Here is a 56,764-nt window from a genome sequence, read left to right as displayed (position 1 = left end):
TCAGGGACACTGTGGACACTGGACATGCTGGGAACACCAATATCCCCAGGGAGACCAGTGGCACTGGGGATGCGATAGACCCTAGGGATGTTGTGGAGTTCCAGACCACAGCAGTCCCCAGGCCCCCCATACCTCACCATCGTCCCTGCCGCAGCCCCAACACAGCACCGCAGTTCCAGCCCTCCAGCTACCAGGCCACAGTGGAGGAGAACCAGCCAGCAGGCACTCCAGTGACACAGGTGACAGCACAGGACCCTGATGAGGGGGAGGCAGGCCGGCTGCAGTACTCTATGGCTGCGCTCTTCGACAGCCGCTCCGATGACCTCTTCAGTGTAGACCCTGTCACTGGTGCCATCAGCACCGCTGCACCGCTGGACCGCGAGAGCAAGAGCACTCACGTGTTCCGTGTGACAGCAGTGGACCATGGGATACCCCAGCGCAGTGCCATGGCCACACTGACAGTGACAGTGAGCGACACCAACGACCATGACCCTGCCTTCGAACAACCAGAATACCGGGAGAGTGTGCGAGAGAATCTGGAGGTGGGCTATGAGGTACTGACAGTGCGGGCCACCGATGGCGACGCTGGTCCCAATGCCAACGTCCTCTACCGCCTCCTCAATGCCGGTGATGCCAATGGGGTCTTTGAGATCGATTCCCGTTCAGGCGTCATCCGCACCCGTGGCCCTGTGGACCGGGAAGTAGTGGATGCCTTTGAGCTGTTGGTGGAGGCCACAGACCAGGGCCAGGATCCAGGTCCCCGGAGTGCCACAGCCACTGTCCGCATCGCTGTGGAGGATGACAATGACAATGCGCCGCAGTTCAGTGAGCGACGTTATGTGGCACAGGTCCCTGAGGATGTGGTGCCCAATGTGGCGATTTTGCAGGTGATGGCCACCGACCGTGACAAAGGCAGCAATGCAGTGGTGCACTACAGCATTGTCAGCGGCAACACCCGTGGGCACTTCTACATCGATGCGCAGACAGGCACGCTGGATGTCGTTACCCCTCTGGACTACGAGGTCACCAAGGAGTTCACCCTGAGGATCCGGGCGCAGGACGGTGGCCGCCCACCTCTCTCCAACATCAGTGGTTTGGTTACCATCCAGGTGTTGGATGTCAATGACAATGCACCCATCTTTGTCAGCACGCCCTTCCAGGCCACCGTGCTGGAGAATGTCCCCATTGGCTACTCGGTCATCCATATACAAGCCATTGATGCCGATTCAGGTGACAACAGCCGGTTAGTTTACACCCTGCTGGAGACTGGCACCAGCTTCCCCTTTACCATCAACAACAGCACCGGGTGGATTGTGGTGGCCTCTGAGCTGGACCGGGAGGTAGTCGACTTCTACAGTTTCGGGGTGGAGGCGCAAGACCATGGCACCCCCCCAATGGCCTCCACAGCCAGTGTCAGTGTCACCATCCTGGATGTCAATGACAACAGCCCTGAGTTCACCCAGCGGGAGTATGGCGCCCGCCTGAACGAGGATGCTGCAGTGGGCACCAGTGTCCTGACTGTCTCTGCTGTTGACCGTGATGCTTACAGCGTCATCACATACCAGATCTCCAGTGGCAACACCCGCAACCGGTTCTCCATCACTAGCCAGAGCGGTGGTGGGCTCATCTCCCTTGCCCTGCCCCTGGACTACAAGCTGGAGCGGCAGTACCTGCTCACCATTGCTGCCTCTGATGGCACCCGCCAGGACACTGCCCAGGTGGTTGTCAACGTCACTGATGCCAACACCCACCGCCCCGTCTTCCAGAGCTCCCACTACACCATCAACATCAATGAGGATCGGCCAGTGGGCACAACAGTGGTGGTCATCAGTGCCACAGATGAGGACACAGGGGAGAACGCCCGCATCACCTACCTGATGGAGGACAGCATACCCCAGTTCAGTATTGCTGCTGATACTGGTGCTGTCACCACCCAGATGGAGCTGGACTATGAGGACCAGGTGTCCTACACCTTGGCCATCACAGCACGGGACAATGGTATTCCGCAGAAATCTGACACAACTTACCTGGAGATCCTGGTGAGTGATGTCAATGACAATGCACCCCAGTTCCTCCGTCATTCCTACCAGGGATCCATCTACGAGGATGTCCCCACTTTCACCAGCGTCCTCCAGGTCTCTGCAACTGACCGTGACTCTGGGCTCAATGGCAGGGTCTTCTACACCTTCCAAGGGGGTGATGATGGTGATGGTGACTTCATCATTGAGTCCACCTCAGGCATTGTCCGCACCTTGCGCCGTCTGGACCGGGAGAATGTGCCACTGTATTCCCTGCAGGCATTTGCCGTGGATAAGGGGGTCCCAGCCCGGCGGACGCCAGTAGAGATCCAGGTGACAGTGTTGGATGTCAATGACAACCCGCCCGTGTTCGAGCAGGACGAGTTTGACATCTTTGTGGAGGAGAACAGCCCCATTGGGCTGGTGGTAGCCCGGATCACCGCCACCGACCCCGACGAGGGCACCAATGCCCAGATCATGTACCAGATCGTGGAGGGCAACATCCCCGAGGTCTTCCAACTGGATATCTTCTCTGGAGAGCTCACCGCCCTGGCTGACCTGGACTATGAAACCAAGGCTGAATACATCATGGTGGTCCAGGCAACCTCGGCACCACTAGTGAGTCGGGCCACCATCCATGTACGCCTGCGTGACACCAACGACAACAGCCCCCAGCTCAAGAACTTCGAGATCCTCTTCAACAACTACATCACCAACCGCTCTGGCAGCTTCCCTGGGGGCATCATTGGCCGCATCCCTGCCTATGACCCTGACGTCTCTGACCACCTCACTTATGCTTTTGAGCAGGGCAATGAGCTCAACCTTGTGCTGCTGGACCCACACAGTGGGGACCTGCGCCTCAGCCCGGCCCTGGACAACAACCGCCCACTTGAGGCCGTCATGAGGGTGTCTGTCTCTGGTAAGACCCCCACCTATAGAGGCACCTTGCAGGGGGAGTGAAGTTTGTGGGTATATCAACCTCTATTTCTGCATGGAGGCGAGGTGTTATGGGGTCTCACTACCCTGTTTTGGCTGTCCCCACCTTCCAGATCAGAAGGGATGATGTGTTGTGGGGTCCCATGACTCCACTGAGGTGTTTTGGAGTTCTGCCATCCCATCCTGGTTGCCTCCACCTTCCAAATATATGGGAAGGGGGAATAATGGGATGCTGTGCCCCCCTCACACCCCAGACATCCAAGCTGGAGGCTTTCCCCACCCCCTTGGGCTGTCGTGCTGTCCAGAGGTGGTCCTGGCACTTCTCTGTCTGTCACTGAGCAGGGTAGGGCAGGACCCAGTGCACATACTGGGGGAGCAGAGGCTGGTGTAAGCCAGCAGGGTCCTGGTACCCTTGGGGGCTTATTATGAATGAGGGTGTGATGGGTGAATCTAGGAAGGCTCAGGGTGCAGTGCAATATTGGGGGAGTCCTGGCACTGCCATATTTGTGTTTCCAGGAGACTCCACTTGAATGAATTCAGTGCAGGAGACACAAGGCCTGGTGTGTGTATTTGGGTGGGCAACCTGGCCTCCACTGAGATGTCCCCAAACCCAGTGTGGGGGGGGATCATCACAAGATAAGGGGGATTGTGCCATCAATTGTCATCAACATTTGGGTGGTGGGGTGTCCAGGAGGTGTTTCTGGGGGATGGGAGTCATCCCAAGGTGGATGATCACCTCCTTGGTCACCCCCAGGTCAGGGGAAAACTGGGTCACAGGCCATGCCTGATGTCCATTGTCCCCATCACCCCACAGCTTCCCCTGGCAGGGGTCCCTGCTCTGGCCACACAAAGCAGGGGGCCCAGGGCACAAAGGGTGGGGGCAGGGAGTCCCCCGTGTCCCCCCACAAGCGCAGGGGCAGGCAGGAGGGAAACAAAAGGTCCAGCCATAGCTGGGCCCTCGCAGCCGCAGCCATGGTAACCTTCCCCCCCCGCCAGCCACTGGCTACCAGTCACAGGCCACGGGCCACTGGGCAGCCCTGGCCCCTGTCACCCCCTGCAGCACTTCCTTCTGCCGGCTTGGCCCCCCACCTGTCCCCATGTTCCCTTCATCCATCTGTCTGCCTGCTCCCCATCTGTCCTGCATCCCACTGCCCTCAGCCAGGGGGAGGACAAGGAAGAAGAGAAAGGTGGGTGCCCCAGTGCTTAGCAGAGATTTTGCTGCCCCAGCCCCACAACTAACACCAACTCCACAATCAGCACCAGCCCCTTGACCAGCACCATCCCCATACCAGCCCCAGCCTCAGAAACAGCTCTAACCCCAGAAACCAGCACCAACCCCACAACCAGTGCTGACTCCATAACCAGCTTCAGCCTCATAGACATAACCAGCCCCATAACCAGTCCCAACCCCATAACCTACCACCAACCCCATTTAGATGCCCCACCCCACAGTGTCCAGGCAGGATGGGCACCCCATGACCCACACTGTCCCCATTCCATGGTCGCCAAGTGGAATGGGCATCCACCACCAGCACCAGCCTTATAACCAGCACTGTCCCCATTCAGTAGTGGCTAGGTGGGACAGAAGCCTTGTAACCAGTTCCAGCCCCATTGCCAACACCATCCCCATCCTGCTGTCCCTACCCTAAGTAGGTGGCATGGGCACTCCAAAAACAGTACCAGCCCCATAACCAGCACCAACCCTATAACCATCACTTTCCATGCCTTGGTGGCTGAGTAGGAAAGGTCCCCCATAGCCTGCACTGTCCCCACCTGACTCTATCCATTCCATGCTGGTCAAGCAGGATGGGCACCTCATAGCCATTATTGTCCCCATTCCACAGTGGCTACATGGGCCAGGTGTTTCATGGCCAGTGCTGTGCCCATTCTATGGTGGCCGAGCAGGTCAAGCCCCCACAGCACCATCTCCGTCCAACAGCAGCTGATTTGGTTGGTTGCCCCATATCTAGCACGATTCCCAGTGTTGTCCATTGTCCACAGCACATATCTCGCACCATCCTTTCCCAGAGTTGTCCATTGCTGTCACTGACTCCCTCCTGTGTCCCCCCTTTGTCTCCAGATGGCGTTTACAGTGCAACGGCGCAGTGCACGCTGCGGGTGACGGTGATCACAGATGAGATGCTCAGCAACAGCATCACCCTGCGTTTGGCCGACATGTCCCAGGAGCGCTTCTTGTCCCCCCTACTCAGCCTCTTCCTGGAGGGAGTGGCCGCTGTCCTGGGCACCCCCCGCCACCGCGTCGTCCTCTTCAACATCCAGGCAGACACAGACGTGGGGCCGGCGCGGATCCTCAATGTCAGCCTCTCGGCGCTGCTGCCGGCGGCGGTGCCGGGCGCATCGCGGTTCTTCTCGTCGGAGGAGCTGCAGGAGCGGCTGTACCTGAACCGATCGCTCCTGGCAGCTACCACGGCCCAGCGAGTCCTGCCCTTTGATGACAACGTGTGTCTGCGCGAGCCCTGCGAGAACTATATGCGCTGCGTGTCTGTTCTGCAGTTCGACAGCTCCGCGCCCTTCCTCGCCTCCGACACCATCCTTTTTCGCCCCATCCATCCCGTCACGGGCCTGCGCTGCCGCTGCCCGCCTGGCTTCACCGGCGACTACTGCGAGACCGAGATCGACCTCTGCTACTCCAGCCCCTGCGGCAACAACGGGCGGTGCCGGAGCCGTGAGGGTGGATACACTTGCGAGTGTCACGAAGACTTCACCGGTTAGAGTCACTGGGCAGCCCTTCCTCGCGGTGTCCATCCTCATATTTCCTCATCCGGCCCCTCTTCAGCCCTCCCTCACTCCTTCCCTCCCTCTGCCGGTAGACTGGTGGCACTGGGGCCATACCCCCTGCGCCCACCCTGGGGCTCCAGCCCCCACGGGACCCCTGGCGGGGGATGCCAGCCAGGTGGCGGAGGGCATGTGAGAGGAGGGGGTGTCTTTGGGTTTCCATGGTAATGGGAGCTGGTTACCATGGTAATAGAGCTGGGAATAAAGATACTGGGGGGCAGGGAGGGAGAGGAGATCTCCACCCTCCTACTTAGGGTTCTTGGTGTCACACTGGGGAGCCCTGTGAGTGCCTGGGGGGAGAACTCGGGGGTTACTGGGGGGTGGCGAGGAGAGAGGATCCCCGCTCCCCATTTTTGGGATGCTGGTGCCATTGGGGTATCACACAGGGGAGCCCTGCAAGCTGAGCACCTGAGGGGGGCCACTTTGGGTTTAATAGGGAGGTGTGGGGGGAAGATGGGACTCCTTACCCCAGTTTTGGGGTTCTGGATGTCACACAGGGGAGCACTGTGAGCTGAGTGCCCGAGGGGGCCGCTGCACCCCAGGGGTCTGCCGGAATGGGGGCACCTGCCTGAACCTGCTGGTGGGGGGATTCCGGTGTCAGTGCCCCCCTGGGCACTATGAGAAGCCCTTCTGCACCATGAGCACCCGCAGCTTCCCCCCGCACTCCTTCCTCACCTTTCGTGGCCTCCGCCAGCGCTTCCACTTCACCCTGAGCCTCACGTGAGCCTGGGGGAATCTGGGGAGGTGGAGGGTGATGTGTGCTCCTATGGGTGTCACATGGAGTGTGGGGTAGATGGTGATGTTTGTCCTGTTGGCATGAGATGAGGTGATGGGGTGTGAGGTGATGAGTGTCTTGTGAACACTGCATTTGTGCCCTCATTGGCATAATTTGGGATGTGGGATGGTGGGTGTCACAAGGGCATCAGATGGGGTGGGGATACCTCATTGGCATCATGTGCGATGGGTGGTGATCAGTACCCCATGTGCATCATATGGGCTGTGGGGTGATTGTGTGTGGGGTGATGGGCACCCTGAGGGCACAGGGTAGGAGCAAAGGGTGTGGGTGACCCCTTGGCATGGAGGGCAGTGGGGTGGGGGACACCTTGTAAGGGCAGGGGCTGATGTGTATGAGCATCTCACAGTGGATACAAGGTCATGGAGTAGGGCATGAGGGGTGTGCCTTGGGGCACGGCAGGGTCAGGGGGTGTTGGGGAGTGCCAGGGAGGCATGTGGGATTGCAGGGTATTGGGGCCTGGCACTGCCCTTGTGTCCCCCAGGTTTGCCACGCAGGAGCGGGATGGGCTCTTGCTGTATAATGGGCGCTTCAACGAGCGGCATGACTTCGTGGCACTGGAGATTGTGGACGAGCAGCTGCAGCTCACCTTCTCAGCAGGTACGTGCTGCCCCTGCCCTGCCCTGGCCCTGTACCCTGACACCCTTGTGGGCCCTGTATCCTTCACTGGATCCCTCACTTCATCCCAGAGATCCCATCTTGGCACTGCCTGGCACTGCATCTCTCATTGCATTCCTCACTGCATTCCTCACTGCATCCCTGGCCTGCCATTCTTGGTGCTGCCCAACACTGCATCCCCAACATCCCATGCCTGACACTGCCTCCCTGGCACTACATCCTGGACATTCCCTTGCTAGCTGCAACCCCTGCATCATGTCCCCAACACTGCATCCCTGGCACTGCATCCTGGACATCCCATTCCTGGCACCACCACCCCTCCTTGCCTCTGGCTGTATTGCCCTGATGCTGTGCCCACAGGTGAGACCACCACCATGGTGTCACCCTTCGTGCCAGGAGGAGTCAGCGATGGGCAGTGGCACCGGGTGCAGCTGCACTACTACAACAAGGTGGGGGAATGGGGGTCTTGGGGGGCGCAGTGTGGGGGGAGTGTTTGGGGCAGACAGAGGAAAGGAAGATGAAGGGGAAGGGTGGGGGAATGCAGAGATGGGGTGGGTCAGGTAGGGGATTTGCGGCACCTAAAGGGCCCCTAAGGGATGTGCCCACCCATGGGGGTCCCAAGGGATGGAGATGGGAGACGGAGGAAGAGAAAGGAGTGGAGGGCAAGGGGGTGTTGGAGGGATGAGAATAGAGAGGAAATTTGGGGAACTCCAAGGGACTGTCAAGAGATGCCCCCATCCATGAGGATCCCAAGGACCCGCACCCACTTCCTCACCCATTGGTCCCCTTGGGAATCCCATGTACTTTCCTCACCTGTAGGGACCCCTGAGGAATTGGAATGGGGAGATGGAGGAAGAGGAGGTCAAAGGGATGGAGGCTTGGGGGGGATGAAGGGGACCATTGAGGGGTTTAAGGGGGGCTGAAGGGATGGAGGGGAGTGTTGGGGGATCTGAAGGATGGGGGGCTTGTGGGCTGGAGGGACATGGGAGCGCCGTAAGGGTTGAGGGGTCAGAGGGCAGTGGGAGGATGAGGAGCAGGACAGAGGCTGCAGGATGGGGATCCTGGGCCCCCCTGCCTAATATGGGGCCCCCCAGCCGGTTGTGGGGCGCTCGGGGGTCCCACAGGGCCCCTCAGAGCAGAAGGTGGCTGTGGTGACTGTGGACGACTGCGACACAGCCATGGCCCTGCGCTTCGGGCCCCGCCTCGGCAACTACTCCTGCGCTGCCCAGGGCACCCAGACTGGCAGCAAGAAGTGAGAGGGGCATGGGGATCCCATGGGCGGGGTCCCTTGGGGTACCCATAGAGGGGTCCCTTGTAGGTGAATGGTCCCTTAGGGTGTGGTACCTTTGAAGTCTTCACTGGTGAAAGGTCCCTTGGGGGTTACAGATTCCTATGGATGGGGGAGTCACTGGAGGTCCCCATGGGTTTGGGGGGTTCTCTTGGGGTCCCCATGTCACTGGGGGGAAGTGGGGATTCCCTTGGGAGTCTGTTGAGTTCCCCATGGGGGAACACCCTTTGGGTGGTCCCTCAGGTCCCCATAGGTTTTGGGGTGAGTGAGTATTCTTTGGGGTCCCCTTGTGACTCCCATGGGATAGGGGGTGGCTGGGTGTCCCTTGAGGTTCCATCAGGGTCCCCACGGGTTGTGGGGTCCCTCGGGGGTTTCTTGAGTCCCTGAGGTGATGGTGTGCTCTGCAGGTCACTGGACCTGACGGGGCCACTGCTGCTGGGGGGAGTCCCAACACTGCCCGAGAGTTTCCCAATCCGCAGCCGGCACTTTGTGGGGTGCATGCGGCACCTCCACATTGACCAGCGCCCCGTGGACATGGCAGCCTTCATTGCCAACAACGGCACCCTGCCCGGTGGGCTCCGGGATCGGGACACTGGCGAGGGGCTGGGAGGGGCTGTGCTGCTTCCAGCAGGGCCAGATGGGGTGGGGGGTTAAAGGGTAGCTGAGAAGTGTGGCTGTGTCCCCTGAATGATGGGAGGGGGTTCCAGGGCTGGAGGGATGGATGAGGGTCCAGGGGTGTGGGGGATGCTGTGCTCCCTGGGTCTGGAATGGGAGTTTAGGGAGTGCAGGTGTGGGTTGAGGGGTACCAGGACCTTGGTGCTGTGCCCCCCTGGGTGTGGGGAGGAGGTACCGGAGTAATGGTGCTGGATGGGGGTCCAAGGGACACAGGGCAGAGCTGTGGGGAGGGGGTGAGAGGATGTCAGCCCCACGGGGCTGAAGAGAGGTCCAGGGAACAGGCTGGGGCTCCCCAGGGGGTGGGATGGGAAATCAAGGGGTGCAGGTTTGAGTTCAGGGTTGCCAGGGCCACAGGGTGGGGGGTATAGAGTAGGAGTTGTTGGGGCTTGAGGGTTGGCTGAGGGCCCAGGTCTGGGCAGGACTTGGGCATCTCTGTGTCCTGTGGGTGTGGGGAGGGGGTGCCAGGCTCATGGGGCTGGATGGGAGTCCAGGGACACAGTGATAGAACATTCTGTGTCTCCTGGTTTTGGGCTGGGGGGTGAGTGGCTGCCAAGGCCATCGAGCTGGAGTGCGTGGCACAGACAAGGCTGTGTCCCCTGGGGGTGGGGTGAGGAGGTGCCAGGACTGGGGAGCTGGATGGGGCTGTATCCCCTTAGGGGTTGGGGATGTGGGGTGGGGGCTCAGGGGGTACTAGGACCATGGGGTTGGATGAGGGTTCAAGGATGTGGGGATGTCTGTGCCCCATGGGACTGGGGGTTCCAAGTCAAGTGTGAATGTGACCCCAGTGCCCCCTCACAGGTTGTCCTCCCAAGAAGACCCTGTGTGACACCAACACATGCCACAACGGTGGCACCTGCGTGCATGAATGGGGGGGGTTCAGCTGCCGCTGCCCACTGGGCTTTGGGGGAAAAACCTGCCAGGAGGGTACTGGGGGGCCTGGGGGGACATTGTGGTGGGGTTGTGTGGCATCCATAGGCTTGTTTTGGAGCAATGGGGGGCATGGGGAGGGTCTCTGGGTGGGTGTGAGGGGTGTGGAAAGGGGGTGAGGGGCATCCCTGCTTGTTTTGGGTTCATCAGGGGGTATGGGGGATCTGTGGGTGGGTGCAGGAGATCTGTGGGAGAGTGTGTTGGCATCTGGGGGATGTGCGTGGGATCCCCAGGTGGGTGCTGGGGATCTGAGATTGGGTATGTGAGAGGCCACATGGGGTTGTGGGGGGTCATGGGTGGGGTGCGTGGGGTCCATGGGTGGGTGTGGGTGGCCTGTGTGGGGGGTGCACGGCCGTGTCATGGCACGGGCATCCCTGGGGTGGGCTTGTGGGGGGTCATGGAGTTGCCTGCCCCCTGTCCCACGTGCATGCCCCGCAGAAATGGTGGGCCCGCAGCGGTTCCTGGGCAGCAGCCGCGTGGCGTGGACCGGGCTGGCGCTGCCCCTCTCCCTGCCCTGGCCAGTCCGCATCATGTTCCGCACCCGGCACCCCCACGGGGTTCTGCTGCGGGCGGGGGCCGGAGCGCGCCTGAGCCTCATCCTGCAGGTGGGCACGGGGAGGCGAATAGGGGAGTTTTCCTGAGGAAGGGGCCGGGGAGGAGAGGTGGTTGCCATGGGGGTATTATTGATTTGAGTGGGGATCATTGCCACAGGAGGAATTGGTTTTGGTGTCATTGGCATGCGGGAGGTCATAGCTTTGGAGGGAGGTTGTTGCCCTGGCAGGGTATTGACTTGAGCAGGAGTATAGGGGGGTTGGCACTGGGGCAGTGCCAGGGGTTATTGCTCTGAGGATGGGGGTGTTATTGGCATTGGGGAGTTGTTGGCACAGGGTTTATTACCCTGGGGGGGGTCATTGCCCCGGGGGGGTCATTGGAATAGGAGGTATTGCTGGGGGGGTTATATATGGCCACGGGGAGGTAGTGGCATGGGGAGTTGGAATAGGGGAATTCCCCTGTGCCGGGGGAGCATTGCCCTGGGAGGGTCTGCTGGCATTGGCAGTATTGCTGGGGGTGGGGGGGAACAGTGCAAGGGGGTGCCATTCCTTGAGGGGGTATTACCTGAGGGGTTTTCTAACTGTCCCAGGGGAAATTGTATTTCCCGGTGGGCAATGTCTGGTGCCCATCAGGTTTTTGGGGTCCTTGACATGTCTACCCCTCACAGCTGAGCGAGGGACAGGTGGAGGCTGGTGCCTGGCAAGGGGGGTCCCGTTTGGCCACCCTGCGTCTGCCCCAGGCCAAAGTCAATGACGGTGCCTGGCACCACGTGGAGCTGGAGCTGCGGGGGGCCCCTGGCCATAGCCCCTCTGCCACCCTCCTCCTTCTCACCCTTGACTATGGCCGCCACCAGGTATGGGGAGACTGAGGCACAGGGGAACATCCACTCTGATGATCCCCGTGTGCCACTGTGGCACCCCCTGTGGCACCCCAAGGCACCCACGGGGGTCCCTGTGCCCCCCAGGCGGTGGGCGATGTCCCTGGAGAGCTGCAGGGATTGCGGCTGCGCACGCTGAGCCTCGGGGGGCTGCCGGGGGACAGCGGCACCGTGGAGGAGGGGTTCCAGGGGTGTCTGCAGGTATGGAGGTGCGGGCACCGAGGCTGTGGGGAGCATGGGGTGGAGGGTGTAGGGGAAGGGGGGTGGGCTTGGGAATGTGGAAGAGGGGATAAGGACATGGTCACAATGGGAGGGCGGCACAGGGATATGAACACAGGGACACAGCATAGGGCTTGGGGGAATGGGCACAGGGATGTGGGCACAGATACTGGTGATGTGGCACAGGGCACAATGAAGCAGGGCCTTACCTTGGGGATGGGGACAAGGGTATGATGAAGAGGGGCACAGGGACATGGGTACAGTGCTTGGGGACCTGGCACCGGCTTGGGGACATGGGATTTGGGAACATGACACAGAGAAGTGGGGGCATGGCAGGATAGTGGGGGGTACAGGGATGTGCACAAGGACAGGGGGACATGGGCAGGATGGAGAAGGGCACAGGGATGTGGGTACAGGGAGATGACACAGGACAAGGAGACATCAACTGTGTGGGCAGGACATTGGGGATACACTGCATAGTGACATAGGCCTGGGCAGATGGGGACATGGCTGTGGGGACTCGGGTGTGACTGGGGAGGTCGTGGGTTGTACAGGGGGTACCGGCTGGTGTTGGGGCCACTGAAGCACCCAGAGGTGACGTGACTGGAGAGGGGGGCTGGAATGACATAGTGGGTCCTGGTGTGGGGTTCAGGGTGTCACGTGTTGTGGAGACAGACTGAACAGGGTGACACAAAAGGTCCTGGGTGGTAGCGAGGGACATTGAGAGTGGGCATGGCACTGGGTCCGGGGGGGTCATGGTGGCTGGGGCATCACTGGGGTCACTGTCAGGTGACCCCACACAAGGAAGTTGGGTCGGGGTGAAGGGGTGTCCCAGGTCACTGAGAGGTCACTGCAGGGTGTCACCAGGTGGTGCTGAGGTACGCGACAGGCGACGTGACGCAGGGGCTTCAGGGTGGCACAGTGGATCCAGTGTCATGGTGGGGGAAACTGAGGAGAGGGTGACACTGCAGGGTGGTCCAGGTTGTCCTGGGGTGTCCTGCGTTGTGGCAGGGGACACTGAGGTAGGGATGGCAGTGGGGCAGGGGATTTTAGGGTGACACAGTGGGTTCTGTGTGGTGGTGAGATCACAATGATGGTGACACTGTGTAGGGAATTCTCATGGTGTCTCTGGGGAATGGTGCGGGAAACTGAGGCATGGAGTGGAGTGTGTTGGGGGGTCCAGGGTGGCTCAGGGGTCTTAGTGAAGACATTGATGAGTGACCCTGCAGGGCCTGCGTGTTGGGGACCCTGTGGTGACTGCGGATGCCCTGAGCCTGGCACAGGCGGCGCAGGTGAATGTGGAGGGGGGCTGTGCCCTGCCCGATCCCTGCGACTCGGGGCCCTGCCCCCCCCACAGCTACTGCAGTGACGATTGGGACAGTTTCTCATGCCGCTGCCACCCCGGTGAGCAGGGATCTCCCAGACCCCTGAAACCCCTTCAACACACCCCAGACTTCCCCCAGTGGCCCTGGAACTAACACCCATGTAACAACCCCCTCTGCCACCCCAGTGAATGGGGACACCCTGAGACCTCTGAGACTCCCCCAGCAGCCTCCCAACACTCCCCGACACTCTCCTGGCACAGACTGACGCCACCAGATGCTGACACCCCTGTGACACTCCTCATTTCTACACCTTTGAATGGAGACATCCTGACATCCCCTGACACCCCGTGGGACACTGACACCACTGAGACACCCCTGTGACACCTCCTACTGCTACCGTGGTGACCAGAGACCCCCTGGGACCTCCGACAAGTCCCAACACCCCCTGAGACACTGTCACCCCTCTGACACCCCCTACTGCCACCCGCATGAGTGGAAAACCCCCAGCATCTCCTGACAGCCCTGAGACACTGCCATCCCCAGCACTGCCACTCTGTGACATATTGCCCCAACAACACCACCCTTTCTGGGCACCCCCCCTCCACCCCTGTCCCCCAGGCACTGCCACCCTCCCTTGTCGCTGCCACTCCTTATCACTGTCACCCCTGGGCACTGCCCCTCACCCCCATCCCTGTCCCCTGTCAGTGTCTCCCGTTGTTGTCTCCAATCCTATCCTGTGCCCAGGGTACTTTGGTGACAGCTGTGTCAGTGCCTGTGCCCTGGACCCCTGCGAGCCTCCGGGCACCTGTACTCGCCATCCAGGCACGGCCCCCGGCTATGCCTGTCACTGTCCCCCAGGCACCTTTGGGGCCCTCTGCCAGCACCGGTTGGTGACACTGTGGGGCACACGCGTGTTCTGGGGGGGCGTGGGGCGCCCGGGGGAGCGGGGGCACAGCGAGGGACACTGGGGGCAGCGTGTGGGGTGAGAGGAGGGTGGGCATATGGGGCAGGGTACGTGTGACACCCCCTACTGCAAAGGGCATAGTGCATGTGCGAGAGCTGTGGTGGGTGTGCAAAAGGCAGGGGGAGCATGGAAAGGGCACAATGGCTGTGTGAGAGCTGTGGTGAGTATGCAGGGGCCACTGTGGATGAAAAGTGGTACTGTGGGTATAGAAGTGGCACAGTAGGGGTGCAAGGGGCACTGTGGGGGTACAGGTGGCACTGTGAGGGTACAAGTGGCCATGTGAGTTTACAAGTGGCATTATGGGACTACTCTGGCATGGTGCTCGAGTGCCAGCTCCATTGTCCCCAGGGAGGCACAGCCATGCCCACGGGGGTGGTGGGGACACCCCACGTGCGGCCCCTGCAGCTGTGACGTCACCCATGGCTTTGACCCAGACTGCAACAAGACCACGGGCGAGTGTCGTTGCAAGGTGGGACCTGCCAGCCCTTGTCACCTCCCCTGCCAACCCCTGCCACCCTCCTGTCACCTCTGTGTTTCTCCCTGCTACCCCACTGTCACCCTGTCACCTCCCTGTCACACCCTCCCATGCGCCCAACAACCTCCCGGTCACCTCCCTGTCACCCCCTGTCAGCCCCCTGTCACCCCATGCCCATGCCTGCAGTGACCCTGTGTCTCCCCAGGACAACCACTACCGCCCACCAGGAGGGGACACGTGCCACCCCTGTGAGTGTTACCCCACTGGGTCACTGTCGCGCCGCTGCGATGCCAACACTGGACAGTGCCCCTGCAAAGCTGGTGTCATCGGCCGTCACTGTGACCGCTGTGACAATCCCTTTGCTGAGGTGACAGCCAGCGGCTGTGAAGGTAGGAGACTGTCAGCTTGTGTCACCCTGTGTCACCCTGAGTGCCCACGGTCACCCTGCTGTAACCCTCCATTACTCTCTGTGACCTTGTGTCACCTTGTGTCATCCTGTGTCACTGAGTGCCAGTGACCAGGTATTACTGTCTCTCTGCTGTCACCCTACTGACCCCATTGTCACCTTGTGTCACCCCACTGTTACTCTCTGTCACACTGGTGTCACCCTGCTGTCATCCTGTGTCACCCTACACCACCCTATGCCATCCTGATGTTCACCTGTTCTGCCGCAGCTGTCATCCTGGGTGCCAGCAAGTTCCATTGTCACCCTTTATCGCCCTGTGTCACCCTACTCTGCCCTGTTGCAACCCTGTGTCACCCTGTGTTACTCCAAGTGCCAGTGACTGGGTGCTACTGTCACCCTTCTGTCACCCTGTGCTACCCTGCATCACTGCCTCGTTGCTTTGTGTCACCTGCTGTCACCCTGGCTGCTGGCAACTGAGTTCCACCAACACCTTGGTTGTTGGTGTAATCCCGTTGACACCTTGTGTCATCCCACTGTCACCCTGTGTCACACTGCTGTCACATTGCTATCACCCTGTGCCACTATGTCATCCTACTTTTACCCTGTGTTATCCTTTTGTCATCCTGCTCTGCCACTGCTGTCACCATGCTGTTAGCCTGTGTCACGCTGTGTTAGGCTGGGTTCCAGTGACCAGGTGCCACTGCTGCCCTGCTGTCACCCTGAGTCCCCCATTTTGATGCCCTGTTGTGTCTTTGCAGTGAACTATGACAGCTGTCCCCGGGCCATCGAGGCCAGCATCTGGTGGCCCCGCACTCGGTTTGGGCTGCCAGCTGCAGCCCCGTGCCCCAAGGGCTCTGTTGGTATGTGGGGACATGGGGACAGGACGAGGGTGGCACTGGGCACACTGATAGAAAGGGGCTGGGGGTGACATGGTAGTGACATCACTGGGATAGGGCTTAGAGGGGTGGCATTGCTTGGGTGGTACAGGGAGGTGACACTGTGATTGCACTGCTGAGACATGGTGGGGAGAGAGGACACCATGGTGTCACTTCAGGGTGGTGATATGGTGGTGGCACTGCTATGGGATGTTGACACCAGTGGGAGACAAGGCTGGGGTGTGGCAGCACCAGTTGGATGGAGCTGGGGTGGGGAGGTGCCATGAGGCATCACTGGGACAGGGCAGGGGGGTGATACTGTGTGTTAACAGTGGTGTTACTGGGTTGGTACCAGGAGGCGACACTGGGGTGGCACGGCTAGGATGGGTTAGGGGTGGTGACACCTTGGTGGTACTACCAAGTTGGAGTAGGGGTGACCTAAGTGTAGACTTGCTGAGATGAGGCTGTGGTGTCACTGCAAAGAGTGTGACACTGGTGGCATCAGGACTGGTGATTGTCATGGTGGTGTCACTGGGGGGTGGCACAGGAGTGTGACACTGGTGGCACAGCTGGAACAGGGCATGGCACCACTGGGACAAGGCTGGGGGCACCACTCTGGCATCACTGCACGGTGGAGTAGGAGTGTGACACTGGCAGCACTGCTAGCGTGCTGTGAGGTGAGGCTGCCCCATTGTCCCCATGGTGCACTCAGTGTCCCCATCCCACAGGCACAGCACTGCGCCACTGTGACGAGCACAAGGGCTGGCTGCCCCCCAACCTCTTCAACTGCAGCGCACTGGCCTTTGCTGCCCTTCGCCCCTGGGTGAGCCGGGGAACACCAGCCGCAGCCATGCGACAGTGCCGCTGGGGCTCCCCTGACTCTGTGTGTGTCCCCCCAAGGCCGAGCAGCTGGTCGGCAACGAGTCCCAGTGGGATGCAGGGCAGTCCCGGCGCGTGGCGCTGGCACTGCGCGAAGCAACGCGCGAGGCCCGCGGGTACTTCGGCAGTGACGTGCACCTGGCATACCGCCTGGCAGGGGCCCTGCTGCGCCACGAGAGCCACCAGCGCGGTTTCCGCCTCGCTGCCACCCAGGACGTGCACTTCACTGAGGTGGGCCTGAGATCACAGGGAGGGGGACGTGCCCGGAGGGAGAACGGGCAAAGCGGAAAAGAGGTTGGGATGATGAGCGCTCCCATGGTGGGGGATGTGGGTGCATGAGCCCAGACACCAGGGTGATGGGCAGCCTGTTGGGGAGGGGTATTGGGGCAGGAGAGCAGAGACCCGGGTGACAGGCATTGCGGAGGGAGGTTGAGGGAGAAGGAAGAGAAGTTGGAGTTACGGGGACCCCTTTGGGGAGGGCCGTATTTGGGCAGAAGGTCAAACACTGGGGTGATGAGCATCTGCAGGGGGAGGGGGGAAGTCTTGGTGCAGGAATCTGGGTGCCAGGGTGAATGGCACCCATTTCGGAAGGATATTGATGAGGGATCCTATGCACCAGGGTGATAGGCATCCACCTAGAGAGGAATGTTGGTGTAGGAGGTTTGATACCAGGGTGGTGGGCAGTCCTGAGCAGTGCGTGTTGGTGTGGCTCAGTGTGCAGCCTCAGCTTTGTGGGGGTTCAGCACCCCCATTCCCCACTGCCAGTGCCGGGGTGCCCCCACCATAGAGTCCTGCAGGGCAGGTTAGGGACCCCCTGCCCAGACCATAAAGTGCCAGCTCCCAGTGCCACTGCCTCTGCCTTGCCCCCAGAACCTGCTGCGGGTGGGCAGTGCGCTGCTGGACATGGGGAACAAGCGTCACTGGGAGCTCATCCAGCAGACGGAGGGTGGCACAGCCCAGCTGCTGCAGCATTTTGAGGAGTATGCACGAGCCCTGGCACGGAATATGCCCCAGACTTACCTCAGCCCCTTCACCATTGTCACCCCTAACATCGGTCAGTGGGGACATGTGTGGCCAGAGGGATGGGGTGGGGGGGTATCTGCCTGGAAACATAGGCATGCTGGGAACATATGTTTGCCTGGGGACACACATGTGCCCTTGGTGTGGTGCTGGGCACATGGGCATGGATATGCCTGGGGGATGTATGTGCTGGGGACAATAGACGTGTGTGCTTGGGGACGTGTGTGTGCTCAGGGAATGTGTGTGTTTTGGGGGCATGGATGTGTGTCTGGGAACACAAACATGTATATACCTGGAGTATATGTGCACAAGGACATGTGAGCTGGGAGCATGCATGCATGTCTGATGGGTACCTGGGAACATGTGCTGAGGACACAGACATTTGTGTGGCTGGGGAACGTGTCCTGGGGAACATGGGTATGCCTAGAGGCATGTGTGTGTCCCTGGGGACATGGGCTGTGGTCTGTGTGCCCTGGGGTCAGTGGGTGCTGAGTACAGAGGGTGCTGTGTTCTGTCTGTTCCAGGGTTGGTGGGTACTGGGGTCAGTGGGTGCTGGGGTCCATGTGCCCAGGGACATGGGAGGGTTGGTGGCTGCTAGTGTCTGTGGGTGTATGGATTCATTGCTCCAGGGCCGTTGGATGCCAGGGTCAGTGGATGCTGGGCTCAGTGGGTTCTGGAGTCTGTGTTGCCACAGGATTGGTGGGTGGTGAGATCTATGGTGGGTGCCAAGGTCTGTGTTTCCCATGTTTGGTGGGTATCAGGATTGGTGGGTGCTGGTATTGGTGTGTACTGGGCCTGGTGCGCCCTGGTGTGCGCTGGGGTCGGTGGGTGTCGGGGTCTGTGTGCCTCAGGGTTGGTGGGGCCATGCTGGGCCATGGGTGACGTGGTGCCACAGTGGTGTCAGTGGTGCGGCTGGACAAGAGCAGCTTTGCGGGTGCCCGCCTGCCGCGGTATGAGGCGCTGCGGGGGGAGAAACTCCCAGATCTGGAGACGACCGTCATCCTGCCTGACAACATCTTCCAGCCCCCCAAGGACAGGCGTGAGTCTGGGGCATAGGGGGGACAGGGGGCAGGGTTGGGGACCCATTTGCATCCATGGGGCTGGAAGAGCTTGGAGGCTCCCCCCATTTGGCCATGGGGACATGGCACAGCTGGGGACCCTGGCTGGGGGCTGGCAGGGATCGGGGAACCCCAGATACCCATGGGCTGGCAGGGTTAGGAATCCCAGTGCCACCATGGGGAGTCCAGTGTGGCCACAGGGCTGGCAGGTTTGGGACCCCAGGATGGTACTGGCATGGCTGAGGACCCTGGTAAGGATGCAAAGACCAGGGACCCCAGGATGGCATCAGAGATCCTGGTGTGACCATGGCGGGGGGCAGGGTTAGGGACACAGATGTGACCATGGGACCTCATTGTGGTCATAGAGCTGACAGGGTTGGGGACCCTGGTGTGGACATGGGGACCCCTGGAGCTGGAAGTGTTGGGGGAACCTTGTTGTGGTCATGGCATTGGCAGAGCTGGGGACTCCAGGGTGGCCATAGGGACCCCAATGAGGTCTCAGAGCATCATGCTGCCCCCTGTCCATGGCCCCCCAGGCTCCTCAACCGGGCATGGGCAGGCACCACAGGGCACAGGTGGGCAGGAGGAGGAGGAGGAAGATGAAGCAGGCGAAGAGGAGAAAGTCGAAGAGGAGGAGGCAGGGATGACTGTGGTGACCCGGCACAAGCGCCACCCATCCCTGGGTGAGGGCCAGGCCATCGTCAGCGTCATCATCTACCGTACCCTGGCCGGTCTCCTGCCCCAGCACTTCGACGCCGACAAGCGCAGCCTCCGGTGCCACTGGGGATGGGGGCCTGGGGGGCTGGTGGTGGCACATGGGCTGTCAGGGCAAAACCAAGCATGTAGGGGGCAAGGGAGATGGAGCCAGGGGTGTCCAGAGGGTTCCCAAGGGAGGAATGGTAAAGAGGACACATGGAGTACCCAAGGCTGGGAAGCACAGAGAATGCCTGAGGATGGGGGGCAGAGGGTTTTCGAAGGTGGCTCAAGGGATGCCCAAGGATGGTGCACATAGGGTGCCCAAAAAAGAGGGCACAGGGGAGAAAGGAGTGCCCAAAAAAGAGGACAGGGTAGAAAGAGGTGCCCTCACAGTGTCTGTGTGGTGCCAGTACACTCTGTGGCACCAAGGTGGGTTTTGGGGCACCCTGAGTGGGCTCCCTGACACCAGTGTCCCCCAGGGTGCCCAAGCGCCCCGTCATCAACACACCAGTGGTGAGCATCAGCGTGCACACAGGGGGCACAGATGGCGTGGGGGACATGGGGACCCCCCAGGTGCTGGCCAAGCCCATCACCCTCCAGTTCCGGCTGTTGGAGACCCAGGAGCGCTCCAAGCCCATCTGCGTCTTCTGGAACCACTCTCTGTGGTGAGAGCAGGACAGGGGACACTCCAGGGGTGACAGGAACACCCTGGGGCCACTGAGACATCCCAGCAGAGAGGGACATGGGACTGGGGATGGGAACACCCTGGGGAAGATGGGTACACTCCAGAGGGACAAGGGATCTCCCCAGGGAGACAGGAGATCTGGGTGTAACAACACCCAGGGGAACAGGGAATATCCCAAGGAACACCCTGGAGGGATGGGGACATCTTGGGGGGACACAGACGTGCTGAGGTAACAGGGGACATGGCACACACCAGGGGAACAGGAAACACTGTGGGGGAGAGGGGCCATGGAAATGGGGACACCCCAGGGAGATGGGGACACCTCAGAGGGGACAGCAGATGTGTAATGGGGACACCCTAAGGAGATGCGGACACTCTGCGGGTACAGGGAGCATGGGGAAGGGGACATCCCATGGAGACAGGGGACGTAATAACAGGGATAAGGACACCTTGAGGTGACAGGGGACATGTGAATAGGGGACAGGGAGTATGGTGACAGGGCAGGATGGATGCCCCAATAACCCTGTGGGTAATGGGTGAGTAACATGGGAACAGGACGTGAGGGGGCAGCTGTAACCCTGGTGAGTGTCAGATAGGATGGGGGTGTGTTCCCAAATGGAGGGGTGTTCCCGGGTGAGTGTCCCTGGTGAGTGAGTGTCCCCAGGTGGTAGCGGTTGTCTCTGCTGGGTGGATGGATATCCCAGTGGGTGGGAGTATGTTGTCTGTGGATGTACCTGGTGGGTGTGAGTCCCTGTGGGAGGGTGACGCCAGCAGGTGTCCCCAGCACGTGTGTCCCTGGTGGATTTAAAGGGGTGGAGCTACACAGTGTGGGTGGGGTTTTGAGGGACACGGTTGAAGTGCTGTGAATGCTGGTGGGTGTCCAAGTGTGTGACGCCTTGGATGGATGTCCTGGGTCAGGTGCGTGTCCCTCGGTGGGGGTGGATGTTCCCGCTGGGCGTCCCTCGTGGGTGTCCCCAGTGGGTGAGTGGGTGTCCCTGGTGGGTGTCGCGGTGTGTGTGTATGTGTTTGTCCCCGGTGGGTGTCCTGGCGGGTTTCGTGGCTCACGTCACTTTCTGGTGCTGCGCAGGGCGGGCAGTGTAGGCGGCTGGTCCGCACGAGGCTGCGAAGTCGCCTTCCGCAACCAGAGCCACGTCAGCTGCCAGTGCCACCATCTGACCAGCTTTGCCGTCCTCATGGACATCTCCCGCCGAGAGGTGGGGACATAGGGGGACACGAAGGGGTGCATGGGGGAACAGGGTGACAGATGTGACACATGGGATGTGGAGGGACACAGTGACCCTGGGGGCAAGGAATGACTCAGGGTGAGGGCCCTGGTGGGCACAGGGGGGTGGATGGAGACACATGCAGAAATGGGCACAGCGTGTCAGGTGGTGCCACGCACAGGGCCGGGACTTTATGGACAAGGGCGGGGATTTTGATAAAAGGGGAGGGACAGGGCTAGGAGGGGCAGGGTCAGGGTGGAGGTGGGAGTGCTCATGGAGGTGGAACTGAGGGAAGTGTGGGGCTTAAGTGGGATGGCGCTAAATCCAAGGGGTACGGCTAAATCCAGTGGGTGGGGCTCCTTTGAGGCAGAACTAAGTGGGATGGGCCGGGCTATGTCAGATCTGTCAGAGGTGCCCCAGGTGCGGGTCCAGTCAGCGTGAGTGGGATTCCAGTGGGTGCAGCTGAGCAGGGTGGGCCGGTCGGTCTCCAAGGGGCAGAGCTGATGTGGGTGGGGTTACAAGAGGTGTGGTTGAGTGATGCAGGCATGTTTTCAGGGACTGTGGCTGAGTAATGTGGGCAGGGTTTCCTGGGGCGGGGTTGAAAACTGTGGGTGGGACATAAGGAGGTGCGGTCAGTGTTGTGGGCGCAGCTTCAGGGGGCAGGGTCCGGTGCAGGTGGGGTTGAAAGGGGCAGAGCTGAGAGATGTGGGTGGAGTTTTGAGGGCTGGGGCTTAGTGGTACGGGAAAGGTTTAAAAGGGTGGAGCTACAAGATGTGGGTGGGGTTTTGAGGGGCATGGTTGAAGCGCTGTGATTGGGGTTTCAAAGGGTGGGGTTACCAGGGGCGGGGCTGAATTATGTGGGCAGGGCTTCCTATTGGGCTATGCATTGTGGGCAGGACTTCCCAGGCTCAGGGGCTGATTGCTTTGTATGACGGGGATGTCTGGGGGTGCGTGCCACTGAGCACATGCCTGACATATGCCGATCCTGGTGCTGCAGAACGGGGAGGTGCTGCCGCTGGCAGCACTCACCTACGGCTCCCTGGGCGTGGGGCTGGCGGGGCTGGCGCTGGTGGTCCTGGCCCTGGGGACCCTGAGGCGGCTGCGCTCCAACCGCCACAGCATCCGCCGGCATGGCACAGCTGCACTGTTCCTTGCACAGCTTGTCTTCCTGCTTGGCATCAACCAGGCCGATGTCCCGGTGTGTGGGAAAAGGGGGCTGGGAAAGGAGGGAAGGATCACTGGGAAGGGCTGGTTGGGTCAGGGAATCTGCTGCCTTTGAATTGTTTGGGTTGGTGGAGCTGAAATGGGTGGGGCTAAGGGGTGGGCACGGCCATGGTGGGCTGGGCCTAAGGGGTGGCAGCTAAAAGACATGAGGACTATAATGGGTGGGGTCTGTCAAAGGGGTAGTGATCTCAAGGGGTGGAGTCTGTATAAAGGGGTGGGGCTTGCAAAGCAGAGGGTCTGATAAACGGGGTGAGGCTCCCTAAGGGATACATCTTATCTCAAAGGGCATGGCTGTCAAGGGGGTGGGGCCCATCAAAGAGGTGGGGCACTCAAGGGGGAGGCCCATAAAAGGAATGGGACCTTCTAGAGGAGTGTGACCTCAACAGAGGAATGAGTCTCAAAGGGGGAGCTCGGGGGGTTGTGCATATGGTTGGATGGGTGGGGCTGTGGGCTGGCACTGATGGGGCAGGTGCAGCTGGCGTGCACGGTGGTGGCCATCCTGCTGCAGTTCCTGTACCTGAGTGCGGTAGGCTGGGCGCTGCTGGAGGCGCTGCACCTCTACCGGCGCCGTAGCGAACCCCGTCATGTCGACCGTGGTCCCATGCGCTTCTACCATGTACTGGGCTGGGGACTGCCTGCCTTCATCACCGGTGAGCCCTCCTGTGAAACCCTGCTCTCATTCTCATGCCATGCCCTGGACCACCAGCTGCCCACCTCCACCTGAGTCAACAGCTTTTGGTGGCTACACACCCCCTTCTAGGCTATGGCCTGCCGCCTGAATCTCACTCCCGCAATCAGTTTGATGCATGGTGGGGTCCTATTTCCATGTGTAACCCTACACCCAGAATATAGGCCCACCCCCAAATCCATCTTTACCAGCATAGCCACACTCCTGGATATAACCCTGCCTCCAGCAGGATAGTCATGCCCAGTCCAAAACAGCCCCACTCCAAAAGTTTAGCTCCACCCTTAACCACCATAGCCCCACCCTGATACATAGGCAGAGTCATAGCTATGCCCTTGTCTATCAGACCCAGTCCCCAAGATCTTAGACAGGCCCCAGGGTCCATAATCCTACCCTCATTCATCATAGCTCTGCCTCCAAATTTCAGACACACCCCTGGGGTCATAGCCCCCTCCCAAAGAGTATAACCCTGGCAGACATTTTATTCTCACCACAAGAGTTTAGCCCCACCCTCATCCATCATTTCTCCACCCCAAGAGCATCTTTCCCAACGTCTTCAATATGCTCCCACGGCCACGGCCTTTCTCCATTAATCGTAGTCAGATACTCCCCCAGGATCTTAGCCCTGCCCTCATCAGCATAACCCCACCTCCAGAGACTAGATCTGTACTAACCTCTTAGACAAGCCCCCTGTGCCATATCCCTGCTCTCACCAGCACTGCCGCATGTCCAAGAGCTTAGGCAAACCTCATTTGCATAGCGCTGTCTCTACCCAGTGTAGCCACAGCCCCAAGAGCAGCACCAGCCCTGTGCCACCCATGAGCCATTCCCTGCCACTCCACGAGCCCCATCCTGCCATAGCTTCACACTGTTTAGCCCTGCTCCTCCCACCTTAGCCCAGTTTCCTCTTATAGCCCCATCCACTGAATTGGCCCCACTCCTGATCTCTCCTTTGCAGGACTGGCGGTGGGGCTGGACCCTGAGGGCTACGGGAACCCCGACTTCTGCTGGCTGGCCCTGCACGACAGCCTGGTGTGGAGCCTGGCTGGGCCCTGTGCTGCCGCTCTTGCTGTGCGTACAGGGCTGGGGGCTGGGGAGGGCATGGGACCCCCTATCACCCTGCTCACTCCCTGCACCCCCAGGTCGGCATCTTCTTCCTGGTGCTGGCAGCCAGGGCCACCTGTGCCACCCCTCAGGGCTTCCAGAAAAAGGGCTCAGCGTGAGTCACCCAGGCGGGGTCACCCGCAGGGGACAGGGGACACAGCTGGGATGGGGTTGCCTAAGGGGGGCATGGGAGGTTGGGGCACCCACAGAGGCTGCAGTGCACTGGGGGCTAGGGGGCACGCATAGGGAGCTGGCCTTTTGGGGAACCTGCAGAGGGCAGGGAGGCACAGGATGGACTGCGGCGTCCATGGGGGGCAGGAGGGCACTGGGCTGCCTATGGGGCAGGGGTAGGAGGGGACAGTGGCATCTGGGTCATCCATGGGCGCAGGGCAGCCGTGGGGAGGCAAGGGGCAGGGGGGTACGGGGGGCTAGAGCCAATGGGGGGCATGGGAGCACGGGAGGTTGGTGCAACTGTGGAGGGCAGGGGGGCACAGGAAGGACTAGGACACCCATGGTGGGTTGGGGGATAGAGAGGTCTGGGGCATCTGTTGAGGGCAGGGGGGCACAGGAGGTTGGGACACCTGTGGAGGGCAGGGAGGCATTAAGGGCAGAGGCCCCTGTGGGGGACTGAGGGGGTCAGGGGAGATTGGGGCATCTAGGGGGTCAGAGCACCCATAGGGAGGCAGAAGGGCACTGGGGCAAGGGGCACAGGGGGCTGGGGTTAGGCTGGGCCCACAGGGAACAGGGGAGCTCAGGAGGCTGGAGGACCCATGGATGGCAGAGTGGGTCAGGGGGAATTTGGGGCATCTGGAGGGGGAAGGGGCTATGAGAGGCTGGGGCAACCTTGGGGGCCAGAAGTGCAGAGGGTTGTGACATGCGATGTCATTGTGGTAACACTGGGTGCCATTGGGGTGCTCAGGTCTGGGGTGTGCACAGCTGCAGTCCTACTGGCCATGCCCAGCCTGGCCTGGCTTCTGGCCCTGCTCTCAGTCAACAGTGACACGTTGCTCTGTCACTACCTGTTCGCCGCCTCCAACTGCCTCCAGGTCAGTGGGAACCACCTGAGACTCCACTCATGGAACCTCCAGAGCCACCACCCCTGGGACCCCCAAAGACTCCAGAACCCCAAAGCCTCTGCCCCTGGGATCCCCAGTGACCATGACCCCTGGGACTCCCAGAGATCCCAGAGCCCCCTGAACCTCATACCCTTGGCACCTCCAGAGTCCCACAGCTATTTGTAGGGCACCCAGTGGGCACAGAGAGGTCCTTTGCCATATCCAAGGCACTAATGGGAGGTATCCAGTGTATATGGGAGCACCTCAACCACTCCATGGTGCCCATGGAGGGCACCCAGTGCATATGGGGGTCCCTCATTCCGTTTGAGATATCAGTGGCGGGCACACTCATTCTCTTTGAGGTACAAATGGGATGCACCCAGTCTGGATGGTGATCCCTTGACTGGTCCAGGGTGCTGCTGGTATCCTTCCAGGCTGTACCCACCCTTCCTTGTCCCCCCGCCCCCTTTCTGCCCAGGGCCCCCTCATCTTCCTGTCCTGTGTGGTGCTGAGCAAGGAGGTGCGAAGGAGCCTCTGCCTGAGCTGTGCCCGCTGGCACCACCCACCGCTGGCCACCAAGGCCACCCTCACTCCCGTGAGTGCTGGGCCACATGGGGGGGTGCCAGGAAGAGAAGGGCAGCCTGTGCCATGGCCATGACATCCTTGTGCCCTTGGCAGGCTGGTGGCAGGGACAGCACATACGTGGCAGGGCGACTGTACCCGCCCCTAGGTGGTGGGTCCTCGGGATCCCTGCACAGCACTGCACGCTCGGGCAAGAGCCACCACAGCTACATCCCCTTTGTGCGGCGGTACTGGGCACAGCTGGGACCAGGGCATGGGTTTTCGTGGGGTCCTGGGCTGGTGTGGCACTGGGATGACAAGATGGAATGGTGATGGGATGGTGGGGTAGCGGGGTGCTGGGGTGGTTGAGTGGTGGGTTGGTGGGGTGGCAATATGGCATTGCATGGCATGGGAATACTGGGATAGCAGGATGGTGGGTGGTGGGGTGACATGGTTGTGGGGGTGTTGGGATTGGTGGATGGTGGGGTGGCGTGCTTGTAGGGGTGTTGGGATGGCTGTGTGGTGGGGCAGTGGCATGGATGCACAGCACTACAGTGGCAGGGTGACATGCACATGCAGTGGTGAGGTGGCAGGGTGGTCACAGAGTGGGGGGTTGAGGGGCTGTTGGGGTGAAGTGGTGGCAGAGGTAGGTGTCAGGGTGATGGATATCAGGGTGGTGGATGTCCGTGGATGAATATTGTGTCAGTGGGTTGGTGTCAGTCAGTGGGTGACAATGGATGGTAGGTGTTTGGGAGTGGGGATCAGGTGTTGATGAGTATTGTGTCTCCACAGGGAGGACTCAGGTCTGGCAGGCAGCCCGGGGCCAGTTCCGCTGCCCGAGCCTGGGGGGCTCTTCCTTGGCACTCGGGACCAGCCCGAGGGTACGGCCTCACCCATAGGGCAAGTGCCTCTAGCCTTGGCCCAGGGGGCAGGAGGTGTCTCTGGGCACCTACTGACCTGTGACCCCCCCAGAGCATGACACAGAGTCAGACAGTGACCTGTCCCTGGACGACCCGAGCGGATCCTATGGCTCCACACATTCCTCCGACAGCGAGGATGAGGCCCCCCGTGGCTGGGACCCCCTGCCCGGGGCTCCGCCGGGTCCCCCCGGCCCTGGTAACACCCCCAGGGGGCACCCCGTGGAGATGGGGGACCTTCAGCCTGGCTGGGTGCTGATGGGGGCACCCAATGGGTTGGCGGAGGTCCCTTGCCTTATCCAGGACAGTGATGGGGGGCACCTGGTGGGGGTAGGGCTCCCTTGTCCAGTCTGGAGTGGTGATAGGGCCATTGAATAGATTTGGGGGCGTGGGAGGAGGTCTTGCATCTTGGCTGGGTCCTGATGCAGGAGGCACACAGTGGACAAAGGATCCCTGGTCCAGCCTGTAGTTCTGATAAACACATAGTGGGTATGAGAGAGAGGGTCCCTTGTCCAGTCTGGTGATGGGAGACACTTAAAAGGTTTGGGGGTTCCTCATGCAGTCAGAGGTGCTGATTGGGGCACCCAGGGGGGAAAGATGGGCCCCTTGTCCACTCTGAGGTGTGGATGGGACTGATGCAATGGGTTTGGGTGCATTTCTCACACTATGTGCTGATGGGGGCACCCAGTGAGGATGGGAGGAGGTCCCTGGTCCTGCCTGTCCCAGCTTCCTTCCTTCCCCACAGGCGACCCCCTGGTGCCCCCGGGATGCCCATACTGGCCAGGGGAGTTTGTGACGACAGCGAGCGAGAGTGAGGGACCAGGAGGTAGCGAGGGGCTGCGAGTGCAGCCAGCAGGGGGGCAGGGACACCCCTGGGATGACCCCCCCCAGCCCAATGGCGAGGCACTCCCCAGGAACCCCCTGCTGCTGCCCCTGCCCCACCCCCACAAAGGTATGGGCTGCCATGGCATGGGTGGGTACTCCAAATCTGGCCTCCCCACCCATGGGTGATGCTGCTCCTGCAGGGATACTGAAGAAGAAGTGCCTGCCCCCCATCAGTGAGCGGGGCAGTGCCCAGCACCCTGGGCCACCCCCACCGCCTCCTGCTTGCACGGCTGCCTCCTCAGGCAGTGATGTGGGCCCCCTCCCCGTGCCCCGGCCTCGGCAGAGCCTCCAGGAGCAGCTCAGCGGCCTCACCCCCATTGCCATGAGCATCCGCACAGGCACCGCTGACGAGGACTCCTCTGGCTCTGAGTGAGTGCCCACCACATCTGAGGGGTGCTCACTGGGAGTTCTTTGGGTGCCAGGATGCCCTCTGGGCACCTCTTGGGTTTGAGGGTGCCCTTGGGGTGCCAGGGTTCCTGTTGGGTGGACAAGCAGTCAAACACCACTTGTTGGGTACCCTTTGGGTGCCTATCAGATGCAAGGATAGCTGGGTACCAGGGTGCCAAGGTTCCTGTTGCACTCTCATTTGGTGCCAGGGTTTCTCTCAGGTGCCCATTGGGCACACATTGGATCCAACACTTCTTGGCTGCTCATCAGGTGCCACAGTAATGACTGAACACCCATTGGGTACAACATTACCTGTCGGGTATCCATCAGGTTCCAGGGTTCCCTTTGGGTGTCCACTGGGTGTCAGGGTGCGCGATGGGCGCCCTTTGGATGCCCATCAGGTGCCAGGGTTCCTTCTTGGGTGTTCATCAGGTCCCAGCAATCCCTTTGGATCCAATGAATATCGGGTGCCAGATCCAATGAATATTGGGTGCCAGGGTGCACATTGGTGCCCATCACATGTAGGGTGTTTGTTGGCTGTCTATAGGGTGCCAGGGTAACCAACAGGTGACCATTGAGTGCCAGTATTCCTCTTGGGTGCCCATGGGGTGCAAAGGTGGCTGTTGGTTTTCCATTAGATTCCTACTGGGTGCCCATTGAGGGTTGGGGAACCCACAGAATACCCATTGGATACCCACTGAATACTCACTGGGTGTTCATCAGGTCTAAGTGCACCCACTGGATGCCAGTTGACTGTCCGTGGGTGCCCATTGGATGCCCATTGTGCATCCATTGACCATTATGTGTCCATTTGGTGTCCACTGACTGCCCATTAGGTGCCTAATGACTTCTGTGTGCACACTGGGTGCCCCTTGGGTCTAATAGCACCTGTTGGGTGTGCATTAACTGTTCATGAGCGTCCACTGACCACTGGGTGCCCCTCGGGTCCAACAGTGCCCATTGGGTGTTGGAGTGCATGTTGGGTGCCCACTGACTGTCCAAAGGTGCCCGCTGACCACTGGGTGCTCACTAGGTGTCAGGGTGCCCATTGGAGTGTTCACTGGGTGCTGGGGTGCCCACTGGGTACCCCTGACCACCCAGGGATGCCTAGGGCAGAGGTGGCACAGCAGCACTAACTCTACTCTTTTCTCCCCCTCTACCCCCCAGATTTCTGTTTTTTAATTTTCTCCATTAACCCAAGGGGGCTGGGGGCTCCCCCCCAAACCCCACCCCACCATCTCCCCCCAGGGGTTGGCGCTGGGTGCTGGGAGGCACAGAGGGCACCCTGGCATCCACCTCCTCCATCACGCATCTGTCTGTCTTGTTTTTTATTCTCCCCCCATCCTGCACTTTGTATCCATCCCCCCCCTCCCCCATCTGTCCGTCCCCCCACCAGGAGCGACGAGACCTCGATCTAATGGGAACCCACCCAGCAGGCAGCCCACCCACTGTGCCAGGGACACCAGGACAGGGAGGGCACCAGCATGGTGGGGGCGGGGGGTAGAACACACCAGGACTGGGGATGCACAAGGACTGGGAGGACATCAGGAAGGAGCAGGGAGCCACAACCCTCTCCTCAGTGCACTTTGCATCCTTGCAGGGATTGGCACCTTGGGATGATGGCACAGGGTGCCCCTGTTGTCCCCCCACGATCACCCCCAGCCCCTTTGCCCAGCAGAGTGTTTTATTTAAAAAATACATGAAAATACAAAAAAAGGAATTTATAACCAACTTCCCCCGTTGTGCCAACCCCCCTTGCCCCCCAAGGTACCAACTCCCATGAAGGTGCAACCCATCCCATGGTGCCAACTCCCCCAGGTGGGGAGCATGTGGAGGGAGTATCAGCTAGGGGTTACAGGGAAATTTGGGACGCCCCCTGCCCAGGGGTGAGGCTCAAGTGGGGGAACGCCGGGATGGGTGTTGGGGGGATGAGGGGCCCCTGGGTGCTGGGGAATGTGGAGGGTTTCCTACTGCTGATGAGACCTTTTGTAATTAAAGCAAAACTCAATGAGTGTCTCGGCTCATCCCTGGGGACACCCCTGGCTCTGCCACCCCAACCTCAGCTGGTCCCTGGGGGTTCCAGCTCTGCCCTGCAACCTGTTAACCCAACGGGTGCCTTGGCTGCTCCCTGGGGGCCCCTGGTGCTGCCTGTCTCCTTCCAAAACCCAGTGGATGTCTCAACTCATCCCTGGGGTGGCCTTGGCTCTGCCCCCCCCCAGCCTAGGTACCTTAGCTGGTACCTAGGGGGGGGTCTGGGTGCCCCCAGGGCCTCTGGGTGGGTGTGGGGTGGTTTGGGGGTGTCACCTCGGGGTGCTGCTCACCGCCGTCTTGCGGGAGGACTGCAGGCGGGTGGGAGGGGGTCCTGGTTTGCACCCCGAGGCACCAGTTGTGGGGGCTGCCCGTGCTGCCCCTGCACCTGCAAAGGAGAAAGAAGCCACATGGAAACTGAGGCACGGGGGATGGGGCATCCCCTGCGTCCCCCCAAACCCCATTACATCCTTACCTCTGGGGGTGGGGGTCCTCCCACCCGCTGCTGGAGCCCGAGGGGACAACTTGGGGAGGGCAGTGGGTGCCGGGGAACAGCCGGAGGGCACAGGGGTGGTGGTGGTCCTGGTGTGGGGCTGGCGGGTTGGGGGGGGGCAGGAAACTGTGCCCCCCCTCACCTTAGCCTGGCCTGGGGAGAGAGGGGGGGTTGGGGTGTGGCCCAGGAGCCCCCGTGGCCATGGTGTCCTCATTCCCTTGCCATAACTACCTGCTGTTCCCCCCTGGGGGGGCTCTGACCTGCCCCGGGCACCAGCCCTCTGCCCCTGGGGAGGGCATGGCCGGGGTGGGCCCGCACGGCTGGGGGGGAGCCCCCTGCCACCCAAGGGTCCCTTTGCCGCTGCTGTGGAATTACGGCTGGGAGGTGCCTGAAAATAGAGCGGGGGACATGGAGACATTCAGTGAGTGCCCCCTCACCCACAGGGCTGGGGGGTTCACGATGCCCCTTGGAGACAGGAGGGCACTCACTGCCCCCATCTAGGATGGGTTTGGGGGGGATCTGGGTGTTCAGCACAGGTGGGACACAGCCACACTGGGACCCCTACCCCTGGGTCTCACCTACCTTGGGGACACTGGTGGCAGCAGAGGCCCCCCGGGGCTTGGCAGGGGGGCGGGGGTTGGGGGCAGGGCCCTGAGACTCCACGGTGGGCAGGAGTGCCCGCACCGGGCTGTCCTTCACCACGAAGGTCTGGCGGCGGGGGCTGCGGGGTGTGCTGGGGGGCGTGGAGGCGGGTCCGGGGGGGTCTCTGGGAGCGGGAGGGGGCAGGTGACACCCCTCCAACTGTGCTGCCAGGCGCGTGGCCTCCCGCACCATCTCTTCCAGACGGGCCCCACTCAGGGGACTCCAGCGCCCGTTGCTGCCCCCGTGCTGGCACCCCCTGCCGGGGCTATCCTCATCCTCCTCTTCCTCCTGGCTGCGGATGGGAAGGGGGGAGGGGGAATGGCTGTGTCAGCCCCCCAAACACCGCTGCCAAGAAGTGCAAGAAGTGGCAGGAACCCCCCCCCCCCCCCCATGCCACCCAGGACCCCGATTCATTGTGTGACACATCCCCCAGGACCCCCAGAACTACATCTATGAGGGGGACATATCCACAGGACCCTCAGAACTGTGTTCATGGGGTGACATGTTCCTTAGGACACCATCTTTGGGGAGTGATGTCCCTCATGGCTCCCAGGACCCCAGCTATGAATTGCACATCCCCCACAACGCCATCCATGGGGTGACATGTCCCCTAGGACATTGACAATGAGGTACCCTGTCCTCCACGTCCCATCCTATTCCCCACGTTCCCAACTACAAGGTGTCTTGTCCACCCTGTTCCCATCCATGGGGTGCCCTTTTCCCCACCACCCTCCCGTACCTGTCAGACGGCGACAGCACACCGAAGTCGAAGCTCTCCTCGGTGACAAATCGAACATCTAGGGGGACACTGGGGGTGAGGCCCGGCCCCCCGCGCCAGGGGGGAAACACGGGGGACATGCAGCACTGGTGCTGCCGTACCTCGGTCCTCGGCCATCGCCTCGGGACACCGGGGCCACCTGTGGGAGCTGGCGGGGGTCACCACCGACCCTATCGGTGTTCCCCACCCGTGCCCCTACCCGCCCCTCGCCGTGTCCCCAACCCCCCGCAGGGGCCCGGTGGCACCAGCCAGCGCGCGGGTGACACGGCCAGTGCCAGGCGCCGCTGGGCTCGGTGCCACCGGGATGGGGACAGGGATGGCTCCGCCAGCGCCAGTAGGCGGGGGTGACACCGGCGACCCCCGTGCGGGGAACCCACAGCCAGCACCCCCAGCCCGGGTGTCCTCAGTGCCACGATGGAAAGTCCCAGACCCGCACCGTGCGAGTCCCCAGCGCCACAATGGTGGTTCCCAGCCCCTATCGGGGACCCCAGCCCAACACTGAGGGGAACCAACCCCGCTGGGAGGTCGCAGCCCCACACCCAGGGGAGCCCCTGTTCCACACCCAGAGGGTCCCAGCCCCACACCCACACTCCGATCCCGGGGGACCCCCAGGCCCACACCCCGATTCCAGAGGATCCCCAGCCCCACATCTTGATCCTCAGGGGGTCCCATCCCCATGCAAGAGGACCCCATTCCCGTAACTAGAGATCCCAGCCTTCACCCCCAGTTCCTTCGGGACCCCAGCCCCACACTGAGGGGTCCCAGCTCTGCATCTCGATCCCGAGGGAGTCCCATCCACATTCCTAGGCCTCCCAGCTCCCAGCCCCCATACCGGGAGGGTCTCAAACCCAAACTCCGACCCAGGGGGTCCCATTCCCATTCCTGGGCCTCCCAGCCGCACACTGTGGGGTCTCAGCCCCATAATGGGGCGATCCCTCCCCCACACCTGGTGAATCCCCCAGCCACTCACCCCCAGCCCAGGAGACCCCAGTCCCACATTGGGGGGTCCCAACTCCAGAGTAAGAGGATTCCAGCCCCACCGACGAGTCCTAGCCGCGCACCCCAATCCCTTGGTGACCCCAGCCCCACACTGAGAAGGTCCCAGCCCCCACCGGGGGTACGGGCCCCGCAGCCCCAGCCCTGGGGGTCCTCAGCCCCTACCAGGCGGTCCCAGCCCCTCACCCCGACCCCACGTCTCCCCATCTCCGCATGGCGTGGTTTACCCGGCGCTCCGCGGCCCACCCGATCTCCCCGCCGGTTTCCCCTGTCCCCGGGGGTCCCGGTCTGCCCTCGTCCCCCTCTCCCCCGCCACCTCACCGCCCCCGGCTCCCGCTCGTCGCGCGCGCCGAGGAGGCGTGGCCTAACGAAAGGGGCGCGGCCTCGTTCGAATTCCCCCTCCCCTTGCGGCTCAATCGCGGCGCGCCCGCCCCGGGTTCCGATTGGCCTGCTCCCTTAAGGTGTTCATTCTGATTGGCCAGTCTCCTCGCCTTTCGTCTCGCTGATTGGCTCTTCCCCTCCCCCACGCCCCGCCTTCAACAGCTGGGGGTGTGGCCCGGAAGCGCGGTGCCTGAGGGTCGTTCTGCCATCGGTGCCTCCGCAGCATGGCCGCCGTCCCGCCCGACTCCTGGCAGCCGCCCACCGTTTCCATGGAGACCACGTAAGGGGCGGGGCATCGCCCCGGTACCGGCACCGGTACCGGCACGGGAGGCCCTGCCCACCCCTTGTCCCGCCCCCTTCCGCGGCACTGGCGGTAAATCGGTGTCCGCTCCTTCTCTCCCCGGCTTCCGTGCAGCCCCGGTGTTCTTGAGTCCCTGATCCTGCCGGTACGGGGCAGTCCGCGGTGTCCGTGAGCCCCCGGTATCAGGCAGACCCTGAACTCCACAGGTGCTAAGAAACTCTCAGTGTCTCCAGAACGGGACAGCTCCGTTATCCCCCAGCATGAGCCAGTCCTGGTTTTCGCCCCGATACTAGAGGGCCCCTGGTTCCCTCGGTCTCCCCCCTGGTGTTCGTAACCTCTAAGCCCCTCGGTATCAGGCAGATCCCAGTGATCCCATGGTATCCCGTTAGCCCCAGTGTCTCCCGATACCGCACAGAACCAGCCAGTCCAGCTTGTTTCCCTTGGTACCAAGAGCCATCCATGGCCTCCTGGTGTCCCATTGCCCCCCATCCCCTCTCACCCCTGTGGTCCCTGTCCCTGACTGGCCCTGGGGGATATGGGGGGGGAGTGAGGGATCACGTTGAGGTGTTTCCTGTTACCCGTCCTTGTTCTTGTTCCATTCCCATTACCAGTATTCCTATTTCCCATTCCCTGGATGGGCCTGCTTGGTGCTGGAGCTGTACTAACAGCACAGCCCCCCTGACTTTCGTCTCAAACTGGGGTTGGGGGGGGGGTCACAATTCTTGCCCTGCAGCTGCAAGAATTGACCCTATAGGTGGAAGAGTTCACAGCAGGGGGACCCACCCCATCTTCTGTTCCCATTCCTGGTGCTGTTCCCCATTCTCAGTGTCATTCCTGTTCCTGGTTTTCCCATTCTCAGGATGGGCTCTCCAGTGCTGGAGCTGTACTGGCAGAAAAAGCCCATAGCTTTGGTCTGAAACTGGTTGTGGGAATCACAGTGTGATGACCCTGTCTCCAGTTCCCATTCCCATTCCTGCTGTTCCCATTCACAGAATGAGCCTGCTGGTGCTGGAGCTGCACTGGCAACACAAGCCCCGGCTTTGGTCTGAAGCTGGGGATGTGGGTACCAATTTGGGATGTGGGGATTACTTCCCCATTTCTGATACCTTTCCCGTTCCCATTCTCTGTGTTCCCATCCCAGGATGGGCCCACTTGTGCTGGAACTGTACTGGCAACACGCCCCCCGCACCTGCAAGAACTTTGCTGAGCTGAGCCGCCGCGGGTACTACAACGGCACCAAGTTCCATCGCATCATCAAGGACTTCATGGTGCAGGGAGGGGACCCCACGGGTACTGGTGAGCACTGGCCTCTGAAATCTTCCTGGGACCCGCCCTGGTGCCAGGGGTTCCTGCTGACCCGCAAATTCCCCTGCAGGCCGTGGTGGTGCCTCCATCTACGGGAAACAGTTCGAGGATGAGCTGCACCCGGACCTGAAGTTCACTGGTGAGTGGGGCCAGCACTGGGAGAACACTGGAGGGACATCCCTGGGACCCCAGGACCCACCTATAGAGGGGCAGGACCCCTGAGAACACACTTGTGGAATGGGATGGGATGTCCCCTGTGTCTTCATCCCAGGAGTGACATGACTCCCAGGACTCCAGTCATGGGGTGGGCATGTCTCAAGGAGGCTGGTCATGGAGTATGTCCTCCAGGACCCTGGCCATGAGGTGGCATGTCTCCCCTGTCCCCCAAGATCCTGTCTATAGAGTGACAACTTCTCTGTGTCCCCGAAACCCCATCCATGGAGTGGCATAACTCCAAGGAGCTTTGCCATGGGATGCCCTGTCCTCTATTTCCGCATTTCTGATGTGACATGTCCCTGTGTCCCACAGACACCAGGATCCTGTCAATGGCCAACATGAGGCTGGACACTAACAGGAGCCAATTCTTCCTCATGTTTCCCTAAGACCTCTCCATTGGATGGCATTTTCCCCATAACACCAGAACCTCAGCCAGGGGACGACATGTCCCTGAGACCCCATCCATGGGGTGGCATGTCCTCCATATCCCCCGGAACCTGTCCCTGAAATGGCATGCCCTCCAAGACCCTGGCCATAGCATGGCATGTCCCACAGGCACTAGGATCCTGGTGATGGCCAGTATAGGGCTGGACACCAATGGGAGCAAGTTGTTACTGATGTCCATTAAGACCCCTCTGTCAGGTGACAGGTTCGTCTGCAGCCTGTCCATGGAGTGACATGTCCCAGGGATTGTAGCCATAGGATGACGCCCTCCAGGATGCCAGTCTTGGAGTGACGTGTTTCCCATGATACCGGGGTCTTGGCCATGAGATGACATCCTCCCATGGGATAACATGTCCCCTATCATGCTGGAACCTTGGCTGTGGGGTGGCATGTCCCCTGTATCCCCATCCATAATGTGACATGTCCCCATGTCTCACAGGCGCCGGGATCCTGGCAATGGCCAATGCAGGGCCGGACACCAATGGAAGCCAATTTTTCCTGACACTGGGCCCAGCACAGTGGCTGGATGGGAAGCACAGCATTTTTGGGAGGGTGTGCCAAGGAATGGGGGTGCTGGGGCGCCTAGCCATGGTGGAGACTAACTCCCAGGACCGACCCCTCGATGATGTAAAGGTCATCAAGGCGTATCCCTCGGGATAGGGGTTGTGGGGTGCCCTCCCTCCAAATTGTACTGCTCATTTATTTGTAATAAAGGAAGTTGGATGTGGTGGGCTCACTCACAGAGTGGTGGTTTTAGGGGGAGGTGGGGGAAATGTCTTTGGTGTAGTGGGGTCTGGGAGGTTGTGAGCCCCCCCGAAAAGGGTTTGTGGGTGCCCTTGGAGGGGTGGGTGTCTCTCTTTGGGGACACGGAGCTCCCAGTGGCCCCACTTCCTGGGCATGCAGAGTGGATGCCAGAGACCCAAATTTACCCCTATTGTGTTGTGTCTGTGTGTCCTCAAAGTTTCCTGGGACACCCCAGAATGTCCCTCTACTATGGACCCGTTGGATCACTGAGCTTTGGGTGGAAAGGGGGGGTTGGTGCTGTCCCCCCAGAGTGGACTCTCCACACAGCACTGGGGACCTTCAAACTGGCAGCGGAGTCCTCAAGCCAGCACACACTGGGTTCTCCCCCAGCACTGGGTAACCCCCGCCCAGCAATGGGTGCCCCCTCTGGCTCTCGATGTCACCCCCCTTGCTCCCAGTGCAGGACCCGGGACAGTACTTGGAGCTGCTGGATGTTACCAGAATGGTGCAGGGGAGGTACTGGGAGCTACTGAAGGATAGCAGAGGACTGGAGGACTCTGCATCTGCAGTTGTGGGGGCTGTGGGGATACTGGGAAGGTTCTGAATAAGGGGGAACTAGGGGGATTGGGACCTCATTCTGTGGAGTGGGTGGTATCGAGAGTGTCACAGGGGGGCGCACTGGGAGTGTCAGAGGGGTGCTGGGGCTACTGGGGAGGGAGCATCGGGGGTCCGGTCTGGGGGTGATCCCGGGGATGGTACCAATGATCCGTGGTGTACCGGGGTCTGGAGGCAGCCTCGGGGCAATCCCAGGGCAGTAGCAGTGGTCTCGGGGTGATCCCGGGGCTGATCATTGGTACCCGCGTCCGGGGGGCACTGAGGATGGGGAGGTGGCACTGGGGACGGTGCAGGGAAAGGCACCGGACTTCCTCGGACTGATGCCGGAGATCTGGGGGTGATGCCGAGGATCTGAGAGCTATCCTGTGGGATAGTACCGGTGGTCCGAGGCGGTCCCGGGAATGGTGAGGCAGCCCGGCGGGCGATGCGGGGGAGGCGGCAGTGGTCAGGGGAGGTACAAGGGATTTGGCGTTGATCCCGGAGCGATCCCGGGAATCTGGGGGGGATGCCGGGGGCAGTACCGGGCTTCTAGGGTGGAACCGGGCTGTGGAATTGATGGGGGGGGCATCCCGGAGATCTGGGGGCGTTTCCGAGGCGGAGCCGGAGGGGTCTCCCGGGCCCGGGAGATACCGGGGATTTGGAAGGAGGCCTGCAGGCGGTGCGAGGGTAGATCGCAGGAATCTGGGGGTGATTCCGAAAATTTCGGGGCGATCCCGGGGGCAGTATCGACGGTCCGTGGTGGTACCGGGGAAGGGGAGGCGGCCTCGGGGGCGATCCCGGAGGCGGTGCCGCGGATCTGGGGACGATCCCGGGGGCGGTCCCGAGCCGGTCCCGGTCTCCCCACTGGCGGTCGCGAAGAAGACTCCGGGCACCCCTCGGTGAGGGGCCGGGGCTGGTGCTGGGAGCCCCGGGCGGTGCCAAAGGCGGTCCCGGTCTCCCGGCGGGTGGTCCCGAAGAAGACTCCGGGGCACTCCCTCGGTGAGGGGCCGGGGCTGGTGCTGGGAGCCCCGGGCGGTGCCAAGGGCGGTCCCGGGGCGGAGCCGATCGCGATCGCGGTGCTGGTGCCAGTGTCGGGGCAGCGACGGAACCCGGGGCATGGCGGGCCTGGGCGCCTCGGAACCGGGCACCGGATCCAGTCCCGTCCCGGCCACTCGCGTGGAACTCACGGTGTCCTGCAGGTAGCGGGGCCGCGGCGGGAGCCGGCAGCGGGCGGCGGGGGCGCGGGGAGGCGCTGGTGCTGGCGTTGGAAGGTGCCGGGAGGCACTGGGTTGCACTGGGTTGCACTGGGGTGTAGCGGTAGCTGCCGTTGGAGGGTGCTGGGATGCACAGAGAGGCACTGGGAAGCACTGGGGAGCGGCGTTGGAGGGTGCTGAGGTACACTGTGAGGGATTGAGATCTCGTGGGATGCACTGGGAAGCATTGGAGAGCTGGGAGCAGATGGCGTTGTAGGGCACTGGGTTGCACTGGAACGCAACGAGACACATTGGGAGGTACTGGAGTGCCACAGCAGCTGGCGTCGAAGGATGCCGGGGTGCACTGTGATGTACTGAGATCCCCTGGGATGCTCTGGGAGGCACTGGAATGCACCGGAGAGTGGGAGCAGTTGGTGTGAATTGCTGAGATGTACTGGAATGCACTGAGATGCTCTGGAAGTCACCGGGAGACACTAGGGAACGGGGTGCAGTCGGCAATGAAGAGCACTGGGAGGCACTGGGAAGCAGGGCAGCTGGCGCTGGAGGCACTGAAATGCATTAGGAGGCACTGGGATTCACTGGAAGACATTGGAATGTGCTAGTGGGCGTTGGGGAGCATGGGGAGTACAGGGAGTGTTGGGTATGGGGACAGAAAGGCACTGGGTAAGCCAAAGGTGCTGAGGGTGCGGGGCACTGAGGGGAGTGGGGGGCATGGAGGGGGCATTTGGGATCTCGGACTGGGAGTGCAAGAAGGTCGGGTTTGGGGGATTCTGGGGATGCAGGGGAGTCAGGTTGGACCCTGTATCCCCTGCACCCCCTGTATCCCTCGCCCACCCTGAAACTCCTGAATCCTCCGGCCAGGCTGCACTGCACCATTGCATCCCTTGTACCCCCTGCCCACCCTGCAGTCCCTGTACCCTCCCCCTGCAACCTGAGGTCTTTTTTTGGTGTCCTGACACATAACTGTACCCCTGACATATGGCACTCTTAACATGTGTCATGCTGTGCACCCTGTGCAGATGTGTCTGTGCACCCCAACGTATGTTGTGGGGCACATCTGGCAGTGCACCCCAACATCCAACCATGCTCACCAACACCTGGTCATCCTCACCAACACTCTGTGGAGCACCCTGACACATGGTTGAGCGCCAAAGCACATGGCCCCCCAACATGTGTCAGACATGCTTTGCACGCCAATCCCTGTCCTGGGGCATACCTGGCTGCGCACACCCTGCCACCCACCCTGTCACAACAGGGCACAACATGTGGCTGTGCACCTACACGACCTGTGGCTGTGCACCTCAACATGGGTTCTGGGGCACATCTTACTGCACAATGGGTACACACAGTCACAGACACAGCCAGGTGCTCACATTCACATTCACATTCACATTCACATTCACATTCACATTCACATTCACACACACACTCTCACACTCACTCCTCCCTGCCCCCCAGGCAGCTCCTGGACAGGGATACCTTCTCCAAGTCGGACCCAAGTGAGTGAGGCAGGGGGGATGGGGTGTGTTTTGGCTCTTAGGTGTTTTGGGGAGTTTCTGGGGGGCTTGGGGTCTCCGGAAGGTGTTGAGCACTTAGGGGATTTTTATATCTGTGGGGGGGTTGGGGGTGTCTAGGGGATTGGGGGGATCTCTGAGGTATTTTGGGAGTATCTGGGGGTTCTGGGGGTCTCTGGGAGCATGAGTGTCTCTGGGGAGTCTTGTGGTCTCTGGGGGTTTTTGGGGTCTCTGACATGTTTTGGGAGGTCTCTGGGATTGTTGTGGTTCTATGAGGGTTTGGAGGTCTCAAGGACATTTTGAAGGGTTCTGGGGGTTTTGGGAACACTGGGGAGTGTTGGGGTCTCTGGGGGTTTTGGGTGGTATTTTGGGTTTTGGAGATCTCTGGGGGATTTGGGGACCCTCTGAGGTATTTTGGGGGTGTCTGAGGGAGTTTAGGGGGTTATGGGGGGGTTCGGGGGTGTCTCTGAGGTGTTTTGGGGGCTCTCTGGGGGATTTTGGGAGTCTCTGGGAATGGTGGTGTCTCTAACAGTTTTGGGGGTCTCTGGGGGTGCCTGCCTCCCCTGACCCCTCCCCCTGCAGTCTGTGTGCTGTACACGCAGCGCCCTGGCAGCCACCAATGGCGGGAGGTGAGTGACCCGATTGGTGGGGGGCAGCCAATCAACATGTTGGGCTGTGCTCAGCTGGCCAGTTGGCATGTCAGCCAGCCAATCAAGACGTTGGGGTGGTAGCTGGCCAACCAATCATCAGCATGCTGGGGCAATGAATAGTTAGCATGTCTGTGTGCCAACCAGATGGCAAATCAGTCATGATGGCAGCCAGCCAGCCAAGTAGCATGTAAGATTCTGGCCTATCAGCATGTTGGGGTGATGGCCAGATGGCCAATCAGTGTGTTGGGGTGCCAACCAGTTGGCCAGTCACCAGTGAGCAATCAGCATCTTCGGATGCAGCACCTGGACAATGAGCATTCTGGGATGCGGCAGCCATCCAATCAATGCCTGGGGGCAGAGCGATCAGCCAACCAGCATCCTGGGGATCTGGGGAGCAGGTCGAGATGCCAGGCAGCCAGCCAATCAGCTGTCGGCACGCAGCCAGGGCCCCTGTAATTAACAATGTGTTAATTGCGGGGTAATGAGCAGGGCGTGGGACGACCCCGAGGCCCTCCCCGCCCCTGCCCACCCCTTTCCCACACGTGCTCCAGCCCGGGCCTGCTGCCCACCGTTGTCCCACCTTCTCCGCCCACATGTGTCCTCATGTCCTCATGTCCCTGTGTCCCCATGTTTCTATGTCCCCATATCCTCATGTTCCCATGTCCGCAGCTCCATGCCCACGTGTTGTCATGTCCCTGTGTCTCTATGTCACTGTGTCCCCATATCTGTATGTCCCCATGTCCACATTCTCATGTCCCACTGCCCCCATCCCTATGCCCCACCCTCATTCCCATACCCCTGTTTTCTGGTGCTGTTCACACATCCCTGTGTTCCCATGTCTTCATGTCCCTGTGTCTTCATCCCTATGCCCCCATGACTTTGCATCTCCATGTCCCCACATCCCTGTATCTCCCATCCCCCCTGCCCATGTTCTCCTGTTCCCATCCCTATGCCCCCATGTCTCATCATCTCTATGTCCCCATGTCCCCGTGTCCAAATCACCACATCCCCATGTCCCTGTGTTTCCATGTCCCTGTCCTCATCCCATGTTTTCCTGTCACCCTATCTCCACTGTCCCCATATCCCCCAGTTTGGCCGGACCGAGGTCATCGACAATTCCCTGAATCCTGACTTCCTGCACAAGTTTGTCCTCGATTATTGCTTTGAGGAGCGGCAGAATCTGCGCTTTGACCTGTGAGTGGCCCTTGTGGTCCCAGTGTCACCCCCAGTGTCAACCCTCTGTCCCCCAGGGTCACCCCCTGGCCACCCTGGCACAGCCCCCCAGGGTGTCCTTGTCCCCATCCTTGTTCTGTCCCCATTCCTGGACCATTACCACCCTTGTTCACATCATTTTCCCTATCATTGTCCTGTCCCATTGTCATGCTTATCCTGGACTGGATAGTCCCCATTCTGTTCCTGTCCCATTCTGTCCCTATCCACATCTCATCCCTGTCCATTCTACAGTCCCCATCCCATCCCATCCCATCCCATCCCATCCCATCCCATCCCATCCCATCCCATCCCATCCCATCCCTTTACCCATCCTTGTCCCATCCTACCCCTATTCTTTTCCCCATCCCATCCCCACACCTAATCCATCCCTATTTGTGTACCACCCCTCTCTCATCCCATCCCTCCTACTCCCTGTCTCCCTCCCATCCCATCCCTGTCTCCATCCCTGTCCCATCCAAGGCCCTCCTTCCTGTTCCATGCCCACATGTTCCCTCTGCCCCCAGGTATGATGTGGACTCCAAGAGCCCTGACCTCTCCAAGCATGTAAGTGCAGGATCAGTCAGCCCTGCTCTCCTGGCCTCCCTGGGATGGGCATCTACTTGGTGACACCCAGTATTCCTGATCCTGCAGGATTTCCTGGGCCAGGCATTCTGCACTCTGGGGGAGATCGTGGGCTCAGCCGGCAGCCGCCTGGAGAAGCCCCTGACGTGAGCCCCCCCTTTGCCCCAGTGTCCCCATGTCCCACCCAGTGAAGCCCCTGATGTGAGCCCTCTTGTGCCCCAGTATGCCCATGTTCTTCGTAGAGAAGCCCCTGACATGAACCCCCCCAGCCCCAGTGTCCCCATGTCTCTGCCCCCACCCACCTCCCTCCCCTTCCCCAAGAAGCCCCTTGTTTGAGCCTCCACTGTGGTCCAGTATCCCCCAGAGTCCTCAGGGTCCCCATGCCCTGCACTGGAGAAACTCCTGATGGTAGCCGCTCTTGTCCCCAGTGTCCCATGGTCCCTATGTCTCTGCCCCAGGGAAGCTCCCAATGTGAGCAGCCTCCCCCACTGATCCCAATGTCCCCATGACCTCTCCCATGGAGAAGCCCCTGACATGAGTCCTGCCTGTGCCCCAGGGTCCCTGAGGTCACCATGTCCTCTTTGAAGAAAATCTTGGGTTTCTCCAAAACCAGTGTTTTGGAGAAAAGTGGGAAACTCAGTGTCCCCATGTCCCCCCCTGGAGAAGCCCTTGCCATGAACCCCCATGGTCCCAGTGTCCTCATGTCTCCCTAGGTCCCTTTTGGTGTGTCCAGGATGGACCCAGACCTCAGAGCCAACAGTGGCATTTTGGATTGGAAGCGGGGGGAGGGGTGTCTGGCTTCCTTTTTTTTTTTTTTTTTTTTTTTTTTTTTTCTTTTGGGGATGGATTTTGGCAGGAAAGGCATTTTTGGGGGTCTGACTTTTTGGTGGGGTTTGATGGGTCTGGCTTTTTCTTGGGATGGTGGCTTTTGGAGGGAATATGGGTTTGGGGGATCTGGCTTTTGAAGGATCTGGCTTTTAGGGGGGCTCTGGCTTTTGGAAGGGTCTGACTTTTTGGGGCTGGCTTTTTCAGGGGCAGTTTGTTTTGCGGGAATTGACTATTTGTGGGGGCTGAATGTCTTTTGGGGACTGGCTTTTTTGAGGGGAGAAACAGCTTCTTTTTAGGGTGCTGGAATCTGGGGCGGAGCTGGGTGTTTTTTTTTTTTTTGTAGACTTCCTTTTTTTGGGAGGGGGGGCTTTTTATTGGGTGGGGATCCCCTCGATCACCCTTCAGCATGTGTCCCTGCAGGATGGGAACAGCCACCATGCATCCCCGGGGCAGAAGACCTGCCCCAGCTGCCTCCCATGGGTAAGTTTTGGGGTGCTCAGTGCGCGGGGGAACCCCCAGGGCACCATGTGTGCCCCCACTCTGCTCACATCTCATCCCGGCAGTGGCATTCCGGGAAAGAAGTGTGGCACCATCATACTCCTCGCTGAAGAGTTGGGAAACTGCCGGGTGAGCCGCGGCAGGGCAGGGGATGGGGTGTAGCTTGGGAACCCCGCAATATCGGGGTTGGCTGAGACACACTAGTCCGCAGATGAGAGTGTGGGCTGTTTATCCATCCTGCCTGTCCTGGATCCCTCCCCTCATGGAGCAGCTGCCCCAAAGGATCCCACCCCTGAGGGGAGTGCAGGGTGGATGATCTCCCCCCGATTCCACCCCCCAGGACGTGGCCACACTCCAATTCTGTGCCAACAAACTGGATAAGAAGGATTTCTTCGGAAAATCTGACCCCTTCATGGTCTTCTACCGCAGCAACGAAGACGGAACGTGAGTGACCCCCCTTCAAAACTGCAGTGACCCTCCCACACCTCATGGGAGGGCTCAGCCCCAGCACAGGACACCTCTACGTCCCCATGGGCTGGCATTGGCGGGGGTGTCTAAAAATCCTCACTGCACTGTGGGGGTGACAGACTTGGGGGCTGTTGGGCTGGGGGAGTGACTCCCTTTTACTCCTTGTCTTTCCCCCAGTTTCACCATCTGCCACAAGACAGAAGTGGTGCGGAACACACTGAACCCCGTCTGGGCAGCCTTTGCCATTCCTGTGCGTGCCCTCTGCAATGGGGACCATGACCGGTGAGTGTCAGGGGACTGCTACCCCCTGCACCCCCTCTTCGGCCCCAAAGACCTCCTTTTCCCTCTTCCCCCCATCTCTAGGATCCACTAACCCTAACCCTGAACCCCCTTCTCCCATCTCTGTCATACCCGGGAACCACCTGCACTCCCATCTTTGTGGTCCTCTGAGACCCCCTGAACCACCTTCCTCCCATCTCTATGGGCCCTCAGGACCCCCTTTTCCTTCTTTCCCCCATCTCCCAGGTCCTCCAGGAACCCCTGCACCCCATGTCCCTATCTCTGTGGTACCTCTGGACTCTCAGAGCCTCCCTCACTCCATGTCCATGGTATCCCAGGATCCCCTTCCCCTCTCTCTGCAGTCCCCCAGAATCCCTTCCCCTGTGTCTGTGGTACCTCAGGACCCTCTTTACCCCCTTCTCCTCATCTCTGTGGTACCTCAGGACCCCCTGCAGTGCTTCCACCTTCTCTGTGGCCCCATGAGACACCCTCTGTGGCCACCTCAACTCCCAGAACCCCTTCCCCTTTCTCTGTGGTACCAGTAGCACACCCCCGCCCCCTTCGTGTTACCCACTTTTGCCCTTTTGCCTCAGTTTACCCATCTGGGCAATGGGCATCACAGCTGTCACCGAGCTATTCCTCCCCCCCTGCGCCCCCGCCCCAATCCCAAACCAGTGTCATCAGCTACTGTCCTGGCAAAAATCTCTTCACACTGCTTTGGCCCCACGTTGAACGTTGCTGTGGCAACGATGGATAAAAATATCCTGAGGAGGAGAAGGAAGCAGGAAAAAGCCCACAGAGGCGTCAAAACAAATCCCACAGGGAGCGGGGGGTTGTGTGTGACGGGTCCCCAGGGGAGGGGGGGGGAGAGGTTGGGATTTGGGGGTGTCAGTGACCCCCCCCTCTGCCTTGCAGAGCCATCAAGGTGGAGGTATATGACTGGGACCGTGATGGCAGGTGAGCTGTGTGTGGTCCTGGAGACCCTCCACACCCTGGACCTGCACCCCTCAGGTGACAGGGATCCCCTCCCCCCGCTGTATCCCTGGGGAGATGGAGCCTGCCCCCACCTCGGTTGATGGGAATCCCCCCCGGCTATTCGGGACTCTGGCTGATGGGAAACCTCCTGGGCAATGGGAAGCCCCCCGTCCCCACACCACTGACTGGTGGGGATCCCCCTGAGTAATGGGAACCTCCCTAACCGGACTGATGGAGATTCACTGGCTGTGCAGCCACGACTTCATCGGGGAGTTCACCACCAGTTATCGGGAGCTGTCACGAGGCCAGAGCCGCTTCAACGTGTATGAGGTGAGGGGGGATGGGTACATGGGCATGGGGGTCCTGCACCACTCCCCATGGAGGTCAAGGTCCCACTGCTGCACCCCCAGATGTCACAGTCCCCAGGGACCCTGTGCTGCACCTCTGTGTCTTGGGGTCTTAACACTGCACCCCTTGGGTGTTATGGTCCCCAGGGTCTGTCCCTCTGCTGTACCTCTGTGTGCCGGGGTCTATGTGTAGGTGCTACATACCCCAGGATTCCCGTGATGCAATCCTGGGATGTTATGGTCGCCAGGGTCCCTCCCAACCCTGCACCCTGCTGTGCCATATACCCAAGGGTCCCTCTCCTGCACTCTGAGTTGCAGTGATGCCCAGGGTCCTCATGCTTCAGCCATAGAGGTTTACAGTCCCCATGATTCCCTGTGCTACAGCCTAGGGTGTTGGGATCCCCACACTGCATCCCTGGGGTGTTATGGTTCCCCTGCTGCACCCTGGGGTGCAGCACCCACAGCTGCTCCCTTGAGGGTCCCCAGCCCCCACCATGGATCTACAATCACCAGGGTTCCCACATGCACCCCTGGGTGTCACAGCCCACCATGTGCTTCTCAAGGTCCCTCTCTGCAACTCAGCACAGTGCTCCCACTGCTGCCTCCCAGAGTATTCTGTGCCCCCCTGTCTCCCTGGATGTGACAGTCCATTACACTGCTCCCTGGGGCCTCCTGTCCCTGTGAGAAGCAGCCCCCTTCCCTCTCCTCTCATCCTTGCAGGTGGTGAACCCCCGGAAGAAGATGAAGAAGAAGAAGTACCTGAACTCTGGGACAGTGAGGATGGGGATGTGCGGAGGGGGAGGACACAGGGGGAGTGGGCGCTTCCTCCCCTGAGTCCCATGTCCCCACAGGTGACACTGCTGTCCTTCACTGTGGAGGCTGAGCACACCTTCCTGGACTACATCAGGGGCGGGTGAGCAGGGGGTCCGCAGCACCTCCAGCTGCACTTTTGAGGATCCTGAACACCCCCAGCTCCTTCCTTGGGAGTACCCAGCACTCTGACCTGCTCCCTCAAGGGCAGAGAATCCCCAACATACCCAGCCTCTACTTCACTGGCAGGGCAGTCCCCAGGACTGCCATCTCCTCCCTTGGAGGTCCCCAGTTCCCACTGCTGCTCCCTCGGGGATGGAGGGGAGGGGTGGATGATGTTCCTGCTCTCCTCAGCTCCTCCCTGGGGGATCCCCAGCACCCCCAGTTGCTCCACTGGGGGATCCTCAGCACACCTAGCTCCTCCATTGGGGGTCTCAGCACTCCCACCAAGATGCCTCCTTGAGGGGTAGGCTGTCCCCATCACCCACAGCTGCTTCACTGGTAGTCCCCAGAACCCACAATTGCTCCCTTTAGAAGTCTCCAGCACTTCCAACAGCTTTGGGATCCCCAGCACCCACAGTTGCTCCTTTGGGGAAAGAGGATCCCCACCACTCCCATCTTCTTCATTGTGAATCCTCAGCACCCCACCCAGATGCTCCCTCATGGGCAGGGGCTCCCCAGCACCCCCAAATTGGTCATTTGGGGCTCCTCAGAACCCGCAGCCACTCCTTTAGGTGCAGCACTGACACCTCAGTGCAGGGACACTTGGGGGTGCTCTGAATTGTGATATGGGTGCATCCAGTCCAGCCTGTGGCCAGAGGGGTGCCCCACTCCAAACCCACAAGTCACCCCCTATGTCACCCCAAGGCCACTTTAACCCCCCAGGACCCAACTCAACTTCACAGTGGCCATAGACTTCACGGCATCCAATGGTGAGTGGCAACTGTGTCCCCCCTGAGGGATTTATTTGGGACAGTTGTAACCAGTTTGGTGTCATGGTGGTGTCATCCTTGTCACCAACTTGGGAACATGGTGTTGTTGTCCTTGTGTTGGGGACATGGTCACGTCTCCCTTGTCACTGGGTTGGGGACCCAGTGGCGTCTCCCTTGTCGCTCCCTTGGGTTGGGGTCATGATGGCGTTGTCCTTATCGTGGGTTTGGGGCCATGGTGGTGTTATTTTTGTCACTGTATTGGCACTACAGTGGTGTCATACTTGTCACCAGCTGTCTCTGGGTTGGGGATTTGGCGCCATCATCACCACTGAGTTTGGGACAGTGGTATCATTCTTGTCACTGGCTGAGGTCATGGCAATGTCTTCCTTGTCACTGTTGGTTCCATGGTGGTGTCATCCTTGTCACCAGCTGTCACCAGGTTGGGGACATGGTGGCATCACCTTTGTCACCAAGTTGGGAATATGGTGGTGTCACCCTTGTCACTGGGTTGGGGATGTGGTGGCATTTGGAGACATGGTGGGATCATCCTTGTCCTTGTAACAATGTTGGGGATGACATCATCCGTGCCACTGGGTTGGGGCCATAGTGGTGCCATGGTTGTGGGAATGCTGGGGGTGTTATGGGGGTGCTGGGGGGCTGTGGGGGTGCTGAGGCCCATGCCTGTGCAGGGAACCCCTCACAGCCCACGTCCCTGCACTACCTGAGCCCCTTCCAGCTGAATGCCTACAGCCTGGCACTGAGGGCTGTGGGGGACATCATCCAAGACTACGACAGTGACAAAATGTTCCCAGCCCTTGGCTTTGGTGCCAAGGTCCCCCCGGATGGGCACGTGTCCCACGAGTTCCCACTGGTGAGGGGCCAAGGCAGGACAGGACTGCGGATGAAGGGTGGTGTCCTTGTCATGCAGTTGGGGCCATGGTGGAGTCATCCTGTCATGTTGTTTGGGACATGGAGGGACATTGTCCTTGGGTTGGGGCTGTGGTGGTGTGATCCTCGTCACTGGTCTGGGGCCATGGCAGTGTCATCCTTATCATCAGGTTAGGAAGGGGCTTGGTGTTGTCACCAGTTTGGGGTCATAGTGGTCTCATCCTTGATCACCAAGTTAGGTATATGGTGTGTTTGGGTTGGATCTGGACTGGGGATGTGGTGGTATCATCCTTATCATTGGGCTGGGAACATAGTGGCATCATCATTTTGTGACTGGTTTGGGGTCATGGCAGTGTCACCAGGTTGGAGACATAGTAGTATCATCCTTGTCACCAGGTTCAGGATGTGGTGGTGTGGTCTTTGTCACTGTGCTGGGCATACAATGATGTTGTCCTTGTCACCTATTCTCACTGTGTTGGGGCCATAGTGGTATCATTCTTCTCACTGGGTTGGGGATGTGGTGGTGTCATCCTTGTCTTGGGTTGGGAACATAGTGGCATCATCATTTTGTCACTGGGTTGGGGCCATGGCAGTATCATCCTTGACACTGAGTTGGGAACATGTTGGTGTCTCCCTTGTCACCACATTGTGGACATAGTGGCATCATCCTTGTCAGCATTTGGGGGCCACAGCAATGCCATCTTTGTCTGTGGGTTGGGTGCATGGTGTCACCCTGTCCATGGGTGGGGGCTGTGGTGTCACTGTGCTCCTGGTCACCCTGTGGCAGAATGGGGATGCATCAAACCCGGCATGTCATGGCATTGCGGGGGTGCTGGAGGCGTATCAGCGCAGCCTGCGCCATGTCCAGCTCTACGGCCCCACCAACTTTGCCCCTGTCGTCAACCATGTTGCCCGGTAAGAGGGGCCCCATGCCCTGGGGTGGGGTCCCTGTGTCCTCGGCGTCACGCAGGGTCCCCCTAGCTCGGCAGCCACGGTGCTGGACGGATCCCAGTACTTTGTCCTCCTCATCATCACTGATGGTGTCATCTCTGACATGGCCCAGACCAAGGAGGCCATTGTCAATGTGAGACCCTCATAGTGGCATTGGGGTGGGTGGTGGCACCCCTGGGTGCTGGGAACTAGGGACCCTTGGGTGATGGGGGCAGTGGAGAGGGACTGGGACCCTTGAGGGGGCAGGAAAGGATGGAGACCCCTGGGTGCTGGGGGGTTGAGGAGGAGCTAGAAGGGGGATAGGAGGGGGCTTGGACTCCTGGATTCTGAGGGGTTGGGGTGATTGGGACCCTTTGGGTGATGGGATGGGTGAAGAGGAGCTGGGACCCTGAAGCTGAGAGGAAAGGGGTGGGTTGCGACCCTTGCATACTGGAGGGGTGGGGAAGGGGCTGGGAGCCCTGGGTGCTGGGGGGGATGTGGACCCCTGGGTGCTGGAGGTAGTGAGGAGGGACTGGGACCATTGAGAGGTGGGAAAGGGCTTGGACCCCCAGGGTTTGATGTGCAGGGGTGTCTGGAACCCCTGGGTGCTGCAAAGGGACTGGGAAGTTCCTGGAACCCCCCGGTGCCATTGGGGAGGTCTGAGACCTTTGGGTGATGGGGGAGGGGTGGGTAGGGGACTGGAATCCTTGGGGGAGGGGGTGTTGGCACCCCCGGGTGCTGCAGGGAGCGGGGGGATGGCTCATTTGGTGGCAGCATCATTAAATTTCATGGGACTCCCTTTACTCCCTGGCTCCCTCAGGCTGCCAAATTGCCCATGTCCATTATCATCGTGGGGGTTGGCCAGGCCGAGTTTGATGGTAAGATCTGGGGGCTGGAGGGAACTAGGGGAAGGCTGAGGGGATGGGGGTGGGGTCCCTTGGCCACTGAACTATGAGTTGAATGTGTCAGCATATGAATGGGCTCAGCATACCCCAGCTTGGGGGTTCTGGGTGTGGGGTTGAGAGGGACATAATGGGATCTCATCCTGGGATGGGGGGCACTAGGGTGCTCCTGACCTCCCCCCTACATTGCCCCCAGCCATGGTGGAGCTAGATGGGGATGACATCCGCATCTCTTCCCGTGGCAAAGTGGCTGAGCGTGATATTGTCCAGGTAACCAACCTCACCAATGAGGAATTTGGGGACCCCCTCCCAGCCCACCCAGCAGGGTGGTGGTGGGAAGGTGCCCTGGGGAGCTCAAATCAGCCCCATCACTCCTGGAGTGCACTTGGTGGGACTGGTATGGAGGGATGATAAGGTGAACTGGGATATAGGAGGGGCACTGGGACACGGGGATGCAATGGGTTTGGGATGTACGTAGATGGGGGGATGCACGGGGATTTGGGGGTGCACTGGCACATGGTAGGGGCACTTCACTGGGAAAAGAGGGTGCCCTGGGACTTGGGATGTACCTTGGAATGAGGGTGCACTGGGACATGGGAGTGTATTAGGATATGGGAAGCACTGAGCCATGAAGGAGACAATAGCATGTGAAAGGAAGTTTACTGGGAAATAGTGGGGGGGTTGGAATTGGGATGTCAGACATGTTCCGGGACACAGAAGCAGTGCACTGTGACATGGGAGGGATGCACTGGGAAAAAGGAGTGCACTGGGGTTTGGAATGTACCTCAGTGGAGGGAAACACTGGGACATTGGGTGCACTGGGTACATGTTGGAGGCCTTCACTGGGAAAAGTGGATACACTGAGATTTGGAATGGGGGTGCAGTGGGACATGGAGGTCTATCAGGATATGGGGGGCACTTTGGCATGAAGGGGGTTGGTACTGGGAAAAGGGGGGACACTGGGATGTGGGGAGCACTGGGACATGGAGGGGCATATACTGGAATATGTAGTTGCACTGGGACATGAAAAGGGCGTGTACCAAGACATTCTGGGGGGGCTGTGCTGTGAAAAAAGGGTGCAGTGAGACTTAGGATGTTCCTGGATGTGGGGGGAAGCCCAGATCATTAGCAGGCAGGAACATTGGGACATTGGAGGGAGGTAATGGGATGTGGGATGCACCTGGATGTGGGGGGCACTGGGACATGAGGAGGGTGTGCTGGCAAAGGAAGGGGGCACTGGGGCACCAGGATGGACCCGGATGGGGGGAGCACTGGGACATGGGGTGTATTGGGAAACAGGAAGAGACACTGGGATGTAGGGGCTGTGGGAAATTGGAGGCACTAGGATATGGAGGGGCATTGGGGCTTGGGATGCACATGGATGTGGGGGTGCCCTGGGACATAAAGAGGGCTGTATTGGAAAATGGGGAACATTGGGATATGGGAGTACATTAGGACATGGAGGGGGGTTACCAGGATGGGGGGCGTGGCACTGTGTCTTAGTATGTACCTGGATGTGAGGGACACTGAGACTGGGGCCTTCCCGGTCCTGGACCCCCTCAATCGCTCTGCCCCCCTGTGCCCCCCCAGTTTGTTCCATTTCGTGACTACATGACGGGGGGTCCTGGTGCGGGGCTGAGCATGGCAGGGCTGGCACGAGAAGTCCTCGCTGAGATTCCCGACCAGCTCCTCTCTTACATGAAGGCACGGGGCATAAAACCACACCCCCATCCCTCCCATGTCCCCTGAAACCCTCCCACCCTGACTGTTCACTCCCAACACACCATGTCCCTTCATCCTACCCCAGGACCCTGTATCAGGGATCAAAGGCATACTCTGTCAGGGACCTGGGACTGGAGGTCCCTCTCCTCCTTTCCACAACCTTGGGGTCCCCTCCCCAATCCAGGTTCCCACCACCACACCCATAAACCAGCTTTTGGGTTTCTCGGGGGAATTGGGATGGTGTTGCCTGAGCATTCTTGGCCATGGGGCTGACCCCTTTACCCATCCAGGACCTTCCTGCCCCCCAGAAGAGTAGCAGGGGGTCTTCAGCAGCCTGACCAGAAAGCTGGGGTGCGCAGGAGCCTCCACCAAATGTGGAGTGCCCCCGTAGCATGATGCATGACCCCTCGTCACCTCACTAGCCTCCCTAAATCCATGGTTCTCCTACATTACCTGGGCTGATCCCAGTGGGGTCCCCAGTGTTTTGATGTTCTCACTTGCTGTGTCGCCTGTGTCCATGTGGGTTTGTATTGAGTTGCCTTAAATCGCAATAAATTATTGTGGCTTTAATTACAGCCCCCTCCCCTGGGATGCTCAAGCATCTCCCCTAAAAGGGGCCCTGCCCTGGCTGTATGTGTAACCCTCCAATGTGTGACCCTCCCCAGCTGTGGGACACCTCCCAGGACTGTGATAACTCCCCTGCTCAGCTGTGTGACTCCCCCACTCCAGCTATGACCCCCTCCAGCTCTGTCCCCTCCGCACCTGTGATCCCCTCCAAGCTGTGACAGCCCAGCCCTGAACCCTCCCCAGCTGTGTGATCCCCCACACACTGTGTGAACCCCCTCAAATGTATGAACCCCCCAGCTCTGACAGCCCCAGCAGTGTGATGCTGATATCCCCTGGCTGTGTGTGATGCCCCCACACGCTGTAACCCCCTCAGGCTTTGGCATGCCCCCCAGGTCTAACTCCTCACCACGTGTGTGTGACATGCCCTCAGTGCATGACCCCCAAAATTGCAAATACACAGAAACCGCCTGGGGCAGGGGAGAGTTGGGTTATTTACAGGACTCTGCTCCCCTGCACCCCAAAACTGTTTGAAGAGGGCCTTGGGAAGTCAGGGGGGCTCACAGAGACCCCATACTCCAATTCAGGGGGTCATAAAGCTTCTGAAACCCAACTGGGAGATCGCAGAGACCCCATATCCCACTGGGGGGGTTCACAAAGTATCCACATCTCAGTTATAGGGGTCACAAAGTCCTCACACTCTACTTTAGGGTAACAAAGCACACCCCAACTGTGTCTGTGGGGTCTCATAAAGCCCTCCATCCTGAAGGGGAGGAGGGATCACAAAGTGCCTACACTCCAGCTTGGGAGAGGTTATAAAACCCCTGCACCCAAATTGAGGGAGTCAGAGACATCCCAGCTGGGTGAGGTTGCAAAGTGCCTATCCCCCAGCTTGGGGGTCACAAAGCCCCTCCACTCCAATGGGGAGATGAAAAGGCTTCCTTCCCCTGGCTGGGAGGTGGGGGTTGTTTTAGGCCCCTATGTCCCCCCAAAAGAAGTGGCTTTCCAATGTAAGGAAGGGGATTGTACCAGTGCTGAGACCATACCGGTCGGCAGGTACTGGGGGAGAAACCCCATGTTGGGGTAGCTGCTCTCACTCCCCCCTTCCTGCACCCCTTCAGGCTGTGGGGGCCCTCCAGATCCCCAAACTGCTTTGAGATTCCATTCTTTATTGCTGCATTTCCCTCGGCCAAGGTCAGCCCCAAGGGAAACCAGCACAGATCCCAGGGGGCACAGACCCTAACTGGCACACCAAAAGACGGGGAGCCTCCCTCAGACCAGGCAGTGCGAGAGGCCTCCTATTGTTGTGGAGAGCAACAGGAGGGGAGAAAGTCCCTGAAACCCCCCATAGCAGGGCTGACACGACGGGTGTCATCTTTCACCCAGCGGATGTTAGGGGTTGCTCATGGAAATAAACCACTCCAAATAAAGGGGAAGGAGGGGCAGATGAAGGCCTGCATGTATGTCTCCCTGCAGAAGAGCAGGGAGAAGATCCTTAACTGTTTGGGGGAGCTCACCTTGTTTTGTGAGGAGGCCTTGTCAGTTTGCAGGGGTGCCTGACTGTTTGGGAAGGTCGTTGCCTGTCTGGGCGAACCCACTATAAGGGGGGAGGGCCCAGCAAGGCATCTCCAGAGGCTGCTGCTCCAGGAAATCCTGAGGAGAGACATGATTATCATACATCCAGGTTCCTCCACATTATCCATTGGGCCTTCCCCAAATACTAACCTCTTTAGAATCAACGTGGAAAAAAAACTTGGGTTAGGATTAGGATTGGGGATTATGGTTAGGGATTAGGTTTAGTGTGAGGGTTAATTCTCCATTCAGATTTCTGTCTAAAGCTTACTCAGAAATGTTCCACTGGGGGTTGTCCGTACCACAACAGCCTCGGATCGAAGGTGGGATGTGTGCTGGAGTAAACTCCGCAGCAAAAGCCTTCCTCCTAAAAGACGGCAGAATCTTAAAAACTCTCCTTAAGGCCATCTCTGCTGATGAATTGCTGAAAATCGAAACGTGTGCTTCATCTCAGCCGAGTACATAAAATACGACAAACTCGTGCCACAAGGCTCAGCCCCGGGCCGGCCGCCCCCGTGCCGCCCTCAGGCCTTGCCCGACGCCTTCGCGCGCCGCCTCCGCGGCCGTGCCGCGCCTGCTGCCGGCGCTGCGCCTGCCTACGGCCCTGGGACCACTGCGCTCTGCTGTGCCTGCAGGCCGCTCCTGCCGACAGGCGAAAGGGACTCTGCATGTCCGGCCGCCCTTGGCCGCCTGACCCTGCTCTTGGCGCCTCGCCAAATCCGCCCCGCGCCCCGGGCCCGGCGGCACCTCCCCGCCGGCCGCCCCTCTCCTCCTTGCTCTGTTTGGATTGATCCGAAGCTGCCGGAGCTCCAGGAGCCTTTGGACACCGCTCCCAGGGATGCACAGGCTGCCCTTGTTGGGCTGTCTGTACAGGGCCAGGGGCTACACTCCATGATTCTGCTGGCTCCCTCCCAGCTTAGACCCTTCCGCAATTCTCACCCTTTGGCTCAGCCTTTGTGTCCCTTCGAGGCACTGGCAGAGCTGTTGGGGACAGGGCAGGAGCAGGGCAGCCCCAGCGTTCCCCTGTGTGTGTGTGACACCCAGCGGTGACAGCCCCAGCGTTGCCCTATGTGTGACACCCCAGCAGTGACAGCCCCAGCGTTGCCCTGTGTGTGACACCCCAGCAGTGACAGCCCCAGCGTTCCTTTGTGTGACACCCCAGCGGTGACAGCCCCAGCGTTGCCCTATGTGTGACACCCCAGCAGTGACAGCCCCAGCGTTGCCCTGTGTGTGACACCCCAGCAGTGACAGCCCCAGCGTTCCTGTGTGTGACACCCCAGCGGTGACAGCCCCAGCGTTGCCCTGTGTGTGACACCCCAGCAGTGACAGCCCCAGCGTTGCCCTGTGTGTGACACCCCAGCAGTGACAGCCCCAGCGTTCCTGTGTGTGACACCCCAGCGGTGACAGCCCCAGCGTTGCCCTATGTGTGACACCCCAGCGGTGACAGCCCCAGCGTTGCCCTGTGTGTGACACCCCAGCAGTGACAGCCCCAGCGTTCCTGTGTGTGACACCCCAGCGGTGACAGCCCTAGCTTTGCCCTATGTGTGACACCCCAGCAGTGACAGCCCCAGCGTTGCCCTGTGTGTGACACGCCAGCAATGACAGCTCCAGGATTCCCCTGTCTGTGACACTCCAGCGGTGACAGCCCCAGCATTGCCCTGTGTGTGACACTCCAGCGGTGACAGCCCCAGCGTTCCCTCCCTGGAGACGCTTCAAGGAACGCGCCCACAGCCACGGCCAGTCAATGGAACTGACCGGCCAATGAACACCCTGGCCTGGGCTCAGGGAAGGTCCCCCTGGCCACCTCCACAGTGCCACCGGCAAGTGTCAGATACAGTTACATAGCTCTGCCCAATGCTGACAGGGAAGGTTCATTAAAAAGAAAAAAACACCAAAAAAAGCCAACTCCACCCTGCAGAGCTGCTCCCTCCTTCCCTAATTTCACCTGCACACACACAGGACCTGAGACTAAAAGCAATGAGCACTCCTCAGGCATATATGCAGCAAAAGCAGGTTGAGGACAGCCTTGCAGCAAGACTCTTCTCATCCCAGAGAAAAAGACCCCTTGGCAGGCAGCTCTAGGGCCTTTGGAAAGGGCAAGGGTCAGAGCCTCAGCCTCCTGGGAAAGAAAAGGGCTCTGAATTGCCCACACCTGGCATATAAACCCTGCTCAAAGGCTGCTTCACACACAGGATTTTTCTGGAGGACTGCAGAAAGCTGAGACTCAGCTCTGGCTTTTCTGTGTTCCATGTCCTAAAGCTTGCCTGGGAGAAGAAATTTAGGGTCAGCTCTGCTGGGACAATCTCTTCTGGCCAAGGGCAGAGTTCCAGGAAAGTCTTTCCATGCTGAGGCTTTGCTGCAGTCAAGGAAAGCTCCTGGCTCAGGACCACCTTTCCTGCTCAGCCAGACCCTTTGAGTGCCCCAGCATCAGGAACTTGCCAGGTCTGGGTGGTACCGGTGCCAGACTTGGGCTCTGGAGCCTGACACCAGCAAATTATCAGATCTGGGCACTGGTGGTGCCAGCAAACACCAGATTCCAGGCCGATCTGCACCTCCTTTCCTTTTTCCTTTCCTTTCCTTTCCTTCCTTTCCTTTCCTTTCCTTTCCTTTCCTTTCCTTTCCTTTCCTTTCCTTTCCTTTCCTTTCTTTCCTTTCCTTTCCTTTCCTTTCCTTTCCTTTCCTTTCCTTTCCTTTCCTTTCCTTTCCTTTTCCTTTCCTTTCCTTTCCTTTCCTTTCCTTTCCTTTCCTTTCCTTTCCTTTCCTTTCCTTTCCTTTCCTTTCCTTTCCTTTCCTTTCCTTTCCTTTCCTTTCCTTTCCTTTCCTTTCCTTTCC

General features: G+C 60.0%; 5 protein-coding genes across 6 annotated transcripts; 3 read left to right on the top strand and 2 right to left on the bottom strand.

The window, feature by feature from the left end:
- The first annotated feature begins 275 nt into the window (after positions 1-275).
- Positions 276-29,570, top strand: CELSR2 (cadherin EGF LAG seven-pass G-type receptor 2). Its single transcript, XM_058819323.1, has 35 exons — positions 276-2,937; positions 5,035-5,682; positions 6,248-6,470; positions 7,028-7,143; positions 7,522-7,610; positions 8,256-8,413; positions 8,857-9,020; positions 9,923-10,048; positions 10,490-10,656; positions 11,271-11,456; positions 11,568-11,681; positions 12,929-13,103; positions 13,769-13,914; positions 14,341-14,457; positions 14,669-14,852; positions 15,628-15,729; positions 16,473-16,567; positions 16,645-16,854; positions 17,494-17,677; positions 18,539-18,682; positions 19,307-19,475; positions 19,877-20,062; positions 21,170-21,296; positions 22,303-22,503; positions 23,005-23,179; positions 24,173-24,285; positions 24,357-24,433; positions 25,238-25,364; positions 25,852-25,968; positions 26,052-26,182; positions 26,727-26,815; positions 26,907-27,050; positions 27,597-27,803; positions 27,877-28,105; positions 29,520-29,570. Exons 1-35 carry the CDS (start codon positions 291-293, stop codon positions 29,539-29,541), a joined length of 8,109 nt encoding a protein of 2,702 aa, XP_058675306.1. The 5' UTR covers positions 276-290; the 3' UTR covers positions 29,542-29,570.
- Positions 29,571-29,798: 228 nt separating this feature from the next.
- PSRC1 (proline and serine rich coiled-coil 1) lies at positions 29,799-32,232 on the bottom strand. 2 transcript variants are annotated; one of them, XM_058819322.1, is made up of 5 exons: positions 32,166-32,191; positions 32,026-32,083; positions 31,227-31,578; positions 30,627-31,032; positions 29,799-30,539 (listed from the first exon to the last, which is right to left on the bottom strand). In XM_058819322.1, exons 1-5 carry the CDS (start codon positions 32,179-32,181, stop codon positions 30,424-30,426), a joined length of 948 nt encoding a protein of 315 aa, XP_058675305.1. In that variant the 5' UTR covers positions 32,182-32,191; the 3' UTR covers positions 29,799-30,423. The 2 variants fall into 2 exon arrangements, with proteins under 2 accessions (XP_058675305.1, XP_058675304.1); XM_058819321.1 differs by having other exon boundaries at positions 32,026-32,232.
- Positions 32,233-33,611: 1,379 nt separating this feature from the next.
- PPIL1 (peptidylprolyl isomerase like 1) lies at positions 33,612-36,429 on the top strand. The gene is made up of 4 exons (XM_058819442.1): positions 33,612-33,721; positions 34,884-35,038; positions 35,118-35,186; positions 36,147-36,429. Exons 1-4 carry the CDS (start codon positions 33,666-33,668, stop codon positions 36,365-36,367), a joined length of 501 nt encoding a protein of 166 aa, XP_058675425.1. The 5' UTR covers positions 33,612-33,665; the 3' UTR covers positions 36,368-36,429.
- A 726-nt stretch (positions 36,430-37,155) lies between these two features.
- LOC131567553 (basic proline-rich protein-like) lies at positions 37,156-38,163 on the bottom strand. Its single transcript, XM_058819211.1, has one exon. The coding sequence runs from the start codon at positions 38,161-38,163 to the stop codon at positions 37,156-37,158; it is 1,008 nt and encodes a 335-aa protein (XP_058675194.1).
- Positions 38,153-51,823, top strand: CPNE5 (copine 5). Its single transcript, XM_058819299.1, has 21 exons — positions 38,153-38,244; positions 39,718-39,758; positions 40,356-40,402; positions 41,514-41,617; positions 42,160-42,199; positions 42,287-42,363; positions 43,466-43,525; positions 43,609-43,672; positions 43,884-43,987; positions 44,189-44,293; positions 45,206-45,247; positions 45,520-45,595; positions 46,333-46,386; positions 46,464-46,525; positions 47,308-47,354; positions 48,044-48,225; positions 49,030-49,157; positions 49,224-49,326; positions 49,993-50,050; positions 50,271-50,344; positions 51,665-51,823. The coding sequence occupies exons 1-21, from the start codon at positions 38,162-38,164 to the stop codon at positions 51,821-51,823; spliced, it is 1,710 nt and encodes a 569-aa protein (XP_058675282.1). The 5' UTR covers positions 38,153-38,161.
- The last annotated feature ends 4,941 nt before the right edge of the window (positions 51,824-56,764 follow it).

The sequence above is a fragment of the Ammospiza caudacuta genome, chromosome 24, assembly GCF_027887145.1.
Source record: "Ammospiza caudacuta isolate bAmmCau1 chromosome 24, bAmmCau1.pri, whole genome shotgun sequence".
Taxonomy (NCBI): domain Eukaryota; kingdom Metazoa; phylum Chordata; class Aves; order Passeriformes; family Passerellidae; genus Ammospiza; species Ammospiza caudacuta.
Note: the sequence above shows the minus strand (reverse complement) of the source record. Positions and strands in the feature narration are given on the sequence as shown.

What these genes read in the sequence shown, in the direction of transcription:
- PSRC1 (XM_058819321.1), bottom strand. Translation starts at nt 32,144, where the DNA reads ATGTCCCCCGTGTTTCCCCCCTGGCGCGGGGGGCCGGGCCTCACCCCC. An exon ending in CTGCCACCAGTGTCCCCAAG is followed by an intron (nt 31,033 to 31,226) that starts GTAGGTGAGACC and finishes CTCTATTTTCAG; the next exon opens with GCACCTCCCAGCCGTAATTC. An exon ending in GAGGACCCCCACCCCCAGAG is followed by an intron (nt 30,540 to 30,626) that starts GTAAGGATGTAA and finishes TCTCCTTTGCAG; the next exon opens with GTGCAGGGGCAGCACGGGCA.
- LOC131567553 (XM_058819211.1), bottom strand. Translation starts at nt 38,163, where the DNA reads ATGCCCCGGGTTCCGTCGCTGCCCCGACACTGGCACCAGCACCGCGAT.
- CELSR2 (XM_058819323.1), top strand. Translation starts at nt 291, where the DNA reads ATGGCTGCGCTCTTCGACAGCCGCTCCGATGACCTCTTCAGTGTAGAC. An exon ending in TTGCTGCCCTTCGCCCCTGG is followed by an intron (nt 16,568 to 16,644) that starts GTGAGCCGGGGA and finishes TGTCCCCCCAAG; the next exon opens with GCCGAGCAGCTGGTCGGCAA. An exon ending in TTCCAGAAAAAGGGCTCAGC is followed by an intron (nt 24,434 to 25,237) that starts GTGAGTCACCCA and finishes TGGGGTGCTCAG; the next exon opens with GTCTGGGGTGTGCACAGCTG.
- CPNE5 (XM_058819299.1), top strand. Translation starts at nt 38,162, where the DNA reads ATGGCGGGCCTGGGCGCCTCGGAACCGGGCACCGGATCCAGTCCCGTC. An exon ending in GTCGTCAACCATGTTGCCCG is followed by an intron (nt 49,158 to 49,223) that starts GTAAGAGGGGCC and finishes GGGTCCCCCTAG; the next exon opens with CTCGGCAGCCACGGTGCTGG. An exon ending in TGGCCAGGCCGAGTTTGATG is followed by an intron (nt 50,051 to 50,270) that starts GTAAGATCTGGG and finishes CATTGCCCCCAG; the next exon opens with CCATGGTGGAGCTAGATGGG.
- PPIL1 (XM_058819442.1), top strand. Translation starts at nt 33,666, where the DNA reads ATGGCCGCCGTCCCGCCCGACTCCTGGCAGCCGCCCACCGTTTCCATG. An exon ending in ACCGTTTCCATGGAGACCAC is followed by an intron (nt 33,722 to 34,883) that starts GTAAGGGGCGGG and finishes TTCCCATCCCAG; the next exon opens with GATGGGCCCACTTGTGCTGG. An exon ending in AGGGGACCCCACGGGTACTG is followed by an intron (nt 35,039 to 35,117) that starts GTGAGCACTGGC and finishes ATTCCCCTGCAG; the next exon opens with GCCGTGGTGGTGCCTCCATC.